Source organism: Drosophila teissieri, unplaced genomic scaffold (assembly GCF_016746235.2).
Source record: "Drosophila teissieri strain GT53w unplaced genomic scaffold, Prin_Dtei_1.1 Segkk124_quiver_pilon_scaf, whole genome shotgun sequence".
NCBI lineage: Eukaryota > Metazoa > Arthropoda > Insecta > Diptera > Drosophilidae > Drosophila > Drosophila teissieri.
Genome location: NW_025224990.1, coordinates 63,981 through 136,069, shown reverse-complemented (window position 1 = coordinate 136,069; position 72,089 = coordinate 63,981). Strand labels below are relative to the sequence as shown.

The 72,089-nt window shown below is 41.1% G+C and overlaps 2 protein-coding genes, 1 long non-coding RNA gene and 2 pseudogenes across 5 annotated transcripts; 3 read left to right on the top strand and 2 right to left on the bottom strand.

Moving 5' to 3' along the window:
- The first annotated feature begins 3,385 nt into the window (after positions 1-3,385).
- LOC122625550 lies at positions 3,386-12,870 on the top strand. Its single transcript, XM_043805642.1, has 2 exons — positions 3,386-3,740; positions 12,593-12,870. Exons 1-2 carry the CDS (start codon positions 3,386-3,388, stop codon positions 12,868-12,870), a joined length of 633 nt encoding a protein of 210 aa, XP_043661577.1.
- A 3,211-nt stretch (positions 12,871-16,081) lies between these two features.
- Positions 16,082-21,369, bottom strand: LOC122625539 (sarcolemmal membrane-associated protein-like). 3 transcript variants are annotated; one of them, XM_043805633.1, is made up of 4 exons: positions 21,294-21,369; positions 19,201-20,516; positions 17,246-17,839; positions 16,082-17,186 (listed from the first exon to the last, which is right to left on the bottom strand). In XM_043805633.1, exons 2-4 carry the CDS (start codon positions 20,494-20,496, stop codon positions 16,371-16,373), a joined length of 2,706 nt encoding a protein of 901 aa, XP_043661568.1. In that variant the 5' UTR covers positions 20,497-20,516; positions 21,294-21,369; the 3' UTR covers positions 16,082-16,370. The 3 variants fall into 3 exon arrangements, with proteins under 3 accessions (XP_043661568.1, XP_043661567.1, XP_043661569.1); XM_043805632.1 differs by having other exon boundaries at positions 21,233-21,347; XM_043805634.1 differs by having other exon boundaries at positions 16,082-17,183; positions 21,233-21,347.
- Positions 21,370-25,064: 3,695 nt separating this feature from the next.
- Positions 25,065-25,611, top strand: LOC122625549 (annotated as a pseudogene).
- An 11,606-nt stretch (positions 25,612-37,217) lies between these two features.
- On the top strand, positions 37,218-38,300 carry LOC122625547. The gene is made up of 2 exons (XR_006326615.1): positions 37,218-37,683; positions 37,740-38,300. It is a non-coding gene; the product is annotated as an uncharacterized LOC122625547 (long non-coding RNA).
- Positions 38,301-38,404: 104 nt separating this feature from the next.
- Positions 38,405-63,381, bottom strand: LOC122625548 (annotated as a pseudogene).
- Between the last annotated feature and the right edge of the window lie 8,708 nt (positions 63,382-72,089).

Genomic DNA, 72,089 nt, shown 5'->3' with positions numbered 1-72,089 from the left:
TCCGCTCCAATCTTAATAGCAAGAAGCTGCACTAAATCTTTCAGCGTTCTTGTATTTTCGTCGATCGAGCTGCTTTCGATTAAACCAGCTGCGCCACGTTGCTCTCCACTTGTCCCGACATGATTCTGCATGTTGTTTCTTGCATTCCCACCTTGCTCTCCGCTTGTTGCGACAAGATTCTGCACGATTTTCATTTCTTTCGTATTTTTATTTCCACTTATTTCGCAATCGCTTTCCAACGGCGTACTCGTTTTAATCTTTTTGCCTGCTGCAGCCACTGACCTTGTGTAATATGGCTGTTTTCCTTTTGAAATTGGAATCCGCGACGGCTCTTGCTTAATTTCCTTCTCACTCACACGCATTCCCCGTTGCTAACCGGCGTCTGTCAAACTCTTCTTCTTCGTCTTTTGAGACTTCTCGGGGCAGCGTTGAGACTTCTCGGAACGGCGTTGAGACTTTTCGGGACGGCGTCACTTGCAATTTTCAGGTTAGGACGAGCCCCCAAATGTAAGATGAGATTTACTCAACTTTGGTTTTTATTATTATAGGTATTTAAATATCAGTATTATTATTAACGATGAATGTTACAAGTTTAGTTTAAGTTTTCTGCTTTTGTTTTTTCTGCTTTCTTAACTCGTTCTCTGACGTCCGTATCTGCTGACTTCTACTCTCCGACTCCCCTTCTCTCGCTCTGCTGCTGCTCTCTGCTGTCGCTTCTCTCTTCTGTCGCTCTGCTGTTTCTACTGCTCTCTTCTGTCGCTCTGCTGCTGCTCTCTGCTGTCGCTTCTCTCTTCTGTCGCTCTGCTGTTTCTACTGCTCTCTTCTGTCGCTCTGCTGCTGCTTCTCCTGTCTTAATACTTTTTCTGTATCTCTTCTTAAATCTACTCGAGTAGTGCTTTTGTTGAGAAGTCCCAATACCCCGTCTTACATTTATTATTTATAAAGATGAGGCATTCGTTATCGTAAACCTTTTTTTAGCTGGCTAGTGCCTTTTCGTAATTGCTCTCGGTGACTTGGTAAGCTTTAATTGTTCCTAAAGCTTCACCACAGAGACATGAAATTAAATGGTTAAATTTTTCGATAACTGGAATGCTGGCGTCTTTATGAACCAAAGTTTCAAAAATTTCATTTTGAATTCTTGATTTTGGGAATGCCAAATTCGGAAGTCGCGCACGAGTTGGAGCTACAGCAGCTGATCCCGGAGCTTCGCTGACGCTTGCTACCTTCAAGGCAGACAACAGGGACATTATTTTTGCCTTGGTCACTATACAAAGCTCTTCCAACTCGTCGCTAAATTCATCGCTACAATCTATGTCTTCTATCTGTTCTTGTAATTGATTTGCCTTACTAATTGAAGCTTGGAGCTTGCTTTTCAGCTCTTCCAGAACAGATTTATTTTTGGTTTCTAGGCTCATTTTAAATTAAATATTTAAATTAATTACATTTAATTAATTAAATTTTATTTCCGAATTAAATAAATAAATGGACGAAACAAATTGTCTCAAATCAGACCGACAATATAATTTAATAACCTTCGAATCAATAATTAGAAATTTATTAAGCCAAAAAAATTGGATATTTTTAATTTCATAAATTATCAATTTATTGTTCGAAAAGTATATTAAATATTTTTCTGATGAGAACAACGAAAACAAATTATTTAAATTGAAATTCAAGTCACGCAGTATCAATTAATAGTGGGTGCGAAATGACGCCGAATAGGGTATTCCCGCAGAATACAGGGACCGTCACTTGAGGGTCCGATAATCTAAGCGCGCCAACGAAAAAGGGCCAAACAACAACAACGCAGTTAGCGGTGCAAAAGCGAAGCGAAAACGAAAAGTTCACCGCTGCAGCTGCTAATATATAAGGCTGTCTGTGTATTAGTGCGCAAGCTTGGATTAACTTCCCAACTATTAATGCGAGTTTCAACGAACGAGAGTGGGAAGGGGGGCGACAGTGATTGCAATAATACCGTACAAAATAATAAATACATGTTGCGTCCAAAAGCGGTTCAATATATGTATGTGTATTTATTTTATCAACCAATAAATTGAATAATTTGCATGCAATCTAGATCTACTATATTGATACGTACATATGTGCCAAGAACTGAAAGCGAGGTGCAATATTCCAGTACAAGACAATAAACATTAAATTTGTCTATAACTCTAGCTTTCAATTTTTTGCACAAATACCTGTGATTTCCGAATGCTAATTGTAGCGGCCACTTTCCTTAAAAGATCCCTCGGTGGTGGCGGCAATTCCGGAAGTAGGGTATTTCGCGACCGACACGGAATATGTTTAGGATATTTATTATTAAACACAATAGCGTGTCGCGGGCAACAATATATTTATTTATTGCACTCAAAAAAAAACAAGAACAATTTTTTATGTTGCACTTTTATATATTATATATATATATTATATTATATGTGTCACTGTCACTTTAATTTGTTTAAACTAATTCCTGTCCACCCGGGGCGCCATGAAGTTTTTAATAAGTTTATTAAAAATAATCGAACTTTGGAGGCAAGAATAATTAGGTTTAATTTCGGAACGACGACAACGAAAAAATGCGTGTGCTCGGGTTGAATTCAATTTTCGACTTCATCTTCTATTTAACATATGTGTTCTTAGGCCTAGCTTAACAGAGGTTGGCGAAGACGGGCCGAATTCGCAAAGAGCGAGAGAGAGCTTTATTTTGCTTCCGCCTTCGCCCTAAACTAACTTACACTAGACTTCAAATTTTTTCTACTTCACATGCCAACAATAAACAACAAACAATAAAAAATGACCGACAATATGAGTTCCGCCAACAAGTACATTATTTATTGGCATTACCTTTATCAGCAGAGGGCAAGAGGGTAACTTTAGCTGGATGGTCCATGAAGTTGTAACGCTGAGCGACCCTGTATGTTCGAGTAGAGACAATCACCGAGAGCGTCGACGGCATAGGAAGTCAGCAATACGGCTCCCAGAAGGGAAAGAGCCTCGTGGATACATTGCCAATAACGCCCTTGCTAGTGATCGATGACTACGAGGCAAGATGGAATACTATGCAATCTTAGCACTATAGGCAATAAACTCACGTCAATACTGCCAGATGGCCCGTAATCCTCGGCGCCATGAACAGAATGGGTATCCAGGTGTACCTGGGGTTCGTCTTTGGCAGTTACTTTAGGGACCGTGTTGCTGTCTCAAAGATGCACCGAATTTTGGCAGGTGTTCCCCACGGATCTGTGCCTGGACCGATCCAGTGGAACATCATGTACAATGGGATCATGGGCATCAACAGTCCCTTAGAAGTCAAAGTGCATTGCTTTTGCGGGCGACGTGGCAATAAAAGCAAAACAATCGCAGATCTCCAGGCAAATGTAATGCCATGATTAGCGCTGCCATCGACTGGCTCGAGAAAGCCGGAGTAACAATCGCGGCGCACAAGTCCGAGGCTGTTCTATTAAGCAGCAGACAAACGGTGGAGAGTATGCTGGTCTCCGTCAACGGGACACAGGTGACCTCAAAGGAGTCCTTTAAGTACTTGGGTGTTATGATAGACCATAGACTATCGTTCAAGGACAATGCCATATATGCTAGCAGGAGGGCAGCAATTACAGCTATTTCCTTGACGAGACTCATGCCCAACGTTGAAGGTCCCAGAAAAACGGACAGGAAACTACTGGTGTCGGTAGCAAAGGCAACGCTACTATATGCTGCACCAATCTGCATTAATGCCCCTAGTAAGGGATCATTCCTGAAAGAAGCGCGCTAGGTTATACGATCTATGGGACTGTAATAAACAACGTTGAGCTGGCTTTTTCTGGTCAGAGAGTGTGGTGGTGTTCTTAAGACGTTGCAGCATATAGAGCCTTAGTCATAACTGTACAAATTAAGTTAAGCTAAGTCAGTGGTAGCTATGCAAAGGGACAAAAACATTGATAAGGAATTTCTCTCAGTGCACACCTTATAATGTCGTCCATAAAATTATGCATTAGGCCCCTTTTGTGCTATTGGACAAAGTGAGTTCTCTAATTATAGTTTACGGAATGACTAGGTTTTAGATTTAAGTTCAAACAACAAAATGTGTTTAGTTATGCATTGAACTGCCGGACAGGTAATAAATTGGTTATTCTTGGCTCACCTGATAAAATCCACTGATGAAAGGGCTTCCATAGGTCGGTGTTTAAGATGAAACATATAATTAACGGGTTGCCCAGAAATAATCGGCTTATTTAATCTCTCGTATTCGGAATACTTTGGCTACACATGTTTATGTTTCACTGATTTCTTACTTTTCTTCGACTCTATCCCATTCTTTCTTGACTTATGTAGTCCTCCTATATTTCATAGCTCTTGTTATACCCGTTACTCGTAGAGTAAAAGGGTATACTAGATTCGTTGAAAAGTATGTAACAGGCAGAAGGAAGCGTTTCCGACCATATAAAGTATATATATTCTTGATCAGGATCAGTAGGCGAGTTGATTTGGCCATGTCCGTCTCTCCGTCCGTCTGTCCGTCTGGCCGTCTGTCCGTCTGTCCGTCCGTATGAACGTCGAGATCTCAGGAACTACAAAAGCTAGAAAGTTGAGATTAAGCATACAGACTCCAGGGACATAGACGCAGCGCAAGTTTGTCGATTCATGTTGCCACGCCCACTCTAACGCCCATAAACCGCCCAAAACTGCCACGTCCACACTTTTGAAAAATGTTTTGATATTTTTTCATTTTTGTATTAGTCTTGTAAATTTCTATCGATTTGCCAAAAAACTTTTTGCCACGCCCACTCTAACGCCCACAAAACCGCCAAATACTGTATGTGCTGAAGACTCTCCTTCGCATTTCCACTAGCTGAGTAACGGGTATCAGATAGTCGGGGAACTCGACTATAGCGTTCTCTCTTGTTTTTTACATTACTTTAGATAGCGATTCATGTTTACAACAAGAGTAAGTATTATAATATAAAAGCTTCACAACTGTGGCAGCTTCTTTAAAGGCGGTAGACTTTTTTAAATTCAACGAATGGTTATGGGTTAGATAATTAAACTGGACACTTTCTTCGTCTAGCCAACAGAGCCAACAGAACAGGAGGCTAAGACAAAACACGTGTTCTGTGTGGTGGCGGGAGAAGAATACTACGTCAGCGTAACCGGCTTGGGTGGAAAGAAGATAGTGCGATCTGGGTTTACATCCTGGACTGGACTGGCAGTGCCGGTTAGCGTGTAAAGGACTGAAAAGCACACGGAGGTTTTTGAATCGGATTATGAATCGTACATGCCGTCAACGGACGATAGGTGGTATCTTTAAAAGATTTTAATTTTCCTACCGTAGAGAGTATAAAAAAAAAGTGGAACGATGAACGCGAATCGATGTGTTAATCCTTTAGTTCTTGTCCGGCTGTGCCATTTACGGTATGTCGATCCTCAGGATTCCTGAGGTCCTTTGGTAGAAGTAAGTTGACATACAAATTGCGGGTGTGGAGGATTCTTAATTGCCCAACAGCTTCTGTTTGTCAACGTCGGCGGTTAAACTACAAACTGAGTCTTGCTTAGTTGTTGATTTTACTGACCGAGCAGGCTTTGCTGGGTATGATAACATGCGTTATGATGCGTATGATAACATCCGTCGTTACAGCTTAGAAAAGGTCTGTATTGCGGTTTTGTGCGTACATTCCGTCATGCGCGTATGCTCCGAGCGCCCCGGAGGCCAACTTGCTGCTCCAAGTCCCGCGCCTTTGGCAGCCTCTTGTCGTTCTACTGGACCGCGCTCGTTCGGTCCAACGGCCTCCACCAGATAGCCCCTACTCACTATGTCTCTAACATGATAAATTCACATTTTAGGTTGAAGCTCAAAATCTCTGAGGATGATTTTTTAGGGATCTTAAGGGACAACATGAACTCACATATGGAATTTTTGCTCTTTGCATCCCCAATAAGATAAGAGCCTTTTGAAAGAGCTTGTATTGAGAGTTTGTAGATACAGGTGCTAGTGCATGACTTCTGTGTCAACATATTTTTTGTCCGGGAGGGGAGAACGATGGAGTCTCAAATTGCAGGAATTACTCTTCAAGTGGCCTTCATGAATCGATTGGCGCAAGTGGTGCGCAAAAAGTCAGACAAGAGCCGTTCACCAGTGTCTCTTGAACGAACGGTCTGTGCTCAACCAAAAACCAAATTCGTGTTTCCCTTTTGCTCTGCTTATTCGCTGGCCGTTTTTTAACGAGCGAAGAAAATAAAAGCCTTTTGCATTTGTGAAAGTGTATGTAAGTTAACACCAGAGGAATCTAAAACAACAAATAGGCAAAGCTTGCAATAACAGAAAATTTCAAGATCAGCGTCTGGAGCGCTGACGGCAACCAAAAGCACCGATGCGGGCAGAGGCAGCGACGGAGTTGACACCGACGCAGGCAGAGGCAGCGACGGAGTTGGCGGCATAAGTAACACCAAAAATTGTAAACCAAGATCAGTTCTAAATTTTATTCAAATAAAACCGGACCTCGAGTCCGAATTACCTTCTTGTGAAACAATTAATTAATGTTTTACTTAACTGGCGCCCAACGTTAAAAGGGTCCTGCCGCGAAAGAAATCCTTCGTAGTAACAAAAAACCTGTAAGAGCACCCCATAGGCTGCCCAGGTTCGCAAACTTGGAAATAAAAGACAATAAATCTGTAAGAGCACCCAATTGGCTGCCAAGATTAACGCGGAAAGGATCCTGCAAAGAACAACTCACTTACATCGGCCTGGAGGCTATCGCCGCAGACGACTGGACGAGAGTGTTAAGAAGGTACCCCAGTAGCAAGTTAATTGAGTGAAGAAATCAAAAGATAGAAACATACAAAAATAAATACACGCGAAATACAGCAAAAATATAAAACGCAAAATCACTGAGGACAAAATATTTGATAAACAGAACGAGAAATATTGTGAAAATATAACAATTTTTATATGAGAAATAATTTAAAAATATAAAACACAAAATCACTGAGAGAAAAAAATATATATTTGAAAAACATAACGAGAAATATCGTGAAAATGTAAACTTTTTTTTATTAGAGAAATAATTTGAAAATACAAAACATAGAATCACTGAGAAAAAAAAATATTTGAAAAACGTAACGAGAAATATTGTGAAAAAATAAAAAAAAAATTTATAAGAGAAATAATTTGAAAATACAGGACATCAAATTTTAACAAGAATTACAAAAAATATATTTGAGAATCATACAAAAATAATAAATACAAAAAAATCAAATAGCAAAAAATACTGCGAAATATAAAAATCTTTTATGCAAACATCTATGCGAGAAATAAAATAAATTTTTCTTTTATGAAAATTACAAAGAAATATTTGCAAATCATACAAAAAATATAAGAAAAAATACTTTCAGAAAAAAATAAAAGTTTTTATACATCAAATCTATATGAGAAATACTTTCAAAATATTCAATTTTGAACAAAAAATTACAGGATAAAACAAGAGAGAACGCTATAGTCGAGTTCCCCGACTATCTGATACCCGTTACTCAGCTAGTGGAATAGCGAAGGAGAGTCTTCAGCACTGACAGTTTTTGGCGGTTTGTGGGCGTTAGAGAGGGCGTGGCAAAAAGTTTTTTGGCAAATCGTTAGAAATTTACAAGACTAATACAAAAATGAAAAAATATTGAAACATTTTTCCATAGTGTGGACGTGGCAGTTTTGGGCGGTTTGTGGGCGTTAGAGTGGGCGTGGCAACATGAATCGACAAAATTGCGCTGCGTCTATGTCCCTGGAGTCTGTATGCTTAATCTCAACTTCTAGCTTTTGTAGTTCCTGAGATCTCGACGTTCATACGGACGGACAGACGGCCAGACGGACAGACGGACATGGCAAAATCGACTCGGCTACTGATCCTGATCAAGAAAATATATACTTTATATGGTCGGAAACGCTTCCTTCTGCCTGTTACATACTTTTCAACGAATCTAGTATACCCTTTTACTCTACGAGTAACGGGTATAAAGATTCGAAGGCCCTAGTAAAGGACCACCCCTACCGAGAAAACCCGCACAACAATTTTCAAACGTAGGTCGACAACCATTTATTCCGCACTTGGCTTATGTCCCACAGACCAATAGAGCAACTCATTACGTACCACAACAACAATATGGGGGGCATTACCAACAATATTCTGGCAACCTGCCAACGCAGCCACCAAGACCATCGGCTCCAAAGCCACTTCCTAAACCCGAGCCTATGGACATAGATAGGAGCATGCAGACAAGACAAGTAAATTACATGAACAGACCCAAATTCGGACAGCTGGAAAAAAGACCACCACCACAAGGACCAAACGGGCTGCCAGACAAAAGACAGAGAAATTTTCACCTAGACACCGCTAGCGAACAACAACAAGGTACAGGGTACAACGACGAACCACCAGAAATTGACGAAGCAACACTCAATGAATACTATTCAGAAACCCCAGACTTCGAGCAAGAAACAGATGAACAGAATATACTGGATTACATTTTTTAGAGTAGAACCCTCTTCGTTCCCATATTTCCAATCTAAAGCAAAAGGTAAAGGTAATGGAGAGATGATTAAAATTCTGATAGACACCGGATCCAATAAAAACTATATCCAACCTAGACTAGTAAAAAAACCAATTAAAAACAACCAACCCTTTGTCGATTGTACCGAAAAAAAGGCACGCTTCAGGAAAAAAAAAGCACAGAATGGTAAATGATTTCAGAAAATTAAACGCAGTTACCGTAGCGGACAGATACCCCATACCAGACATCAATAACGTACTTGCACAGCTAGGACAGAACAAACTTTTTTCAGTAATAGACCTTAAAAGCGGGTTCCACTTAGAGAATCTGATATCGAAAAAACGGCATTCTCAGTAAATCAGTGAAAATACGAATACACCAGACTACCATTTGGACTAAAAAAAGCTCCTGCCATTTATCCAAGAGCACTAGATGACATCCTTAGAGAGCATATAGGAATTAGGTGTTTCGTATACATTGACGACATTATAATTTTCAGTAAAAATTAAGAAAACCACCTGAGAGACATTGAGTTAATATTTAATGTTCTTGAAGAGGCAAACATGCGAATTCAGCTAGATAAGTGTGAATTTTTCAAAACAGCAGTAGAATTCTTCGGATTTTTAGTAGCCAACACTGGAATAAAAAAGAATCCCGAAAAAGTTAGAGCCATCGTCGAATTTCCCGAGCCGCAAACTCTTAAAGATCTTTGTTCCTTTTTAGGACTGTCAGAGTTTTACCGTCGCTTCATTAAAGATTATACGAAACTTGCAAAGCCCCTAACAGCCCTTTTAAGAGGGGAAGAGGGCCGAGGCCGTATTTCAAAAAACGCCTCCAGCAGAACTCTAATCCAACTCGACTAAAACGCTGGGGAAGCATTCAATAAATTAAAACAAACTCTTGCCTCCGAAGAAGTCATGCTGGCGTATCCAGACTATAGTAAGGAATTTCAATTGACCACCGATGCTTCGGATTATGCCATAGGAGCCGTATTAGCCCAGGAAGACAAACCAATAATGTTAATTTCTAGAAAGTTATGCACCAAATAAAAAAGAAATGCTGGCCATAATTTGGTCAATTCAAATTTTTTGTGAATTTTTGTGCGAAATTTTTTGTATGGCCCAACCAAAATAAAAATATTCGCAGACCACGAATCTCTTACATATCCAACTAACCCAAAAAGACGTATCGACCAAATGAATAGATGGAAAGCAATTTTAGAAGAATACAATCACGAACTTTTGCACAAACCTGGCAAGGCAAACGTGGTTGCCGATGCATTGAGTAGACCTCCCTTGCAAACGCATGGAGAACTTAATGCAATGACAGAAACCGTGCACAGTAGCTTCAGCTCTCCCGAAAAATTAATACCTATGGCAGAAGAACCAATAAATGTGTTCAAAAATCAAATACTGCTATCCTTGGGAGAAAAATCCTACAAATTCGAAATTGTTTTCCCTACATACCACAGACACACTATTAAAGAACCAACATTCAATTCTGAAAATTTGCTAAAAATTCTAAAAGAAAGACTAAACCCCTCCGTTATAAATGGAATCTATACCGACGAAGAAACCTTAGGCAAACTTTAAGAAGTGTACCCACTTTTTAATAATTTCAAGACCAGATACTCTAATAAAATAGTTACAGACCTGACAGATGAAAATGACCAAGAAAATGCAATTTTACTAGAACATAAGAGAGCACACCGCAATAGCAACGAGAACAAACAGCAATTGTTAGAAAAAGTATACTTTCCACAAATGTTAGCCCTCATTTGTGTTCATTAAATAAATCATTAAAATAACAAAAGAATGTCAGACTTGCAAGGAACAGAAATACGAAAGGCACCCGAATAAGCCCGAGCTACAAAACACACCAATTCCACAATACCCAGGGCAAATTATCCACATCGACTTTTGCCTCACTTGTAAACAGGTAGTCCTCACAGCAATAGATAAGTTTTCCAAATTCGCACAGGCGAAAATAGTCACAACTCAACACATTAAACAACCCCTGAAAGAAACTTTAATACATTTTGGTATCCCAGAAATAGTGATAATAGACAATGAAAAGTCCCTTGGATCAGGTAATGCGAATGCTGCAAGACCAGTTCAATATAAAGGTCTATAAAGCACCACCCTACCACAGTTCAGCCAACGGTCAGATCGAACGCTTTCATTCAACTCTTTCAGAAATTATCAGATGCCAAAAAGCTGAAAAATTACACAATTCATTAAACGACCTCATAGAAAGATCTGTTGTCAAATATAACTATTCAATACATTCGACTACAAATAGGAGACCGGTTGATTTATTCTTTGGCAGAAAAGTATCACTTGACCCTAAATTAATCCAGATAGAAAGGCAAAAAATTACGGACAAAACCATTGATTGACCCTTGATAAAATCAACCACACGGCATTAATGAAATTAAAATCTTACGACCCAATTCTACCATTCGTAACAGAAGAAATCATGTAAAATGTAATTAATGGCTTAAAAGTTAGGAATATAAGGAAAAGATATATAGATTTAATAGGCAGTGCTTGGAAATGGCTGGCTGGATCACCGGATAGCAGAGATTTTGAAATAGTTCAGAAAAAAATTAATTCAGCTTTAACTAATAACAATAACCAGGTTATCTTTAATAGGCTTATCATTGATAAAATAAATAAAATTACCCTGGCCAATAGAAATCTAATAAACAGCTTAAAATATGACGGAGACGCCCAAAGAGATACTAGCACCACTTTAATCTTTCAAATTCAGATGCTAAAAGAGGAAATTCTTAATCTTAATCAGGTCATACAGTGGGCAAAAGCAGACATTAGCAATCCCCAAATACTAGGAGACCAAGAGATCAATGAAGTCAAAAGAATTTTAGAACATAACCAATTACCCTACACAAATTTTGAGGAAGCAATGCACATAGCAGAAGTAAACACAGCAAGTAACGGACCAATGTTAATCTATATTGTAAAAATCCCTGTAACCGATACCAAGTTATGTGAAAATATTTTAATTAAACCAATAAATTTTTGTCAATTTGTCAACAAAATAGAAACCGAAAATGTAATTAGGTGTAAGGAAAAATTATTCGCAAAAATTGCAAAATGTAATAACTACAATGAAATAACGATTTGTAAACATAAAAATATGATAGAGATTAGTAACTCTTCATGCCTTCCAAACCTCCTAAAAAGTCGCCTTGCCACCTGCACTAGAATCAACAATCAACACATCCCTACCATCGATGAAATTGCACCCGGAGTTATACTACTAAATAAATTCAGCGGCGAGATCTTAGTCAATGGAACAACGTCATTAATTTCAGCAATACAACAATAGAAATTGATGACCAAGTCTTCACGAATAGGTACTCCGTACACCACCAACCTATGCCGGCAATTCTCCAAACTAAAACAAGAGAGAACGCTATAGTCAAGTTCCCCGACTATCTGATACCCGTTACTCAGCTATTCGAAGTGCGAAGGAGAGTCTTCAGCACATACAGTTTTTGGCGGTTTTGTGGGCGTTAGAGTGGGCGTGGCAAAAAGTTTTTTGGCAAATCGATAGAATCGATTTACAAGACTAATACAAAAATGAAAAAATATCAAAACATTTTTCAAAAGTGTGGGCGTGGCAGCTTTGGGCGGTTTGTGGGCGTTAGAGAGGGCGTGGCAAAGGGATTTTTTTGGCAAATCGTTAGAAATTTACAAGACTAATACAAAAATGAAAAAATATCTAAACATGTTTCAAAAGTGTGGACGTGGCAGTTTTAGGCGGTTTGTGGGCCTTAGAGTGGGCGTGGCAACATGAATCGACAAACTTGCACTGCGTCTATGTCCCTGGAGTCTGTATGCTTAATCTCAACTTTCTAGCTTTTGTAGTTCCAGAGATCTCGACGTTCATACGGACGGACAGACGGACATGGCCAAATCGACTCGAAATCGAATCCTTGTGCCTGTTACATACTTTTCAACGAATCTAGTATACCCTTTTACTCTACGAGTAACGGGTATAATAACCATTAAAAATCTGGAAGAGAAACTATATCTAGAATTGGTCAAGGAACTTAATGTCAACAATACCAAAACCTTGGAGCTGCTAAAAACAACCTCCCACACAGCCGATATATTGATGGGCTGCGTCATAATCACCGGAGTCGTTCTAATAACGATCCGCATCTTGATTAGGAGGGTCGCAAAATTCCGTGTCAACCCAAACACCGAAGACGAACAGATCAACGACCGCAACGAGTGGGGACACTCGATTTTAAAGGTGGAGGAGTTAACACCAGAGGAATTGCACGCGCATCCGGCCGTGCAGCTGCAATAAATGAAAATTGCAAGATCAGCGTCTGGAGCGCTTCCCGCTGGAGCGCTGACGGCAACCAAAAGCACCGACGCGGGCAGAGGCTGCGACGGAGTTGACACCGACGCAGGCAGAGGCAGCGATGGAGTTGGCGGCATAAATATCACCAAAAATTGTAAACCAAGTTCAATTCAAATAAAACCGGACCTCGAGTCCGAATTACCTTCTTGTGAAACAATTAATTATTGTTTTACTTAACTTGTATATGCGAATGATCAGTCTACTTGTAAATCACACTTGCTTTTGTGGATTCGGTGCGTTTGGAGTGTTTTAATTTTCACAACAAAAAAGTTAACTTTATTTTCAATTTAATGCAGAAAACAATAAGTCTAAGGTCTGACGGCAGAGAGCGCCCGAGAGGCAAAGCAATAATATGGCGCGAGAACGAGCGATAAACCACTGGATGCATTTTTAAGTGCAATCGCTCGAAAGATGTCAGAGTGAGAGCGAAGCGAGCTCAAGCGATAAAGCGAGAGAGTTTGCAACCTTCAGCTCGCTCAGAGCGTACGATTGTTTTTCTGTATTCTGTGCTTTATTTACCGTTTATTTTCAAATTTTTAAACAAAATTGTATATAATATAAATTAAAAGTCGAAATAGACGCGCATAGTTAAAGAACTTATCTGGGTGGTTTCGTAGATCATATAAATAATTGAATTCTCCTTTTTTATTTCTTTTGCAGTTAAAGGGGTGGACCCCAGTTTTTTTTAACAGAAAGTTAATAGTTGCGCTTGATGTAAAAAATTCGTTGTCCGAATCCATCACGTTCACATTAATAACTGCAAGAGAGCAATGCACAGTGGTTGCGCCCATAGGCCAAAAATGAAAAAAAAATGTTTCCGAATATTTACGAAAAGTAACCAGATTGTTTCTAAAATGTCCAAATATGTGTATGCCAACACCGTTTAACTCTAACGGGACATTCTAAAAATAGAGTGTAAAGGGAGAACAACTGTTCATTTTTGCAGCACAGCGGAGTTTTGATTGCTTTTCGTCGCAACAAAAGTGAATTTCGAAGTTGTCAAACGAGCGATTGATAGGTCCAATTTTAATTATTTAAAATGAATTTTAAAGTCTCAGGTATTTACTTTAATAAATTCTAATAGTAAAATTCATTGAATTCAGTAATATCACTGTATTTGCCAATGTATTAAGGAAATAAAAATCTTAAGTCTAGCTGCAAATAATTGCAAACATACGTGTAAACAATAATAAACTCAAGCTGTCTTGCTGTCTTCAAGGTCAAGATTTCGCCGCATTTTGCTGATTTTCCTATGTTTTTGTGATGTTTCTTTTGTAATTATCATTTGTGTTTGTCAATTATGTTTGTGACAACAATTTTGCTTATTATATTTTTCACCATTCTTTTCTTACCGTTTTAGACAGACGCTTCTTGTAACTGCACTATTTCCTGTGTGTTTTTAAGCATTGAACTCATTTTTCAAAAGTGATGGTCAATGTTTATCGATGTTTTAAAAAATTTCAGCTGCAGAACTTTGCGTTTGAGTTATCTTACACAAAAGAATGCTGCCGCCCTGTTTTTGTCTTAATATTCTTTCATATTAACAAAATTGAAACATACTTTTAAGTGTATTTATTGGTTTTTGCTTTTTGGTGGGCGTAAATACTAACTACCACGCTCATTTTTTAGATTTTTTCCAATTCTTATGTTTCAAAGAACTTACAGTAAAAATTTCACTACGATATGTCTGCTAGAAGTATTTTTGGCCGTTCTCGCTATATAAGCCAGACCACTGTGCAATGTAGGTTGTTTCTCGCAAAGCTCTCACTCTGCCATCTTCTCGCTTTGCTTCGCTTCTCGCGGGAACTCTGCCGTCGGCCTAAGTGCGATGTTTGCAGTGTTAAGTTAGCAGGCTCTCACGCAACAAATTTTAAACGGCAATTAATTGCAAAACAAGCGGTAGTATTTAATAAATTCGAGATTGACGATGACAAGAAAAAATTTTATATGAAACTAGTGAAGAATAAATCGACTCTTCGATTACTGAATAAGTAATAAATCAAATGTTTACATCTAATAAATATGTTAAAATTGTTGCTAAGCTTTGTTTAAAACGCACTGAAGGCAAAAGACTGTTTACGAGGAGTCTTTCGTTTTTTCGCTCTTCTGCTGACCCTCATTGAGCGATCGTTCAGTTGGATCGCTCTCTCTGAGTTGTTGTTGAGTGAGCATATAAGGAACCACGAAAGTGAGAGTCAAAACAAACCGAAAACCAAAACAAAGAGAAACGAAAAGTTCTGTTCAGAGCGAGAGCACACGCGCATCTTCTTATACGGTTGTGTTAGAGTGCAGACCGCAAAACGAAAGATAGTTATTTGCGAGCTATGGTTTTGAATGAGAATGATCTTACCCGATCTTACGAAAACTAGGAGCTATGTGTTCACTATGCACAACATCGTTATTCAAATATTTCACCACTTATTGCACGATTTTTAATATAATTAACTATCAGATATCGAAAGTTTGCTCACGACGTGATGCGACGTGTTTCGCTCGTTAAGTGATGCATTGAAATATTTTTAGAACAAAGGAAATATTCAGTATTTATATATAAGGAAAAGAGCTAAGAAGGGGTATTAACTACAGTGGTTATGTCGGAGCGACCGACTAATATGGTGTCTTTTACACAGAAATAGAGCCTTTTCCAGACTTCCATGATTTATGTTTTATTTGGTAGTGAAGGGTCGGCTGCTGAAATTCACCATTTAATTGAGTGTATCTACTATGTGGTACACCCAATTATACAATTCATTGTTTGTGACAATCGTTACCTACCGAATTTCATTTTCTATGTCCTTTTTTGGATCAGAACACATCCTTTTTCCTTGACGGTTTTCGTTTCAATTTGGCGAAATAAAATTGGTGTTTTGGTACGAATCGGGAGATGTTGAGTGTTCCCTTCCCGAATAAAAGCCAATTTCCGTTGTTGTTGCGAAATTCCTTAATTGTAAAATTTGTAAAAACTTACGTGACATATCTGCACGTTTCAAATTTGTTATACGACTACTGATTTTTTTGTTTTCAATGTTATTAAAAAAAGGGCTCTTTTTATATTCCAATTTCCCTTTTAGTCGACTTCGAAAACTGGTTTACAAACATATATAAAAAACAAAATAGTAAATTGTAATGCTAATGTACCCTTTCAGCATGATAATTGTTGAAATCAAGACGGCACGTTATACGCAGCGCTTTATTGTAGTAAATTTTGTGCTTAAAGCAGTAAATTACTTTGGATAATAATTTTATCTCTGGTTTATTATTTCAATATTATTACTTTAATTTTGAGCTTGAAGTGATTTTGAAACAAAGGAAAATAAAAATGTAATTAAGCTTGAGGATAACGCAAGCATTAACTGAGTATGCTGCCGTTCCAGTGTACAATAATAGTTTAAAGGAAAAGCTTTAAATATGCTAGTTTTCCTCATTAGCTATAAGGATGGCGCTTAAATTCGATTGGAAAGAAAATATAAGAGCAGACCGATAGCAATACAGCCAAGAGGTAAAAAGCGGCTTAGTAACCCTTGTTTAATAAACGGGTTGTGTTTTTGCTTAGAGTGCAGCTCCGAGATCTCTTTACGAAGCTGCATGTTTTTAAGCTCCGAATGTTCAAGAAGTTCCTTGTAAACAATTAGTTCTTCTTCCTTTTCTACTTTGGGGTTATTAATGGTTTCTATATCCTGGTTCCAAACATCTTCTGGGCTATCTCGATTATCAATTAGGTTTAAAGTCTCACGCGGCAAACTACTTTCCTCACTGAGATTCTGCAAACTTGTTTTAAAATTATGAGCTACGTCTTTCTCAAGCTTCTTCTTTAATAGCTCGATCTGCGTTTGCAGAAAGTGTATTTCACTTGTTAAATGGGCCGTTTTTTTCTTGTAAGTATAGCATTCATCTTGTAGCATATCAATAGTCTGCTCAGTCGATAATGCATTTGGAATATTAAGATTTTCCTTACTTTCCAAATGAAGGGCTGATGAAATCTCGGTAGTCGAATCTTCTAAAATTTGAGGGCTTGGAGAATAGTTATTAAAGTGATGCACGATTTCAGATGTATTTCTGCTAACGAACTCTTTTGTAACTAAAGCCTTTTCCATATCCTCCTTAACTTTGCATTCAAAGCCTTCATCGTCACAATTAAAAATAGCTTTAAGAACTGAAGAGCCTTCTTCGCCCTTACCAAGATCAGAGTTCTTTAGCAATTTTAAAACGCTCGATTTAAAACTGACCGGCTGTAAATCGGGATTACGTAGTTTTACCTTCTAGAATTAAATAGTAATATGTTAATATATAATACCAATATGACTGCTATAAACATTACCTTTTCTTGCGATACAGAATCTACTGTCTGCTGATCAATGTCTAACACATCTTTATCTTGTGACACAGACAAAATATCGTCGTCTAAACTTTCCTTATAATCTTTTTCATTTTGCGCCCCACCTACAGCATGATCATGGTCATGATCATCGTCAGAATTTATTGTATTTAGGTGTTTTAAGACAATTTGTTCCTTAAACTTTTCAGTATCATGCTCGGATATAACTTGATGGACTCGCGACGCCTGTACACGAAGCTCCTTTAGCTCACGCTCTTGAGTCGATAACTTCATATTTAGCAACTCCAAACTGCGAGATTTTTGTTCTTCAGACTCTTGTTCTTGGCGTACTGACTCCTTCTTGAATTCCATGTACTCCTGCTGAAGTTCCTCTAACCGGCAATTAAAGCCATTCAGTGTTTCCTTTAGTGTTATAACTTGAGCGCGAAGTATGCCACACTCGTTTTCAGAAGTGGCGTAGGCCATCTCCATCTTAGAGAGCATTTGCATAGCATCGCAGCGTTCCTGATAGACCTTGCGCAGGGCCTCTTTAGCAGTTAACTGATACGTTGTTTTGTCTTCAAGCAGTTTTACAATCTATTAAAAACAAAAATAGAAATATTAAAAAAAAACTATTTTTCCAGAATTCATTAAACAAGTTTTTAGATCAACTTTCTAAATTATGAAGATTCAAAGGAACAACACTCTGAAATAGTATGGACCATCGCTGTAGATCATAAGATGTGTAGAGATTAAGATGTGAAAGCATAGGAGCGACTAACACGAGTTAACCTAGTGGCGGACCACCTAGATAATTGCTTAAGCTTACAAATTAATAGTCAGATTCAAAAGCAACGAATAAGTAAAGGTTATCTAATTTTGATGTACACAGAGAAGCAAATGCTACGACAGTCCGACTAGAACCATTTATATCTGAATCGAAAAAATTTTGATCATTCTAATTAAGAGTTTTTTATTGTATCTTGAAATGTGCATCAAACAATGCCTCTATTATCCTAATACGATACTCCGTTCAAAATATAAAACTTTTTTTTCGTGTTATAAACAAATTAAATCTTAACCTTATTTCATTTTATTGTTTGACATTTCAGTGATTTTTAAAGAAAACACGTCTTAGCGAATGTTCTAACAATATTGTGATGATTACAAATACATATGTATAACAAATTATTTAACTGACTTTAATGGTCCCAACCAGGGCCGTCCCTGGTTATTTTGGTCAATTCTTTTTTTTCAGTTTTAAAAAATAGATAAAAATAATAATCAACTGATTTTAATACTTGATTTAATTATTAATAATCATCAATTAACTGATTTAAATACTTGTAGCCTTTATTTCAAATTGAAATCGTTAATTTAAAATAAAGATGATATAAAGGTCTGTACATACATACAAGCATAACTTTTACTAATATGACAAAAGACCTATTGGTCAATCGGCGCCGTATCATTTTTTCATTTTTCTGTTTTATTAGGTTTTTTTTACCCATTTTTATTAAATTACATAAAATTTTTAATGTAAGGTGCAGCCTTCGGTGAAGTATATTAGTCTGATTTAATATTCAATATGTTTTTAGCATACCTCTAAAAAAATTGCCAAGACACATAACAAAATGACAAAAAAACTAAATATTTTTTAAAAGTGGGGCGGGAAAGTATTGTGCGGTTTTTGGGCGTGGCTACGTTCTGAAAAAAGCCTGCGTAGCGTAGGCTCTACTATAATCTGCATGCTTAATCTATATTTCCCGGGCTCACAGCTGTCATATAGACAGACGAACGGAAATGGGCAGACCGTCATGGATAATTATCCTGATCAAGCGTATATTAAATGAAATGAATTAAAAATACCAAAGGCTACAACAAAATTAGGTTGGATCAAAAATTTGTATTAATTTTTTAGTCGCTCTATTAGCGATCTGCTCAACAGATTTACCTACCTCGTTTCGAAGTGCATTTTCTGGTATGTTCTTTTCCATCATTTGTAGTTTCTTTTCCAGAAGATTTATTTTGTGCAGCAATTGGTCTTCAGTAATCATGCTTTGCCAACACATTGCAGAATTCTTTCTGGTAGTATCAAGGACGCCTTGTAAGCTGCTTAACTTAGCTTTCAGAGACTTTTCTCTTTGTGCCGCCTCTTGGAGGAACGCGTTAAGGCGCTGCACTTCATCAAAGCTGATTCGGTTAGTCACGGTCAACAGCATTTGCTCTGCCCCAACCGAAATGGCCTCTTGCCCATTGGGTAGAAACAGAGCGACACGGGCTAGGATACAGCCGTGCACCTCCTGACGTGAGTTCTCAATTACCTCAACGCCGAATTTGACGATATCGCCATAATGTAGTTCCGCTGGATCACTGCCCAACTTGTTGTCGTTTATAAAGGTACCGTTGCTAGATTTTGTGTCCTTGACCCAGAACTTACCGTCTGGAGTATACCACAGAATCGCATGGTTTCTTGACAATACTTTGCAGTCAAATATAGCGTTTCCCTCACCTGCCTTGCTTTTAGCTATAAGGCGACCTACCTTGCAATCCTGGTTCGGCTGCAAAAATATAGATCTTGTCTCAAACTTATGCGACTTAGATTCGCAATGTAGTACGATTTTTGCAGCACCCATACATGCCGTTGGGACAGTTTCCGATCCTATGTCTAGATCTACGGTAGAAGTTGTGGGCACGGAAGCGACCTGTAAAGTTCCGCATTCCGTTGCCACCTCCCTTTGTAAAGCACTATTGTTTAGTACCCCTAGTGGGCTGAATAGACTGCAGGCAGTAGTTACTCGAACTCCAACCCCGGTGTTATTTGCATTGAGCACAGAGTTCATGGCCATATTTATAGCATGCTGGGAAACTTCAGCCGTACGTCGGTCAATACATCCTGTGTTGGAATCACATACTTCCATATTGTTATTTTCCTGGTTCTCAATTGAAGTATCGTTATTACTATCAGCCATATGAAGTTCGCTTATTTCCATTATATGAAAGAATTGGTCATGTTCCACTTTTTTGTCAGTTTCCATATTTAAAGCGTAATGCGATTTCTTTTGCTTTACATTCGGTTCTAGTCCTTCTCCGGATAAATACGTCGTCTGAGGTATTTCTGTGGCCGTGTCGGCTGTGATTGTTCTGTTTAATGCTGTTGATCCGACTGATCCTGATGCTGATGTCTGGGCAGGGCTTGGAGTCTGGTCTTCATCTACATTGTTTTTTAACCACTCATTGCACACCAAGACCATTACTATACATCCAAATCAACCTTCGATTATACGAGAACAAAAGCGTATTAACAAGCTATTAGTAATATCCGAGTAGTTACTATTTGAAAAAATTTGACTTGAATCAAGAATTTTGGAACATTGCCCAAAAAACTAAATTTTAAAGGCCTACTTTAATAAAATGTAACTATAAAAATTGTATGTTCCTAATCAAAAATGTTAGAAGCTGAGATAGCATACCGTTAGATGTAATTTATTTTTGTCTAAATCAGCAGTAATACAATGGCATATAAGACGTCTTCCTTAGTCTTAACAAAATATTAAATTTTAGCAGAACGCGGAAATGGGAAACCATATTAAATATACATTCATACTTATCTACTGAAATGTACACAGGAAGTAAGAGGTCGAAAAAATATATATATGTAAATACTTTCAACAACAAATCTTATGCTCCAATTACAAGAAAAAGAGGACTATGCCTTTAGTTGTTCTCAGCTTGACGTAAAGCAGTTACAAACAATTAGTTATAGAATTTTTATGAATTCAAAATTAAGGTTGTCCTGAATATCCAAGACAAATTAAACAGGACAAGACTTTTAAGAACCCTCTGGAGTCGAACGACATTTTAAAATATTTGGAGCATTTAAACTGTTTTTATGAAAAAAAAAAACTGTTACAGGGAGGACCGCTTACGACCAAGAACATCAAATTCGCAGTAAATATATGGTATTTAGAGATTGCGCAACGTTTTTACCTTTAAACTACTTCCGATGCCAAAACCTTAGAGTTTTCCTGATTTAATTGTTCCAACTTACATTTCCCTTCTATCACAGTCATATGTATTATTTTGATACATTCAACAATCGTTTTCTGAAAATTACCCAGTTCGGCGGTAAATTTTATGTTAATTCTTGAAAAATATTCGTTAAAATAGCGACAATCAATTGGCGACGAAAACGGAACGATGATAAGAAGAGCAAACGGTTTTTATTCTACAGAACATTTTTAAAGATATTTATCTTCATATACCAGATTACCAGTTGACCTACAACGAAAAAATTGTTTCTTTTCATTTCCAGTAGAAGCAAATAAATAATATTTTAAAATTATCAGAGAATCAATTAGATTTACCAGTTTAAAATGTTTATAGAAAATGTGGTGTTATAATCACATGTCTGATAGGTATATGCATTACACCTGTTTCATTAAGGGGGTCGTCTACCTTCGCGGTTTGAAAAAATTGATTTTTTTTTTTGCTTATTTCTTATGTATACATAACTAAAAACACGCCCTGCTTATCAAATCAAAAAAATATCGATATATTTGATAATTTTTTTCAAATACAATTTTGTTTCCCAACAATAAAAATATAAAAGTTTCTATTAACTTCATTTTTTTTTCTTATTTAAATTCATGGATATTCTATTCTAATACAGATAATAATAAGTTGTGTTTATATAAATTTCATATATTATGGCTACCAGTGCTTCGAATTAAGTGATTTTAGGAAGACTTGTTGTGTTATTTGTGTGTCTGTCATTCGGCTTTGTGCATCACAGACTACACATTTTGCGAAAATATCATAGTGCTTATTCTTAAGGTGAGAAGACAAGTTTGAAAAGTTTCCTCTTGTTTTAATAATTTGGTCGTAGAGTTTGCACTTGCAATCCCGTTTTTTTTATCAGTGTAATTGGATTTTATGTTCATTTTAACACGTGCACTTTTACTCGGTATCGCTTTGGAAATCATAGTGAACGAAGGGAAAATATAAAAAACAAGAGAAAACGCTATAGTCGAGTTTCCCGACTATCTGATACCCGTTACTCATCTAGTGAAAGTGCGAAGGAGTCTACAGCACTGACAGTTTTTGGCGTTTTGAGGGCGCTAGAGTGGGCGTGGCAAAAAGTTATTTGGCAAATCGATAGAAATTGACAAGACTAATACAAAAATGAAAAAATATCAAAACATTTTTCAAAAGTGTGGGCGTGGCAGCTTTGGGTGGCTTGTGGGCGTTAGAGTGGGCGTGGCAAAAAGTTTTTTAGCAAATCGTTAGAAATTTACAAGACTAACACAAAAATGAAAAAATATCAAAACATTTTTCAAAAGTGTGGGCGTGGCAGTTTTGGGCGGTTTGTGGGCGTTAAAGTGGGCGTTGCAACATGAATCGACAAACTTGCGCTGCGTCTATGTCCCTTGAGTCTGTATGCTTAGTTTCAACTTTCTAGCTTTTGTAGTTCCTGAGATCTCGACGTTCATACGGACAAACGGCCAGACGGACAGACGGATTAGTCTTGTAAATTTCTATCGATTTGCCAAAAAACTTTTAGCCACGCCCACTCTAACGCCCACAAACCGCCAAAAACTGTCAGTGCTAAAGACTCTCCTTCGCACATCCACTAGCTGAGTAACGGGTTTCAGATAGTCGGGGAACTCGACTATAGCGTTCTCTCTTGTTTGAAGATACTCTGAAGATACCTGATATCGCAGTTGTACCTCTGTTTCGCTTACCATTTTATAATGTTAGGCCTCTTCAATATTTGTACTGCTTGTGAGTCTATGTGGATTTTCTTTCTGTATCTTTTTGTGATTGTCTAACTAAAAAATGTTATGCTATCAATTGAGATAAGAGGGTATAGGAATTGATTTTAAAACTGCCTCGCACTTTTTTACAGATATGTAAATTTCGCTCCAGAGTATCTGCACCAAGTTGCAATGTTCCTTAAAAAGTGGGTTTATGTTGACATTATTGCAGACTGCGATCGTTTGACACTTTTTATTGCTATGCGGAAAATGATCGCTGAAAGAGAATCCCGTTGTATAACGGTTGGCTCTCTGAGTACTTGCTGTACACTCGTATACTTATTTTAGTGATGCTTAAAAAGTTTAATACGTATCTGAGTACTCTAGATCATATTCTATATCTTTTTAGTTCGTCAGTTACGGCGTGGATTCCAATTATTGCTGATAGATTACTTTTTGTCGACATGGCAGAAGTTATCTGATGGTCTAATAGTGCTAGACACTTAGATATCGACATACCCTTACGAAAGCCTAGTTGTCGGCTAATTAATGGAAATCCACCACATCCTTATGGTATTGCATGTATTTGCTGCATGACGTGCAGCAGTTTTTAATAGTAACTGGCGTTTTATAATCTTTTTTAATACCTTAAATTAAAATGAAAATACATTTTAATGCTGTGACCATGTACCAATCGTCTCGGTCATCTCAGCTGTATGCGTCTTTCGTTATCTATGCAAAGTGGCTGCATGAGCATCTACTTACTCGCTTACTCTCTTTCTCTCTTTTTGGAACTCATGAAGAAGAGCGCCTGCACTTCTGGCTTAGCGTTCTGCAATTAAGTCGCTCACATTCGTAACCCATGCGCGAGCTAGCGCTTCAGCATTCACCCTCGGCGGTTCCCCGCAGAAACCCCCTCGTCAGACAGAAGTCTAGAGGGCATCCAGAAATACTTTGTGTCGCTTACTTGAAGCGCTGAGTGTTAATATCAACTAACACTCGATACGCTGTATCGGCTAGCACTTAAAACGCTGAATCCATACAAACATCGGGGCCACCCAAAACCTTTTGAAACACAGAATCGCATCCGCTCCAATTTCACTTTTCGGCCGAACAGCTTATTAGTAAAATAATTAATGAAACAAACCAAGTTGTAAAGAGCAATGGAAGAAATATAAAGATCATTCCGAATTTCCAACTCAACTCCAGCGGACGTATTATTTTCCTCCAAACTCCACACACTCGTTCATCAAGGATTTGTGAAGACCGAGGATAATCCAAAAATTCATGAAGGCCGAACATAATCAAAGCATTCGCGAAGACCGAAGACAATTGTTACGCCTGCGTATTAGTGCCCGTGTCCTGGATAAGGACTAAGGCCGAGGGAGGGACATCCGATGTTCACCAGGCACCAGTTTGCCAGCGTAAGCTCGTTGATTTTGGGTCGTGGGATCTTGGTATAACGAGAATAAATATTAAAAGTGCCAGTAAAAGTTCGTACCGCTCGTCAGTCAGCAGTCCTCACTGCCCCACAAGCTAAGCTGTAGCTTGATAATAAAACGATCGGGCAATGTGTTAGCCACATCCCCTCCCCTTCATGCGTCCGCATGCCTGATGGATCGTCGCGGGCCGCTCAATACGATCCCCATTTGTCAAGGTTGTCCGTCATCGTTTTTGACCTACTCCACTTCTCGGGTCAGCACCGCTTTTGAATTAAGAATTTTAAATTAAGAGCATAACTTTATTGATTAATAAATTGCTTGCTAGTGCCATGTGTAATACAGAAAAATTAATGGCTACCTTACAAAGATTATGACAATTAATTGTTGTTATACTTGTTTTTAGCGGTATCGAATTTATCACTGGACAACGGTGCGCACGTCAACAAAAATTGTTAACTATTCACGACTACAAACGTCGCTCTGAGGGCTCTTGTCTTTGCATATCAAAAACAAGGCGGATACTCGCCGCTGCAAAGTTATTTTTATTTAAACAATATTGAACATTGAGCATTAAATGTCTATAAATGAAATATATTGCCTGGAAGAGGCCAACAATAAATCATTTGCTTTTATACCGGACACCCTTCGGTTATCATTATTATTATCGCCTTCGGACTGCCCTTCGCCTTGTTCGTCTTTACCATCGCCAATGACCCTGTGCGGATCATCATGCTGATTGCGGCAGCATTCTTCTGGCTGCTTTCGCTGCTGATCTCTTCCCTGTGGTATACCTTAATTCCGCAGAAGGAATTCATGGCTTTCGGCGTGGTCTTCTCGGTGTGCTTCCAGGAGGGCTTCCGCTACATCATCTACCGGATCCTGCGCAGCACGGAGTAGGGATTACATGCCGTGGTGGAGGGCACGAGAGTGACGGACAACAAGCACATCCTGGCCTATGTCTCCGGCTTGGGATTCGGCATTATATCTGGGATGTTTGCACTGGTCAATGTGCTGGCTGCTATGAGTGGTCCCGGCAGCATACGTATACGTATATACGTATATTTACTAATCGTATATACGTCAAACTTACACCACTTCAATCCGGAGCGATGAGATCTCGACGCGTTGGAACCTGGGTGTTGCTATGTATACTGATGGAATTATACATACGCATACATTCGTGCACCAATAATTTGTACACTGAACAGTAACGTAATATACACAAACAAAAAAAAATATATATATATGTATATAATATAATATAATAATATGTAGATAATATATACACTAAGTAAAGGTCGTCTATCTAGACATACATACACTGACGAGCAAAACTGTAACACGAGTTGCATATTCTAACTTCAACGGTCAGTATCTTCTCTCCTATTTTATGTACGATAATAATCTTAGTCTTGTTTTGTTGCTACTATATTTGACTATCGCTTGTGAAAATATGAAGCGATTTGATAATCTGGAATAAATATGCCGAAGCAAAATGTAAAAGAAGTCAAATGTTACAGTTTTGCACTGGGGTGATATATTAAACGAAAATTTTTTTTTTAATTATTTTAATAATGAGTCCACAGCCCTTTTGATTTTTTTAGCTCCGTTATGCGATTTGGCATACTTTGGGTATACCGTAGCACCATTTCAGGACGAATAGCGTACCAGAGGTCCTTTGTTCTTTCCCACAGCTCCATCATTCTACTTGGAGGGCCTGCATATTTTGCCAGTTGGGATTTTACATGGCTCCACAAATTTTCTATGGGATACATATCAGGAGATTGCGGTGGCCACTTTAGCGATTGAAAATTTTACTTTTCCATCCAATTGTTGACCAAAATCGATGTGTGTTTGGGATCCTTGTCTTGCTGAAATATGCATTTTTTAGCAGCAATACCCATATTTTGAATTACTTTTGGAAGATTTTGTTGCAAAATGTTTAAGTAATGTTCCTTCCGCATTATACCTTCAATTAACACCAAGGGACCAACTCCGTTTTTGTGTATACAGCCCCAAACCATTATAGATCCGCCACCGTGCTTCACGGTTTGCTTCACGTTACTTGGTGACTGGACTGTGGGATCTCTAGTCCAATACCAATAAGTTAAAACAATCACAAAAATTTGGTTTTTCAGGTTATATGGTCAGATGAAACCAAAATTAATCGTTTCGAGTCAGATGGACGCTCTTGGTATTGGACTAGAGATCCCACAGTCCAGTCACCAAGTAACGTGAAGCAAACCGTGAAGCACGGTGGCGGATCCATAATATGCAACTCGTGTTACAGTTTTGCTCGTCAGTGTATATGTATGTTTGTATGAAAGTTTTCGGTGGCACGCTTCACTATCCGACTCTCAGATTACTTGAATTGTGCACTTGTTTGGGGAAGTCACTGCTGTTATTTTGTGTTTGTTGATATCCACATAAAAAACAAGAGAGAACGCTATAGTCGAGTTCCCCGACTATCTGATTACCCGTTAACTAGTGAAAGTGCGAAGAAAAGTTTCAACACTGACCGTTTTTGGGCGTATCAAAAATATTTTTGGTATATAGAGTTAAATTTACAAGACGAGCAAAAATGTGAAAAAATTTTAAAACATTTTTCTAAAGTATGGGCGTGGCAGATTTAGGCGGATTTTTGGGCGTTAGCGTGGGCGTGGCAACATGAATCGACAAACTCGCCCTGCGTCTCTGGAGTCTCGTCGCTATGTCTCTGGAGTGTGCATGCTTAAACTCAACTTTCTAGCTTTTATAGTTCCTGAGATCTCAATGTTTATACGGACAGACAGACGGACATGGCCAGATCGACTCGGCTATTGATCCTGATCAAGTATATATATACTTTATATGGTCGGAAACGGTTCACTTAATCTGTGGTTATGTTTGGTAGTAGGAGAGTCTTCAAAGTCTTATGATCTTACAAAAAGGGTGTACGTAGGCTAGGTTAGGTTAGGTTTTGCCGGCCGTCGGTTTTATCCGACGCACTTAGACCATTAGAGGTCCATTGTGATAACGTGAGTGTTTTTCTATCGATTTGCCAAAAAACTTTTTGCCACGCCCACTCTAACGCCCACAAGCCGCCAAAAACTGTCAGTGTTGACAGTCTTTTCGCTTGCAGTGCTGGGCAGTGGCATAGTAGATGCTCTACCGTTTTTTCCATTTCCTCGTCCCTTCAGCTACGGCAGAAATCATTATACGGGGCATTTAGTCTTCTGGCATGGGTGCCTATCAACCAATGCCCTGTGATGACTCTCATAGCAGTGCTGAGGTTTGCTCTGGTCAGCCTTAAGAGTTTTGACGTTCTTTTTATACCCGTTACTCGTAGAGTAAAAGGGTATACTAGATTCGTTGAAAAGTATGTAACAGGCAGAAGGAAGCGTTTCGAACCATATAAAGCATATATATTCTTGAGGCCTCGTGGTGTAGTGGATAGTGCAACTACCTGCTAACCATGGGGTCGTGGGTGCAAACCCCACCCATGACGAGAGCATGGCCATACAAAACTTCCTCTCTAAAATGCTTTTCTAACTTTTAGAAAGTATTCTTCCACATAAAAAATGCCTATTACAACAATTTTCGGCAACTTCCACTTGCCACACCGCCCCACCCCCCCTGCTCACTACATGGGAGAAAAACGGGGGCACCCACATAGTACCAAGCGCACCCTGTGTTTTTCTGCGAACAGCAACAACACCCAGCAGGGCGATCGCGTTACCAGACTGTTCGCTTTTCTACGAATAACAACACAACACCGTAGACGCCACTCCCCGATGGCGACAGGTTGCAGCCCCACCACTGGGATAAGCCGCATCTGGCCAATCACCAGATCGGTCGAAAAACTTACAACGATTACTGAAACTAATACGAGAAGTTTAAACATAAACGGCTCTCCAAATTCGATGACGACCATACGCATTTCAAAACGGACACGAATTGGACAATGGAACGTTAGAACTTTAAGAGAACCATCTAGGTTAGCACAGTTCGAGGCGGAGATGGAGGTGGACTGGCAGTGGGGAAACAACAAAATCAGTTAGCAATCTAGTCCTACACAGTGGCAACAGTGACGGCAGCAGATATGGAGTGGGAATTTATAGAAGGCACATAAAGAAGGCACTGGTTTCCTGGGAACCCATTTCTGATAGAATCATGACCGCCAGGTTCAGATGTAGCGCTAGATACATAAACATCACTCAATGCTATGCCCCGACGGAAGACGCAAACGACGACACCAAGGACGACTTCTATACTGCCCTTACAGCAACCCTCAACAAGCTACGGCAAGGTGACCTTAACATCCTCATGGGTGACTTCAATGCAAAAATTGGCCGCAACAACACCGGACTAAGATCTGTCATGGGCCAGCATGGAACTGGGACTCGCAACGATAACGGAGAGAAATTAGTGGAACTCTGCCAGCTATTCCAACTGGTCATCGGTGGCACAATATTCCCACACTAAGATGTCCACAAATACTCCTAGACATCTCCAAGTGGTATTACGCGCAACCAGATCGACCACATATGCATTAGCAGGAAATGGAGACACTCGCTACTGGACGTACAGCTGGATAGACTTGCGGCAGACGCAGAACGAGCAGCCGGCCAGATTTCACGGATCACAGGAACCCATCACAGACAGAACAAACCAGTCAGAGATCTAGAAGGTAACCTCTTATCCAATGATGACGCACAAATCCGAAGATGACGCCAACACTTTATGGGAATTAGCCACACCACATCACCAAACGTGGCCATAGACTACAGGAGTGTTGTGCCGCCAAGTGGGAGTAGCAGGATACCCTCTGCACCCCCGAATGTAAGAGAAATCGTGAATGCAATAAAGAAGCTGAAGCACAACAGGGCAGCTGGCGAAAACAACATACCAGCCGAATTGCATCAAGTTGACACCCAACTGATGGCTGAAACATTGCATCCACACTTCTCACGCATATGGGAAGGCGAGACGGTGCCAGACTCCTGGAAAAGCGGAATCATTGGAAGCTTCCCAAAAAAGGCGACCTTAGTGACTGCAACAACTGGAGAGGGATAACACTGCTCAAAACCAGCTACAAAATCTTAGCTACACTTCTAAACAAACGCCTCCAGGAAAAAAATTGAGCCAACAATCCGAGACGAACAGGCAGGCTTCAGACCACACAGGAGTTGCGTAGACCAGGCAAATACACTACGCATAATACGCTGTGGAATGGAGAGCCCCGCTTTACCTCCTGTTCATCAACTTCAAGAAGGCATTCGACTCAGTTGAAAGAGCAGCAATATGGCGAGCACTTGCAAGAAAAGGAGTACCTGCAAACCTCATCGCCATCATCAAATCGATGTATGACGATGCCAACCGGGCGGTACTGCACAATGGAAAAACTAGGGCACCTTTCCAGACGAACGCCGGAATTCGGCAAGGATGCCCGCTGTCACCACTCCTCTTCAACATCGTAGTCGACAGTTAATGAGCGAAGTATGCTCTTCCAAGCGCGGAATTAAGTGGAACCTCACAAGACTCCTTGAGGACTTGGACTACGCAGAAGACATCTCGGCGACATACTCTCGTGGAAGCCCTAAGAGAGGAATAGAAGGAATTAAAAAAAAAAAAAATATTCTTGATCAGGATCAGTAGCCGAGTCGATCTGGCCATGTCCGTCCGTCCGTCTGTCCGTCCGTTTGTCCGTCCGTATGAACGTCGAGATCTCAGGAACTACAAAAGCTAGAAAGTTGAAATTATGCATACAGACTCCAGGGACATAGACGCAGCGCAAGTTTGTTCATGTTGCCACGCCCACTCTAACGCCCACAAACCGCCCAAAACTGCCACGCCCACACTTTTGAAAAAGGTTTTGAAATTTTTTAATTTTTGTATTATTTTTGTATTCTATCGATTTGTCAAAAAACTTTTTGCCACGCCCACTCTAACGCCCACAAACCGCCCAAAACAGCCACGCCCACACTTTTGAAAAATGTTTTGATATTTTTTCAGTTTTGTATTAGACTTGTAAATTTCTATCGATTTGCCAAAAAACTTTTTGCCACGCCTTCTCTAACGCCCACAAGCCGGCAAAACTTGTCAGTGTTGACTCTCCTTCGCAATTCCACTAGCTGAGTAACGGGTATCAGATAGTCGGGGAACTCGACTATAGTGTTCTCTCTTACTGTACGTAACACAATGCTAAAAATATTATTTATAATATCAATGTAAGGAAAAGAAAAGAGTGAGTAGAGTGAAGAGAGTGAAATGGCGGTGGACATAATAGAAGAAACCGAATGTTATAAAATACATTTTGTTAAAGCAATGGGCTAGTAAAAGTAAATGCAAAGTGCGAATTGAATAATAAGCAAATAATAATAATAAGCTGTATGAATCCAAGCCTAGATAGTAATAATGTCGGCCGTCGTCATTGCCAAAAGGTTCGATCATATGACGTAGTAAGGGGAAATGGTCGAGCAGAACGGCTCGATGGCAATGAACATTGCATAAAAGTACAGGGGCGGACTAAAAACGACAAACACAAAAGAAACCTCAGTGAAACCATCGATCTGTCGAGTTAACCGGAAGTGATTTTAAACGCAGCGCGAAATTTAACTATTTCTAACGAGCGACGTCAGAAATAGTCGAAGAGTGGGCCAAGTCGTACTGAAGTTGCACCCCGTGGCTTGCTGCACGATCACAGGCGGAAAAACGTGAATTCCACACTTGTTTTCGGCCAATTATAAAATAAAAACAATGGTTGCGGTAGGGCCGGCTGTCGAAACAGCTGATAACGCTACCAACCGATCGCGGAGAACGCGGGGTTGGCCCAGCTGATAGTGCTGCCAACCCGATCGAACAAACCAAGTGGCGTTGCCAGGCTCTGTCCGTTTGTTGCGAATCTTTAAAATTCAAATTTGAACTCAAATTTAAAATCTCGTGCGAAAAGACGCTAACTAATCAAAAAAAAAAAAAAGCATTCCTCAAAGAATTGTACATCTATAACTAGTGTTATGACTAAGACAAGTGCATTTTTGTCTTAAATTAATAAGTGTCACACGTAAGTGAGCGTAGAAGCTCTGTAAATCCAAGAAACGCCTGTTTCTCCTACTTCTCAACACGCGATATCGACGAAGTAAGCAAGTCATCAAAGAGCAACCCGGCTCTACTGACCGTCGACAGCATGAGAGCGAGCTCCCAGTCGCAGCAAAAGCACCACCAACTACTAAACCATCTACCATTATGGCGAATTCGGTGCCAACAACTGGAGAGCAAATTACAATTGCAACAAAAACCGTAAGCTTCGATAAGCAACAAGCGGTCTCGGTTATACAGAGCGGTATGGATCGCTACATCCAGATTGAGCGTAAACTTAGTCCACTAAACACGGTTGCTAATAAACCAAAGATCAACCGTTCCAACAAAAGCAACGAACAAACTAGGAGTCAGAATGATAAACGTTTTTCCATCTTAGCAGAGGCGGAGAACAACCAAGCAGAGTTGGGGCAGGGGACCCAAAAGAAACCAAAGCCTTCACCTATATAAGGGAAAAAAACTCAAACGCCCTGGTCAACAAAATTGTTGCGCTGGTAGGGGACGTGAAGGGAATTTCCATGTTCTTCCGCTTATTAAAGGGAACATCCACGAAACCAAAGTTCAAACGAAGTCCGAAGAACACTTCCGAGCTGTGTCAAAGTACCTAGAGAAAACAAAAAAGAACTAAATAGAACACCTACCAACTAAAAAGCAGCAAGGGACTGCAAGTTGTATTAAAAGGAATCGAACCTGACATCGCCCCTAAAGCCAAAGGCTTCTGTGCAAAAGATTATAACAACATTACTAACAGAAACAAAAAGCCTCAACCACTCTTCAAGGTCAAGCTTCAACCAGATAGCAAAGCCTTACTACTGCATCGAAGGATCACCGTGGAAGAACCACACAAACGGAACGGCCCTGTACAATGCACAAACTGCCAGGAGTATGGAGTCACAAAGACATACTGCACACTTAGGGCACAACTCCGTAAACTGCACCGCAAACAAAGAAGACACCTTAAAGAAAAAATGTGGCAACTGTGGATGAAACCATACGGCAAACTACAGAGGCTGTGCGGTCCACAAGGAGTTAAAGAGTCGCATGAAACGAGCGACAGCTACGCGTCAACAAAATACGCAAAACACGTATCATAGCCCAAAAAATACCCCAGACAGGTCTGCTAAATACTATGTCCGCTATGCTGGTCACCATGCAACAAACTATGATGGAACTCATGTCGTTTATGAATACAACTATGCAAACCCTTGTCCAGAACCAGAACATGGTGATTCAGTTGCTTGTAGCACAATAGTCCAAATAATAAATAGATAAACTACGTATTTCCATGTGGAATGCCAACGGCATTTCACGGCATAAACCTGAAATAGCGCAATTCCTAAATTTAAATCACATCGACGCCATGCTGCTGGTTGAAACGCACCTCACTGGGCGATATAACTTCCATATAAGAGGCTACACCTTCTACCGCACAGTTTACCCGGATGGAAAAGCCCACGGTGGAACAGGCATCTTAATCAGAGAACGGATCAAACACCACTTTTACGAAAGGTTTGCAACAAATTACTTGCAAGCCACGTCCATAAAAGTGCAGTCAGGAAACGGCAACCTTTGCATTGCCGCTGTCTATTGCCCACCTCGCTTTACTATCTCTGAAGGTCAATTCATGGACTTCTACAACACACTGGGGGAACACTTCATAGCTGCAGGAGACTACAATGTCAAACACACGCACTGGGGATCACACCTCGTGACTCCCAAGGGAAGACAACTTTATAATGCACTTATAAAAGTGAGCAATAAACTGGACTACGTTTCTCCTGGTAGCCCAAAAAATTTGCCTGCAGACCCCAGAAAGATCACAGATTTAATTGATTTCGCAGAGACAAAAAACATCCCACGCGATCCCAAACGCCATCCTACCGGATCTCTCATCTGACCACTCGCCTTTGTTGATAACCCTTCTTCAACGAACAGAAATTTCGGACCACCCCTATAGGCTGACGTCGCACAACAAAAACTGGATGAAATACAGAATGTATGTGAGTTCCCACATTGATCTAACTCCTCAGCTAAATATAGAAGCAGACATTAACTGCTCTACCGCCGCTCTGGAAGAGGTACTCGTCACAGCAGCCAGGATCTCAACACCAAAACGGAAGGATGTGGAAATTAAGATGTTCAAAACCAGCCTGCGAATTGAACAGCAGATCGCCATTCTCAAAGCAATGTCCTAATGAAGCCACCCGCAATCTAAACCGGGCACTGAAGCAAGACGCAAAAATGCCCAACTAAATATATTGGAAAACTCTCGCCAACTAGTACAAAGCATCCCTTGTGGAGGGCTCACCCGAAATCTAAGCTCTCCAATTGAAACCGTCGACCCGCTAAGAAGTACTTCAGGTCGCTGACCGCGTCTGGCTCGAAGGACTTATGCATAAAATTTAAACTCACTTGCCTGGGTACACTCAACTCCTTGAATCTTACCTCTACAACAGAGCATTCGCAGTGAGGTGCAATAAAACCATATCCGACAACCACCCTATCGAAGCTGGAGTCCCACAAGGCAGCGCACTTGGCTCAACTCTATACGCCCTCTACACAGCGGATATTCCCACGAGTGACCGACTAACAACATCCACCTTCGCTGACGAAACCGCAATCCTCAGCCGCACCAGTCGGTCCACCAACCAAACTCGCCAAACACCTCATGGTGTTTGCACAAAACTGCAAGCACATAACGTTTACTCTTAACAGACAAAATTGCACTCCACTCTGCCTGCATGCAGATCCCCCAAGTCAAAGAATTAACGTTTCTTGGCATCCACCTCAACAGACGCCTATCATGGCGTAGGCATATCGAATTAAAGAAAGTTCACCTAAATTTGAAAGCCAGCAGCCTCCACTGGATCATAAACGCCCGATCGTTCTTGTGTCTGGACTACAAGGTCCTGCTCTACACCTCCACTCTTAAGCCAATCTGGACGTAAGGCTCCCAGTTTACTCACTGGGGCACCATGGTATATTCGAAAGCAAAACATTCACAGGGACCTCGGCATTCTCGCAGTAAAAGATGAAATAGACAAGCAAGAGGCGTACAATGAATAAATATCTGCCCACCCAAACCCCCTTGCAAGGGTCGTGATTCGGGTTTCCAACCGAACCCACATTTAACGTACCGACATTCCAACCCAGCCATAATTTGTCAGGGCCATTTCTACTGTTACAGTCCACATGACTGCTAATTAGGTTATAGTATAAGATTTGCTACACTTATTGTTAGTAAATGAGAAGATTCAATAAATCCGCCGCTTGAAGAACGCGAGCCTAAGGATAAACCCAGAAAAATTTTAATTCCTCAAGCAAGAACTACTGTACCTAGGGCACCGCGTCACTGGACCAGGTGATTGGCCCGGAAATGTCGCCACATGCCTTTGCGTCAGTATTGGTCGCACACTAGATAAACACAAAGAAACCTCAGGTAAGTGTTCCGCCGTTTGAAGAACGCGAACCTAAGGATAAACCCTCAAATATCAATTCTTCAAGCAAGAACTGCTGTACCTAGGGCACCGCGTCACAAGCCAAGCGATAGGTACCAGTAAAGGTTGCAGCCAGGACTGCACCCGTTTAAGCGTCAGGCCAAGGCGAGAGTAAACATGCAGCGAGCAAGCCGAAATACTGTTTCTCCCGCACTGACATTAGCATCCCCCAACTAACGTCAGGCACAGTCACACTCAACGTATTCCAAATACAAGCTGGAGTCAAGTAAGCACGGATGAGAAATGAACTTACCGAGCCCAAGGAACCCACATACTCCCGAGGAATGAAGAGGGATGGTACCGCAAAGCATGCAGAATGATGCTGCAGGGAAGAAAAAGACAAGGATAACAAAGGTGAACAATTTTCTTTTATAATCAAACATACCCGCAAAAATTTTGTTTATAGTCATCAGGGCTCAGGAAAGAGGGCGCCTCGATCACAAGGCGGTCGATCGGCACTCCATAGTGTCGAAATATAGGAAATATCGGCACTGTACGGGTCACCAACGAATGTTATCGGAAGATGGCAAGAATCGATCGACAGAAGGTGGTGTGCCCAGATGAAGGAAGAACAGGAATACAGCATGCTGAAATAATGCGGGATATAAGGAGTGGCTTCTCCGGAAAAAAGAATCGGCGGCAAAGTTAAAAAGAACGAATGGAACAGTGCGTTGAGGGGAATCGGCGCTTTGAAACTCAAGACAGGTCTGTGAGCGTCTACGGGATATCAGGAGTGTTCAACAAGGACGGCAAGAACGAGTTTATTTTCTCCCGAAGAAAGAGGGGAATATGAGGAGAGTTTGGAGAAAACCAGTTTGGATAGAGAGAATATGGAGAGCGAGAGTGAGACAGGAATTGTGGTGAAGACCCGGTCGACTTTGTCGGAGGTTACCTACGGGAACCAGGCAATTGCCTGGTGTGTCCGTGAGAACAGAGTAGGCGTGGTACCTGCGCTACCAGTCAGAGCAGACGTGGGGTTAACGTGTTGTTGTTTCACCAGGCCATTTCACTAGGCAATCTGGCTTACGTTTCACAATCTTCGAAATCGTCAACCGGATCTTCACCACAATCCCGACACGCACACGGGTCCTAGCTAGGATTGGCCCGCCTGTTCAAGCACAATCGGAATCGCCGGGCCAACACCGAGTCTGGTCTCGATTAATGGTGTAGCAAGGCGTCTCAACCTAGCCGTGCGTTGTCTTAATGGACCTCAGCTATCTTAATTCGGTAAACGAAGCAATCGTCTCGAACGCCTCGACAAAGCGATCTTGCTTCTTGATGATTTTCACGGCTGTAGCTTACGTTGCTTCGCGTTGTTCACGAGTCCTTTCTTTTGAAAATATTTTGAAGATTTAGAAATTTATAAATAACATGAGAAGGAATTATTTAATATTAAACCGATCATTTACTCGTAAAGTAAATTGGTATGCTAAACTCTGTCCCTATAAGGTAATAGGTCAATTGAAAAGTTCCCGGCCTACCTTAGTAAAAAATATTTTTTTGGCAAAATTGTTTTTTTTTATTCAACATAGTTCGCTTAAAGGGTAATACACTTTGTATAGCGACCCTCCAATATTTCGATACCACTGTCTTCCTAGCGGGCATTCTTTTGAGATTTAAGAACAGGAAATAGTCGCTGGATGCCAGATCGGGAAAATAAGGTGTATGCGAAATCAATCAATCAATTCATGAAATGTTGCCATCGTTTTTACTGACTTGTGACACGGTGCAATGTCGTGGTGACACAGCACTTTTTTTTTTAAATGCGACAATTCGTCCTTCAAACGTTCTTTTATCTCAGGTGACTGTCGAAGTGAAATGGAGTGAAATGATGCAGTCATATTTCTTTCATTGTCACACATCGACGAATGAGTCGGGTTTATTACGCTTGAACATCTTCAAACACTGAACCGAATCATCAACTCGTCGTTGTTTTTGGTCAAAAGTGAGCACGGGCGGCACCCACTTTGCACATACCTAAAAATTAAAGAATCATATGAAATACACCATCAGTTGATACCTTTAGAGTATCAGCTATTTAATTTAATATCAGTTTCGTCAATAACAACTTCTTTTGGACGTCCATTGCTCTCACCGTCTCGGTGCTCATTTCACCACGTCTAAACTTAGCATACCAATCTTTGATGGTTGATTTTTCTGTAAATAGTGTCCGAAAACTCATTATGAAGCCCAGTTTTTTATATAGTACTATATATAGGACTATAACAGTTGGTTCAGTGTGCGAAACATAAAACCGACGTGCTGACCCATAATAGGGTGCGCAGTCGGCGAACACAGCATACCTCCTGTCACCTTCGGAGCAGCAACTTGATGATATCACAGTTACATCACAGTAACAGTTTTTTTACGGACAATTGATTCCGGATGTTCTAGTAAATAAACTACTATGCACCAAATAACTAAAATTATTGGCCCTCAACTAGTGGTACAACCACCCACGCAAATATGTATTGGTAAGTTGTTGGACAAATACGGGCAGCAAAAGAAGACAGCAGCGCGGGAAAAAAGAAGGGAAATAAATAACATGTAAATAGTGTAAATATAATATAAGCTAGAGATAAGGTAACATTGTAACTATCGATCGAGAAAGCCCGAAACGAACAGACGTGATATAAGAAAATAAAGAAAATATAAATTTTACGTATCAGGTAAGGAGTAAATGCCAGTATAAAAGAGAACACCTTTGTGATGAAAGATAATCTAGAGCGAGAGAACGAGTTTTTCCAAGTAGAGGCCACCATTTATCAACTGCAGGCGAAATGTATAATGGACAATCAGAAATCAACCAAACTGGAGAATCAGAACATTGCGCAGTCAAGCCGTGAAATTTGGAAATGAAGACTCTATACCTGGAGGAGTTGAACCTGGATAAAACCTTTTCCGAAGTAGCAAAACCTTCGAGAGCGGGCGGCGAGGCTGGTTTTAGTGGCGAAATTGTAAATGCGTAAGAAAGAGACGGCGATAGTGTGCTGCAGAATGGCGACTGAGTGGCGGCATATGATGAAATTCAGGAAGGTTCTGACATGGCGGAGGGGAGCTTGCAGCGTCGTGATCGAGTGATGGCGAATGTCGAGGCAGTAATACATTTGCAGCATGTTGAGAAGCTGTATCAGCGAGTAGCTGATTTAGAATATGCCTTGGGCCAAACTTAATCAGCTCAAGAAGACAGCATCTGTATGGTATTTTAAAAAAATAACATTTTTAATTCATAAATAACATTTCTAATTCAGGTAAATAATAATAAAAGGTAACATATTTTTCATAACTGTGTGGAAAATAAATGGGTAGTGAGCCTATTCATTCAATATACTATATGTATAGAGCTTTTGTATGCAAAGCTTTTGTCTATAAGCATATAATATGGATTTCTTAATTAGTTTGATCTGTTGTATAAAAAGTTTTATGTTGCCAAAAATTCAATGGAATTTTTGCAGGCACAGGTTTTAGCCTGCCCTCGAAATACTCATTCTTCGTAGCCTTCAAGTACTCATTTTCGGCCTGATATTTATATGTACTGATCTGAGTGATAAATCTCGATTTCCGAATTCTTTTGCGATCCAATTGTCTCCACCTTCAAAACGTGCAGCAAACTAGCAATGGTTAAAAATTAAAAAAAATCCAGACGCAAATCGACCACCATATTTAAGATATACTTCAATGGCAGAAGGCGAGCCCGTTGACTTGAATTGGTAAGCTCCCATCTCCTAGTGCGCATGTTTTTGATCAAGAGATTAAGCGAATCTTTTAAGATAATAAATGACAGCAGCCAGGAGTCCAAAGTACTGGAATTCTTATCAATCAGTCGAAGATGGGCAGTTAAGGCAATTGAACTATCTTGTTCACGTTGGAATCTTTGTAAATATGATACTGTATTACCGACATACAATGGAGATAGCTTTCAATCCGATACTCTATTAAAATACTAATAAGCTCTTCAATCTCGGAGTCCAGATATTTTATTGAAGACATTTTGTACTGCATTAGTAACTTCCAAATTCGATTGGTGGAAATGCCGAATTCCTACGACTTCTTGAGTAGGCGGAACATATGGTGCATGTCGGCCACATAAGTAATAGAAAACAATTCAGGCTGTGATTCACATGGTGGTGAGGTTATTACTTTAAGGATCTTGTCATATGCAGCAGAGTCAAGGACTGAATATGGTAAGTGATTGAGGTGCAATATGAGAATAGAGCAAACAAAAAACTTGGCTCGCTTTAAGTCTATGTTTTCCTTCCTCAGTTCGGAAACGCAAAAGTCCTGCAGCTGCTTTACCAATGCAGATATCTTTGAGATCATCTCGTCATTCGAATCCTTGAGATCTCCTTTTAATAGAACCAGCATGGTAGCCAAAGTTTCGGTCCCGTAAAGAGTTCTATTTTCATGAAGTGTGGGCATTTCTAGCACAAATTCGGCGAGTGTTTTGTAAATGTCCGCCACATAGCGAACATGTAGGTTGTTAACCATTAGGACGGCATGGACCTCATGTAGCTTTTGGCATATTCCTTTAAGAACTCAGTCTCGTTTAGGAATCGTTTGAAAATTATCCAGACAGCTGCTCTCAAAGTTTAAAAGCAAATCAGCATCACACTCAGATACTGCGTCAAAGTCGATCAAAACGTAAATTCCGTAGATCAGCGATCGAGTGCCATTTTGGTTTGATGCGGAACTGATCAGAATACGAGGTCAACAGCTCAGAAATTCATTGATCTGGTCACGAGCCACTGGCAATGAGGAATACTCTGCCATATGTAATTCGAAGATTGCGCAGCAATTCGTTGCTACAATTGTAGGCGAGTGGGACACATGGCTAGAGAGAGCAAACAACCCAAAAGGCCGGATGGGGCCTGTTTCAAGTGCTTTACCGGGAACCATAAGTACCAGCAATGCGCAGAGCGAAGGGCGTTAACAAGTCCGGCAGTGCTGCAGGATGAGGAGGAATCTGGATCAGAGAACTTGGCGTAATCTAAGGATTACGAGATGGAAAGGTAAATATATTTCTATTGTAAGTTTATTTGATACCGGCAGCCTGGTAAGCTTAATTCGTAGGTCATTAATTCCAAAAAACATTGTTTTAAGTTTAAAGAAATCTAAGGACACTGGTTATGGGAGACCTCGACTTTCAATATGGGACACTTCGCGTACAATTAAACCGATGATAGAGTTTTTGAAGAAGGGAGGTCCTTTTGCAATGAGCAAGTGCATTTAACTATTTGAAGAGCGCTTTCGCTAATCCACCAGTTTTAGACAGGTGGTCGAGAAACCGAGCTCCATACGGATGCAGGCGCCCATGGACTTGGAGCTATACTATTGCAAAACAATCCTATTTCGTTTAATTCCAGTAAAACCATAGTTTTGAGCTGGAAACAATCGCAATAATGAATGCGTTGCGCCGATTTAGAGAATACCTTGGGCATAGACCGTTTAAAATATTGCAATTCGTTAGTGCAAACTCTTAGTAGAAGACCTATAAATCCTTGGATTGCCATGTGAAGAAGAAGAGGAAGAGAATGGTGGAATAAATTGTGAGAAAGCTGCCAGGAACTACATGAACGGTAGTAAAAAGGTGATGATAAATTGGAGTTTCGTGAAGACGCTTTTCTAAAATCAATACCGTTAGTTGAAGTTAAAGAAGCAACACCTGAATACTTAGACCTGATTCTACAAACTAGAAACTAGAGAGGGGAAATGTGCGTAACTTTAAGTTAAGGAATAGACTCGTATTTTGAAAGAACGTGAACGATTCTTATTGCTTTTATGCACCTGCTTGTATGAAAGAACAGCTAATTAGAATATCTCATAAAAAACTAGGACTCTTGGCAACAAATAAGTGCGTTTAGGACCTATTGGTTTCCAGATATGAGATCTATAGTTGAGCATATTATTAGAAATTGACTTCCGTGAATTTTTCATTCGGTGCCGAATCTATTCATAATAGAACCTTGCATAGTATTCCTAAATCTTTTATTCCGTTTCATACACTCCATATAGCCCCTTATTCCATATTGCCCTATGTTCACAAAGATCGTGGTCGATCTGTAGTCAAGTCGGCCGAATGTTAATAGTGTAAATATGTACTATATGTAGTATAAGCTTGAAATAATGTAACATTGGAACTAGAATCGAGCACCCGATACATTGTCATGGTGCACGATCGAGGAAGTGCGATCACTCTTTTGAGAAAGACCGAAACGAACAGACGTGATATAAAAACAAGAGAGAACGCTATAGTCGAGTTCCCCGACTATCTGATACCCGTTACTCAGCTAGTGAAAGTGCGAAGGAGTCTTCAGCACTGACAGTTTTTGGCGGTTGGGGGCGCTAGAGTGGGCGTGGCAAAAAGTTTTTTGGCAAATCGATAGAAATTTATAAGACTAATACAAAAATGAAAAAATATCAAAACATTTTTCAAAAGTGTGGGCGTAGCAGCTTTGGGCGGTTTGTGGGCGTTAGAGTGGGCGTGGCAAAAAGTTTTTTGGCAAGTCGTTAGAAATTTATAAGACTAATACAAAAATGAAAAAATATCAAAACATTTTTCAAAAGTGTGGGCGTGGCAGTTTTGGGTGGTTTGTGGGCGTTAGAGTGGGCGTGGCAACATGAATCGACAAACTTGCGCTGCGTCTATGTCTCAGGAGTCAGTATGCTTAAGCTCAACATTCTACCTTTTGTAGTTCCTGAGATCTCGATGTTCATACGGACAGACAGACGGACAGACGGACGGACAGACGGACATGGCCAGATCGACTCGGCTATTGATCCTGATCAAGAATATATATACCTTATATGGTCGGAAACGCTTCCTTTTGCCTGTTACATACTTTTCAACGAATCTAGTATACCCTTTTACTCTACGAGTAACGGGTATAAAAATATAAGTTTTACAAACAAGGTAACACATACACTGCGAATAATATATGCAAGCGGGAATCAATGCCAAACACATTTTAGGTCTGCAAGAAATAAATTAGGATAAAAAAAATCACTGATCAAAGTCAATATTACAAACAGAAACTTATAACAAAAATTATTTTAATAGGTAATAATAAAAAAAAATCAAACACTACTCTAGCAAATCTAGTACATTTCCGGTCAATACTAAAAAAAAAGCGGACCTATAAAACAGCGAATATAATTTTGACTTCCTCAATTTTTTTTTGGGAAACTCCCTTTTACCCGTCATTGGTGAAAGAGTTTTCTTTTAGACACCGGCGCGTTTCATCCGACCTCGTAAAGAACTAAAGAATATTCCCACGGTTACAAAAAAAAGGTTTCGTCTCGATCTTTAATTTAAAAGCGACCTTTTGCATTTTACCAGATGAACTTTGCCTGGCTTTCGCCGAACTCAAATGGGGAATGAAGGTTGAGAAGATTTCATTTCATAAATGCATTTCACTAACGTGGAGTGAGCAGATGCACCACATTTAGTAAAGAAGGCATTTCTGGGGATGATAAAAAGCCGTTGCGTTCCCCAACGAAGCCTACCACAAAACTTGTCGGCAGTGGCTGCGAATAGAATGTCTAGCGAATAGTCTATTTTCGCCAAGGTATACCCATATCCCAGGGGGCAGCAAATTTCGTCAACAACGCGATCCAGGACTTGCTTAAAATTTAGAATAATTCAAAAGCCAGTGTCGCCTACAACAGCCCATTATGGGTTTTTTTAAGATAATATATTTTTATTTACCGTTAAGCAACCAATTAAATGTTTTCAAAATATAAGAACTAAAAATAGCAACAAAGAAAACATGGGAACATGACAGCAAATATGAAATTACAATTTTGATAAACAATGGGATTTTAACTACAGGTCAAGAACTTTTGTCCAAAGGTCTCCAGGTTGATGCCTCTTCAGTCTTTGCCTGGTCCTCGGATTAGCCAATAAAGCTGCTAGGTGGTTGCACTATGGGAAATTTGACCACTTTTTCTGGCCTAAATTAATAACTCCAGAACGGGGAAAGATATTTATTTTGTGTTTTTTGCATGGAGTTACACTAGTCCATATCTTTAATGGTACCAAAAATTGTGGGCGTGGCACCGCCCCTTATATGTTTTGTAATTTATACCTCCAGAACGAAGAAAGATTTTTAGTTTTTTTTTTTCATTAATTTGCGCTAGACCATATCTATACGTACCCCAAAAACTGTGGGCGTGACACCGACCCTTATATTTATATTATTTATTTTCGTAAAGGCTTTCTCTAATTTTGAATGTTTTTTCTAGTCTTAGCAAAAAATAATGATTTCGTGATAGTGTTTGCATACTAAATTATTTTACAGAAGTTAACAACAAAAGTACTAATAAAAATAACAAAACAATTCAGCAACCGCCTTGTTTAACTCCCGTTTAGCATGAGATTACTCTGAATTTGGAAAAGTAGGGTTAAGTCTAAAATCTATAATTTCTCCAAGAATCGGTAAAAGTGGCTTTTTAAATTACAATAATCTGAACAAGAATTAAATAAGCTACAACATGAGGTACATTTCATTGATGCAATCTGCTGCAATCACTTTAAATCTCTATTCAAAGTTAGGTTATTATCAAAAAAAAGGCTTTTGTAGGGCAACTTACATTTTTATTAAATTACGGGTACAGCACTAGTTATACCCGTTACTCGTAGAGTAAAAGGGTATACTAGATTCGTTGAAAAGTATGTAACAGGCAGAAGGAAGCGTTTCCGACCATATAAAGTATATATATTCTTGATCAGGATCAATAGCCGAGTCGATCTGGCCATGTCCGTCTGTCCGTCCGTCTGTCCATCTGTCCGTCCGTCTGTCCGTCCGTCTGTCCGTCCGTCTGTCCGTCCGTATGAACGTCGAGATCTCAGGAACTACAAAAGCTAGAAAATTGAGATTAAACATACAGACTCCAGAGACATAGACGCAGCGCAAGTTTGTTGATTTACGCTCACTCAAACGCCCACAAACCGCATAAAACTGCCACGCCCACACTTTTGAAAAATGTTTTAATATTTTTTCATTTTTGTATTAGTCTTGTAAATTTCTATCGATTTGCCAAACAACTTTTTGCCCACTCTAACGCCCACAAACTGCCCAATGCTGCCACGCCCACACTTTTGAAAAATGTTTTGATTTTTTTTCATTTTTGTATTAGACTTGTAAATTTCTATCGATTTGCCAAAAAACCTTTTGCAACGCCCACTCTAACGCCCACAAACCGCCAAAAATTGTCAGTGTTGAAGACTCTCCTTCGCACTTCCACTAGCTGAGTAACGGGTATCAGATAGTCGGGGAACTCGACTATAGCGTTCTCTCTTGTTTTTTTTTCTATTGATTCTATTCTATTCTATTTTCTATTCTTTCTTAAAAGAAAGCCCACTGGTTAAAATACTTTTTACAGAATGGAAATTAACGCTTTGGTTCCAAAGATATTATAACTTTTGTAACGAAAGAAAAACTTAACGTAGCAGATAGTTGTTTTTTGTACGCGCAACAGCTGATTTCCTTGTTGTGGCGCCATCTATTAAAATTTCTAGTATGCAGCACTAAAGATTGGTCGATTATGAATGCGTACACTAAATATTATTTCAATATTTCGACTTTCAGAAAATGGGTTTTGGCCAGAAAAAGGGGTCAAATTTCCCATAGTGGGTTGGTTTGAGCCTAAAACCAATCGTTGTAGCGACATGAATGGCAATTGATCTGCTCTCTAACCCCATATGACATAAAAGGTCATTGAATAGACTACTATCGCTCTGTAGATCCACACTTTGTGCTTCAGGGAAAACTTACAATGCTAGGACCTCTTTCCATGGATGAATATGTTCAACATGTTCGATCCCTCGCTATATAGGTCCAATAAGTTGTGGGTTGGGTCGCTTCGAATCGACACGGCGAGCTTCCGATAAAGAATTTTTCATCAGCATACGTTGCCAGGAGGGTACTCGGTTCTCTGCGATATGGCAGGTCAGAGGTGTAAAGGGTGTTTAATATAGGACCCACAACACTACCTTTTGGAACGCCATCTCGACTGTATCTGATGGCTGATCTTTAGGCCTCTCACTTCGATCATGAATATTCGCTCAGCAGATATGACTTTACGAGGAGATATTGTGTAGTTGGTGGGAAGTTTTTTAGATTTAAAAGCAAACCATTTTGCCACAATCTTGAAAGCACCTTGAAATTACATGATTGTTCCTGGTGATGTGGAATGACATCCTGAACGAAACTTACTGCCATCAATTTACTATGAAGTATTCTCTTGAATATTTTAGAGAATGTGGGCAGCAACCTTATTGGTCCAACAACTGACTTTGGTATCATCGTTTTTGTTCTCTGCATCAACTCTTTTAAGCGTATGTATTTCCATGTTGTTGGCAGCAGCCTCTAATTTAACAAAGACTAGGTTGACGAAAGGTTTCGACGCTAATGTCCATACTCGACAGTACCAAGAGCAGAAGTTAGGTTTGTGCTGTTTGAATTTCTTGTGATTTTTGAATTTTAATTGGTTGTAAAATCCCAAATGAGAAGACTTTACTCGTTGAGTTTTTGTAAGAAACTAATTTTATTTGGAAATATCTTCGGTTTAAATAGGTGACATGAGAATCGCATCTTAGAGTAAATGGCCTACGCAGAGGCCTAAGTAGATAGTCCCCGCCTTTTCGAGGTCCCACGCTCCGGCACATCTGCCTATCTTGAGCGGCGAGGACCTTATCTGTGGTCTCCCACTAAGGGACTATTTTAGGAGGCGGGGAACGATCTCAAGTGACTGACTCATGTAGTGTGCACTTAGATTACATGTTTTTGAGCACTGCACCCATGTCGCCTTAGATAACAAAATCCTAAATATAAATTATCGCTCTCGATTCATTTACATAAGATATGAACGGAGCCCAAAATTGTAAGTCTTTAAATATATTCGTGCTCATGTGTGAACAATTGGAGAGCTTGAATATAAGCTTCGCTTGTTGTTCTTGGGATGTGGGGTGTTAGATGACAATGCATAATGGGCGCTAAATGGTGGCCGACTGGCTAAGGCGATCGACTTCCAGTCAGGCGGTACCCAGTCTCGAGTACCAGACAATAATATTGATTTTCTTGTCTAATGCAAAGATTGAGTACAGCATTTTTTGTGATTTGCAATCACAGCAATTTGCAATTGTTTCTTATCCGTTTTCATTTCACTTCTTTCCGTGTAGGGCATAACTAACTTCAGTTGCCGGTTTCGAAAAACAAAACAAGTGGACTTCTCCATTGACTCATCGAAAAGAATTTCGGAACGATGTCGAAGAGCTGCCCTCCACAAAAGCATGATCGGGACTCCCCAATATGGGTAGTTGACAAAAAAGAAACTGGAGAGGCCGGCAATCAAAACAAACGTTTGGTTATAGACCAAACGAAAGAACTATCCCGGACAAATACCCGGTGCCAAATAACTATTAAACTGCGCAAGTTGGGTTAGGCCAAGTTCTTTACGACGCTTGACCTCAAGTCCGGGTACCACTGTTTTAGCGAATAAGGACCGCGTAAGAACTTCCTTTTCCGAAATCGGAGGGAAATGTGAACTCAGGCTTTCCTTTGGTTTGAGAAATGCTGCCAGCATTTTCCAGAAAATTAAAATGTCAAGCACGTGGATTGGGTTTTAAAAACCATAAGCGATGCAAACATGAGGGTCTTGGTACAAAAGACCAGTTTTTTAAAAAATAGTCACTGGCCATAGCACTTCCACCGACCCAGAAAAGGTCAGGGCCATTAAGTTATTACCCAAAAACAGTATTTGAAGTAAGATCATTTATAGATCTCGCAAACTACTGCAATTCTTCTTCTGCAATTCTTAGCTACCGGATAACAAATCAATAAGAGGCCAATCAAAGCGATGCAAGAATGCACTGATGACTCACAAGAATGGTGTGAGGAGTTAAAACTCCGCACATATGCAAATGAAGATTGCATGAGGAGGGCCTGCCGTTACCAGTTACGCAACAAGTCAACGCGTAGTAAGGGCAGTGCGAAGCCAAGGAGTTGTAGAAAGAGAGTTTGGAAAAACTGAACCGGTAGAAAGAGAGTTTGGAGAGACTGAACCGGTAGAAAGATAGTTTGGAGAACATGCTGTTTGAAGGAGAGAACACGGAGAGCGAAAGGGAAACGGCACGAGCAGGACGGCAAGACAACACTTGGCGTCGACGTGCCAGGGTAAGGAGAATAACGGTATCAGCTGGACTTTGGACCAGACCAACTTTGGACCGGGCCAACGGTAAAACCGTGGACTTTGGTTCCAGAGACTGGACTTTGGATAAAGGAGGCCTATATAAGCAGGCCGAACGCTGCAAGTCAAGGAGATCGAGGATACGAGTCAACAACGTAAAGCAACGAAGTCAGCAAGGGAGCTGAACAAGATCGCTACGTCGAGACGTTCGGGACAAGGAAAGTCTCCGAATTGAGATACAGGTAGCTGAGTTCCAATACGACGAAGCACGGTTAGTCTGGAAGCATTCAACAGGCGGGGCTAAACCGAAGAAGGACCCAAAGAGGCGGCAGGAATTGTGGTGAAGACCCGGTCGACTGTGTCAGAGACTACGTACGTGAACCTGGCGATTGCCTGGTGTGTCCGTGCAAACCGAGCAGGCGTGGTACCGGCGCCAATAGTCAGAGCAGATGTGTGGTTGGCGTGTTGTTGTTTCACCAAGCATTTGCCTTGGGGATCGCAGCCGTTAGCTACCGTGAGTCCGCATACGACGACAATCCGTAGCCCAAGTAACGGGCACGGTCCGCCCCACTCCACTATGGGAAATTTGACCCCTTTTTCTGGCCAAAACCCATTTCCTGAAAGTCGGAATAATAAAATAATTTTAAGTGTACGCATTCATAATCGACCAATCTTTAGTGCTGCATACTAGAAATTTTAATAGATGGCGCCACAACAAAGAAATCAGCTGTTAAAAACAGCTGTTGCGCGTACAAAATACAACAATCTGTTACGTTAAGTTTTTCTTTCGTTACAAAAGTTCTAATATCTTTGGAACCAAAGCATTCTGTAAAAAGTATTTTAATCAGTGGGCTTTCTATTAAGTGTTTGTCACATTCAATAGAAGAAAAAACTCGTGTTGTTCCAGTAGTTTAGTAAAAATGTAAGTTTCTTTACAAAAGTATTTTTTTTTATAATGCCTAACTTTGAATAGAGATTTAAAGTGATTGCAGCAGATTGCATCAATGAAATGTACCTCATGTTGTAGCTTATTTAATTCTTGTTCAGATTATTGTAATTTAAAAAGCCACTTTTACCGATTCTTGGAGAAATTATAGATTTTAAACTTAACCCTACTTTTCCAAATTCAGAGTAATCTCATGCTAAACGGGAGTTAAACAACGCGGTTGGTGAATTGTTTGTTATTTTTATTATTATTATTGTTGTAAACTTCTGTAAAATAATTTAGAATGCAAACACTATCACGAAATCAGTTGTTTATGCTAAGATAAGAAAAAGCATACAAAATAATAGAAAGGCTTTACGAAAATAAATAATATAAATATAAGGGTCGGTGCCACGCCCACAGTTTTTGGGATACGTATATTTGTGGTCTAGCGCAAGTTAATGCAAAAAAAAAAACTAAAAATCTTTCTTCGTTCTGGAGTTAAAAATTACAAAACATAGAAGGGGCGGTGCCACGCCCACAATTTTTCGTACCATTAAAGATATGGACTAACCCCTTACAAAAAACACAAACTAAATATCTCTTTCCGTTCTGGAGAAAAAGCCAGAAAAAGTGGTCAAATATCCCATAGTGCACTCGGGACGACGTGAACGGCGAGACAGCAGAACGAAGCCGCTAAGCCGACCACCCAGGTCCGTCCGCACCAGCTAGAGAGAAAAGGTAGGGTGGACCGTTCGTCTTTAACTGGGCGTCTTGCTACAGGGACTGCTGCGTAACCCGCGACTATATACTGTTCCTACCGGCGACTGTGCGGAGCGTCGGTAGGAACTGAACAGGCGTCTGGTGGCACAGACCAAGGGACAGGGGGTTGCGGATAGCGAGGCGTACGCCTTGAGAGCCCAGCACTTGTTCACCCTAGTCTAGGAACGGTGACGCTTTCTTTAGCCCACAGCCTTTCTTCCCACCACCAACCACGTGTGGCCACGGCAGTACGAGGCGAGGGTCCAGAACTGCAAAGTGGTGTTACTGGTAACTGGGTGATCACATTTTAACATAAATTTGGTGGGACGAACAACAAAATCAATTCGTTACAATGGATTTCTGAAAAGATTAAAAGACGCGCACGGGACCAGAGAGAATGCATTTCGGCAAAACAGAGTCTTCGAACTGGGCGAAAAGCAAAAACTCGCCAAAAAACTCAATCCCTTGTGTGAGGAAAAAGCCGTACAAGCAGACCTGCTGACCACGGTCCTTATTGAAGGGAGGGTGGTCCACAAGCACAACTCATTCATGACTCATTCGCTTAATTTTAACTTGTTTGTATTATTATTACCGCTTGATAGTAATTTGCCAATTTTTCATATAGTAGATATTAAGTCCGTAGCCAAAGTTAAGATGTTTCAATTTAGGTTGAATTTAATTTGGGATGGACCAATCCTCAGCGGACAAGAAAAAGCTACTAAAGTATAAATGTGCACAGGTGCAGACTCTTCCTTTTCCCAATGTCTGTGTTGTCAGAACACGTCACTGACTATTCACAATCGAAGTATATCCCTATCTTATATAGAGAGTTACAGATTTTGGAGGAGTTCGCTTAATGGACACACTCGGCAAACCTTTCGGCGTATATGCAATGTTCCCATAGTCTTATATGAGGAAGTTTCCCAAACTGATGGAACAAGCTGGATTCGTTAAGTGTTAACCACAGAATTGCAAGGAACTAAGACTTTCTGAGCTCAATGCTAAAGGTGGTAGCGGGGACGCCGGATGCCGGCGCCCTAGAAAGAATTAGATTCACAGAGTGGCAGTTGACACTGTTCGCACAACTGTCAACAGATTTTGTATGCCTTGATCTGTAACGGCATTACCTGTCTGCGTTTGATCTGCCATCCAACTAGGTTCCCTCTAAGTTCCCGCTCACCGGAAACATTAATCACCAACAGAGGATACCGCTACTTATTCCAGAACGCTCTCCTCTCCCCTTCGGAGCAGCAACTTAATGACATCACAGCCGATTCCGACAGTTACCTAAAATAATTTATCAAAAATAATAAATTATCTTAAATAATGTGTCGGGATCAATAGCCGAGTCGATCTGGCCATGTTCGTCTACCCTTATGAACGCCTTGATCTAAGGAAGCGGAAAAAAAACAGTATCGCATTAGGAGCGGCAAGGATTTAAAATTTAAGATAATAGGATAAATTCTATTATAGTCAGAACGAAATGCTCTGTAGGGGTCATGCAAGGCTTGGGAAACGTAATTTTCAGTTATTTTATTTGGCACAGAAAAGTTTTACCAACTAATCAAGTTGGGACTATTCGGGACTAAATAATGGAACTAAAGTGGAATAAAGAAGTAATATAAGTTTGTATCGCAATATAGGCACCATAAGACATACTGTTACAATTATACCGTTACTCGTAGAGTAAAAGGACATCAAAGTTTTATTAAAAAGTATGTAACACGCACAAGAAAGCGTTTCCTACCATATAAAGTATATATATTATTGATCAGGATCAATAGCAGAGTCAAACTGACCATGTCCGTCTGTCCGTCCGTGTGAACGTCGAAATCTCAAAAACTATTAAAGCTAGTGTGAGGAGTCTTATAACTTCCCATAAATCTGGGCGCAGAGGAGCGGCCGAGCAACAGCAAAGCGTCTGGAATGCGAGAGGAGTCAAGGACGGCCAGGTCGAACGGGAATTAATGGACCTTGGACCCCGGCAAAGCGGAGAGACCGTGGACTAACGGTAGCGCGCTGGACCTTGAACTCGAGTTGGTCAAGGGCACAGAGGTCGAGGGTCCCCGCGGCCTATAAAGGCAGTCAGTAAAACACGCGTAGGTCACACGTGCAAGAGCAGAATACAGGCGCGAGTCGCGCAGTCAGGACGCTGGCGTGCGGCCGGTCAGTCGGACCAGTTACAGAAGGCGTGGACACAGTCGTAAAGCAAGAGGAACGCCGCACAGTGGTCGGAAATCCAAAATTCCTGGCCAAAAATCAAAAAGCCAATATTTTTCGTTTATTGTAACATCTTTATAGGTTTTGGGGTCGCTGATTACGAAAACGATAAAAAAAATCAAAATTCAAAATGACGGATCCAAAATGGCGGACATTTTTTGCAAAAAATAGTGCGTTTGTGCTGAAATTCATATCATTAGTGTTTTTTGGGTCGCTGATTACCAAAATCAAATCAAAAAAATCAAAATTCAATATAATGGATATTTTTTTCAAGAAGAACGAACTGCTATTACTTATATCTATATTAAAAAAAGGTAAGATTTCTTCAAGTACATAATTAATCACTATCCGAACATTCGTCAACGCTTTCAGAATTTGCTTCCTCCGATTTACTACTTCTTGTGTTTTCGTCTTCCTAAGTATATATCTCGTAACAGAGCGATCGCTTCTGGAAACAAACTTTTTTCCTTTTTTGGAGTTGCCTTTCGTAGGCTTGAAAATAGCGGATCTGATAAAGCCAAGAGTCTGAGAAAAATGTCTTCGATAGTCTTTTCTCGTGAACATTTCCGCGAGTAATATTCTCGGTAATTTCGCACATCCTTATTTCGGGACTCCTGAGCTTCTTCAGATAGCTGTCCTATCGGTAAAATTGCTAATTGGACGATTTGTGGGCCATGGATCAGAACTTTTTGTACGGTTGTGGACATGCAGTACCATGGATATAAACGAACGAAAAGATCAGCAGTCTCCTTGCAATATATCTCTAACAAGTCTACTTTGACATTGAATCCACTGGATATAACTTGCAATATGACATATGTAACATCTTTTCATCAACTCAGGATCGACCCCAAGAATCCGAGCAGACGTTGCAGTATTTTCAAAGAAACGCCGAGCTGTATTTCCATCATTCGAGTTTCCCATGCCTTGTTTTGGTTTATTGTGGTCAGAGTAGGAGCATTTTTCTCCCATTCACCGTGGATTGCATCGAACATTTGTCGATAAGTCCACTGCACGACATTGGTGTTCGATCCTTTTTTATTTTTTTTTTCTTAAATGCTTTGCTTTTATTTATTGAATCTTCTCATTTACGAGACTAACAATAAGTGTATCAAATCTTATACTATAACCTAACTAGGAGTCATGTAGACTGAGACAGTGGCCCTGACAAGTTATTCCAGGTTCGGCTGGAGACCCGAGTCAAGACCCTTGCTAGAGGATTTGGGTGGACAGAGAGTTTTTCATTGTAGGACGCTTTTAGCTTGTCTATTTCATCTTTTACTGCGAGAATGCCGAGGTCCCTGTGGATGTTTTGGTTACGAATATACCATGGTGCCCCAGTGATAGTTCGCAGGATCTTTGATTGGGCTCGCTGTCTATGTTGGTTCTGCTCGCGTTCCCCCACAGCTGGGAGCCATACGTCCAGATTGGCTTAAGAGTGGAGTTGTAGAGCAGGACCTTGTAGTCCAGACACAAGGGCGATCGTGAGTTTATAATCCAATGGAGGCTGTTGGCTTTCAGTTTTAGGTGCAGTTTCTTGAATTTGATATGTCTACGCCATGTTAGACGTCTGTCGAGGTGGATGCCGAGATACGTTACTTCATTAACTTGGGGGATCTGCGTGCTATTCATTCAGAGCGGAGGGCAAGTTTGTCTGTTAAGGGTAAACGTTATGTGTTTACACTTTTGTTCGTTTATTTTAATACGCCAGTCAGATAGCCACTTCCCGACTACCACGAGGTGGTTGGCGAGTTTGGTTGTTGCACGGACTGGGCATCTGGAGCGGCTAAGGATCGCAGTGTCGTCGGCGAAGGTGGATGTTGTTAGTCGGTCACTCGTGGGAATATCTGCTGTGTAAAGGACGAATAAAGTTGGCCCAAGTGCGCTACCTTGTGGGACCCCAGCTTCGATAGTGTAGCTGTCGGAAATGGTTGTGTTACATCTTACTGCGAAGGCTCTATTGTAGAGGTAGGATTCAAGGAGTTTATGAGTGTACCCGGGCAAGTGTGTTTTAATTTTATGCATGAGACCTTTGAGCCAGACGCGGTCGAATGCTTGAGATACGTCGAGAAATATCGCGCTGCAATATTCCCTATGTTCGAAGGCTGTGCGAATTTCTGATGTTATTCTGTTTACTTGCTCTATAGTTCCGTGTTTTTCTCTGAAGCCAAATTGATGGGTTGGGATAATGTTGTGGGCTCCCATATATGGTATTATGCGCGTAAGAAGGCATTTTTCGAATAATTTGGACAGGCATGATAATAAACTTATTGGTCTGTAAGATGACGGAATCGTGTGATCTTTTCCGGGCTTCGGTATCATTATAATAATTGATTTTTTCCATTTCCTTGGATAGTAGCCGAGACTTATGATTCCATTGAAGAGTTTACAGATGACCTTAATAGCACAGTACGGAAGTTCCATTATCATTTTTGTAGTTATTAGGTCACCGCCTGGAGCCTTTTTTGGTTTTAGCTCCCTGATGACTTTTGTGATCTCGTTCGGCTGAAATGTAGTTGGCGTGGATTCAGTTTCGAGGTGGATTTGCGGAGGAACATAATCATTTGCTGCGGGGTTCGGCTGGAAGACGCCTCTGAGATGTAAGGCAAATGATTCGGCTCTATCTTTGTCGCTGCGGGCCCAGCACCCTGAAGAATTCCTTATAGGGGTGACGGTTTGAATTGGAGAGCTTAGATTTGGGTGAGCCCTCCACAAGGGATGCTTTTTACTAGTTGGCGAGAGTTTTCCAATATATTTAAGTTGTTCATTTTCAGCTTCTTGCTTCAGGGCCCGGTTTAGATTGCGGGTGGCTTCAGTAAGACGTTGCTTTGAGCATGGCGATCTGCTGGTTTGCCACGCTCGTCGCAGACGCCTCTTTTCCAGAACCAGCTGTTCAATTTGCCGGTTGGTTTTGAACTTCTTAAATTCCCCATCCTTCCGTTTAGGGGTTGAGATCCTGGCTGCTGTGACGAGTACCTCTTCCAGTGCGGCGGTGGAGCAGTCGATGTCCGCTTCGATATTTAGTTAAGCTAGTTAGCTCAATGTGGGAACTCACATACTTTCTGTATTTCATCCAGTTAGTGTTGTGCGACGTCAGCCTGTCGGGGTGGTCCGCAATTTCTGGGCTTTGAAGAAGGCTTATCAACAAAGGCGAGTGGTCAGATGAGAGATCCGGTAGTGCTATGGCGCATAGCATCAATGTCAAAATGCAGTTAATGAAAAGAATTGAAAATTTATAATATTTCATAATTAATGTTCATAAATGAAATTAAATCAAAAATTAAATAATTAAATGAAATAAACATTAATTTTTTCAATAACTTGTAATACAAACTTTCGGAAAAATTTTCCTATAAATGTCAAAGTTTAGTTAATAATGAAGATTGAAAAGAAAAATATTTTAACAGTAATGTTAATTTTATATAACAAAATGGTAGGATAATATTTCATTCAATAAAAGTCCATTTTGTACACGAAATGCGCCGAAGTGCTGTGTTAGCTCACGCACGAATCCACCAACACTGACAACAATATCGTTTTCAGGCCAAATATGCAAGAATATGTAGGTAATGCTAACGGATTCGAATAAAACCGTTGCCACTTTTTTCGGTTGAGCTGGGTTCATAACCAATTCTCTAGATATATGAAACAAATTTGAAAAAAATAAACAATTCGGCGCGCTGACCTTTCATTGTTAATAACTCCTTTAAAAATGCATGTAATTGATTTCCGCAAAAAATAATAATATTCTACATACCTCCAGGAACAACCTCCATTTTGTCGCGAACGTTTTCATAAAGAACTGCGTTTTTTATCACGATTTTCAAGTTACCGGTCAATAAGAGCGCACAGGACGCAGAAGGATATCAGTCCGCGAGTGTCGAAGGGGACACACGAGGACGGTCACTACAAGTGGAGAACCGAGCTACGCAGAGAATCACGAACAAGCGATCACAAGGACCTGGCGCGGTCAAAAGGGACAGTGGAGTGATTGGTCCGCAAAGGTGGTTTGGGGAAGAGCGTTGGCTTGACCTAACGGACGATACACCCTGCCCCCCTAAACACTTTGAGCCCTATTCGAGCCGACACGCGCACGCTGTCTAGGACGACGCGGGACAACGAAGGAAGGACGACGAAGGAGCGACGCCGCACAGCCGACGGCGAGGACCTCAGGAGTCCGTTGTCTTCTCTTTGGTCGGGCAATCACACAAATCATAAATTTGGTGGGACAAACAAACAAACTCTCTGAGCTAGCCGTGGCAATTTGTAGCGAGCAGAAATAAGAAAAGCAGTTCGTTACACTAAAAAGTTGAGAAGAGATATAGACGCGGCGCAAGTTTTGGAACTTATTTTGTCACGCGCACTCTAATGCCCACAAACCGTCTAAAACTGCCACGCCCGCACTTTGAGGGCTTTGTTTTGATATTTTTTTTATTAGTATAGTAAATTTCTATCGATTTCCCAACAATCTTTTTGCCACGCCCACATACCGCCAAAAACTGTCACGCCCCAACATTTGAAAAAGTTTAAATTTTAAGACTTTCTATTAATCCATTCCATTCAGTGTCTGTAAAGAGGCTGCAAAATAAGCGTCTACATTCGTTGAATTAAACCTCAACTTTTAAAAAAGTTTCATATTTTAGTTTTGGCGGACTATCTTAACGAATAAGGATTTTTTAATGTAAGGAACATCAAATTATTTTTCCCTAAAGGTAGCAAATAATAATAAAGAAAGGTAAAAACAAGAGAGAATGCTATAGTCGAGTTCCCCGACTATAGCGATACCCGATACCCGTTACTCAGCTAGTGAAAGTGCAAAGGAGAGTCTTTAACACTGACAGTTTTTGGCGGCTTGTGGGCGTGGCAAAAAGTTTTTTGGCAAATCGATAGAAATTTACAAGACTAATACAAAAATGAAAAAGGTTAGGTTAGGTTAGGTCGGAAGGCCCTCACGGGGCCGCGCATAGGCCAACATGGCCCATAGCTGTCCGAATGTTTCTTTATTGACCTAGAGAATGTTTTCGTGGTTTTCGAAATCTTTTAGGATCGAGGTATTTTTCGCGAAGGCAAGTAGTTCGCCTGGCTTCTTCCTGGAGGCATCTTTTAGCGATGCCAGAACCGGAACGCCTAGGTAGTTTATTCTTCAGGGCCCGGTTAAGATTGCGGGTGGCTTCAGGCCAACATGGCCCATAGCTGTCCGAATGTTTCTTTATTGACCTAGAGAATGTTTTCGTGGTTTTCGAAATCTTTTAGGATCGAGGTATTTTTCGCGAAGGCAAGTAGTTCGCCTGGCTTCTTCCTGGAGGCATCTTTTAGCGATGCCAGAACCGGAACGCCTAGGTAGTTTATTCTTCAGGGCCCGGTTAAGATTGCGGGTGGCTTCAGGCCAACATGGCCCATAGCTGTCCGAATGTTTCTTTATTGACCTAGAGAATGTTTTCGTGGTTTTCGAAATCTTTTAGGTTCGAGGTATTTTTCGCGAAGGCAAGTAGTTCGCCTGGCTTCTTCCTGGAGGCATCTTTTAGCGATGCCAGAACCGGAACGCCTAGGTAGTTTATTCTTGCCCTTGTTAGGGTCGGACACTTGCAAATGAGTTGCTCCAAGGTCTCAATTGCCTCGAATTCGTCACATTTCCGGCATTTGGCGTTGTCGGTAATGCCCAGTTTGACTGCGTGTGCCGCAGCTAGGGAGTGACCTGTAAGAATTCCCACAAGCAGTCTGCAGTCTTTCCTTGGAAGATGCAGCACGTAGTTTCTGAGTTTTGCATTGCGCTCTTTGCACATGATTTTTGAAATTTTGCAGGGGTGGAAGTTCTTCTCCATCTGCTTTTGGCTCGTGTGTCGGCCCGTCTTTCCAGTTCGCTTTGGAGCGTTCTAAGGGAGACAGGAACGTTTTCTGATCTTTCATTCGCCAGTCCAACGCCTTCCTTTACAAGTTCGTCTGCCGCGTCATTACCATAGATGCCCTGGTGGCTGGGAACCCAGTAGATCCTTACAGACGTGGTCGTGCTAAGGATATCTAGTGCCTCCCTGCTTGCCAGTACACTTTTGGAACTGACCGCTGACGATTGCATGGATCTTATCGCCGCTTGACTGTCTACGAACAAGTTGACCGCTTCATGTGGGCGGTCAATGCTCTGCTCAAGCTCTGCCGCTTTCCCTATGGCGAATACTTCCGCCTGGAATATGCTGCATTGGCTCGGTAGCTTATATGACAGCCTCTATTCAGGGTCTGTGCAGTATATGCCCGCTCCAACTCCTCCTTCCATCTTTGAGCCGTCCGTGTATATGTTGAGGTGTTGAGCATGGTCCTGACCTGTTTTCCAGTCGTCTGGTCCCATGAATGTTGTTTTTCTTACATCCGGGCACGTTCTGGTGACTATGTAGTCAGATATGCTGCTCAAGTCTCGACCAATTGAACTATGCCCGAGTCCTTGTAGAGACATATTCCCTGATGCAACTAGGCGTTGTGCAGCCTTTCCTGCGAACATGTGCGCGTGGATGTCTAGGGGATCAACTCCAACTATAGTTTCGAGTGCTTTTGTGGGGGTTGACCTCAGCGCCCCAGTTGTGCAGAGCAGTGCCTTCCGCTGATTTGGGATGGACCAAACCTCAGCGGACAAGAAAAAGCTACTAAAGTATAAATGTGCACAGGTGCAGACTCTTCCTTTTCCCAATGTCTGTGTTGTCAGAACACGTCACTGACTATTCACAATCGAAGTATACCCCTATCTTATATAGAGAGTTCCAGATTTTGGAGGAGTTCGCTTAATGGACACACTCGGCAAACCTTTCGGCGTATATGCAATGTTCCCATAGTCTTATATGAGGAAGTTTCCCAAACTGATGGAACAAGCTGGATTCGTTAAGTGTTAACCACAGAATTGCAAGGAACTAAGACTTTCTGAGCTCAATGCTAAAGGTGGTAGCGGGGACGCCGGATGCCGGCGCCCTAGAAAGAATTAGATTCACAGAGTGGCAGTTGACACTGTTCGCACAACTGTCAACAGATCTTGTATGCCTTGATCTGTAACGGCATTACCTGTCTGCGTTTGATCTGCCATCCAACTAGGTTCCCTCTAAGTTCCCGCTCACCGGAAACATTAATCACCAACAGAGGATACCGCTACTTATTCCAGAACGCTCTCCTCTCCCCTTCGGAGCAGCAACTTAATGACATCACAGCCGATTCCGACAGTTACCTAAAATAATTTATCAAAAATAATAAATTATCTTAAATAATGTGTCGGGATCAATAGCCGAGTCGATCTGGCCATGTTCGTCTACCCTTATGAACGCCTTGATCTAAGGAAGCGGAAAAAAAACAGTATCGCATTAGGAGCGGCAAGGATTTAAAATTTAAGATAATAGGATAAATTCTATTATAGTCAGAACGAAATGCTCTGTAGGGGTCATGCAAGGCTTGGGAAACGTAATTTTCAGTTATTTTATTTGGCACAGAAAAGTTTTACCAACTAATCAAGTTGGGACTATTCGGGACTAAATAATGGAACTAAAGTTGAATAAAGAAGTAATATAAGTTTGTATCGCAATATAGGCACCATAAGACATACTGTTACAATTATACCGTTACTCGTAGAGTAAAAGGACATCAAAGTTTTATTAAAAAGTATGTAACACGCACAAGAAAGCGTTTCCTACCATATAAAGTATATATATTATTGATCAGGATCAATAGCAGAGTCAAACTGACCATGTCCGTCTGTCCGTCCGTGTGAACGTCGAAATCTCAAAAACTATTAAAGCTAGGAGTCTTATAACTTCCCATAAATCTGGGCGCAGAGGAGCGGCCGAGCAACAGCAAAGCGTCTGGAATGCGAGAGGAGTCAAGGACGGCCAGGTCGAACGGGAAATAATGGACCTTGGACCCCGGCAAAGCGGAGAGACCGTGGACTAACGGTAGCGCGCTGGACCTTGACCTCGAGTTGGTCAAGGGCACAGAGGTCGAGGATCCCCGCGGCCTATAAAGGCAGTCAGTAAAACACGCGTAGGTCACACGTGCAAGAGCAGAATACAGGCGCGAGTCGCGCAGTCAGGACGCTGGCGTGCGGCCGGTCAGTCGGACCAGTTACAGAAGGCGTGGACACAGTCGTAAAGCAAGAGGAACGCCGCACAGTGGTCGGAAATCCAAAATTCCTGGCCAAAAATCAAAAAGCCAATATTTTTCGTTTATTGTAACATCTTTATAGGTTTTGGGGTCGCTGATTACGAAAACGATAAAAAAAATCAAAATTCAAAATGACGGATCCAAAATGGCGGACATTTTTTGCAAAAAATAGTGCGTTTGTGCTGAAATTCATATCATTAGTGTTTTTTGGGTCGCTGATTACCAAAATCAAATCAAAAAAATCAAAATTCAATATAATGGATATTTTTTTCAAGAAGAACGAACTGCTATTACTTATATCTATATTAAAAAAAGGTAAGATTTCTTCAAGTACATAATTAATCACTATCCGAACATTCGTCAACGCTTTCAGAATTTGCTTCCTCCGATTTACTACTTCTTGTGTTTTCGTCTTCCTAAGTATATATCTCGTAACAGAGCGATCGCTTCTGGAAACAAACTTTTTTCCTTTTTTGGAGTTGCCTTTCGTAGGCTTGAAAATAGCGGATCTGATAAAGCCAAGAGTCTGAGAAAAATGTCTTCGATAGTCTTTTCTCGTGAACATTTCCGCGAGTAATATTCTCGGTAATTTCGCACATCCTTATTTCGGGACTCCTGAGCTTCTTCAGATAGCTGTCCTATCGGTAAAATTGCTAATTGGACGATTTGTGGGCCATGGATCAGAACTTTTTGTACGGTTGTGGACATGCAGTACCATGGATATAAACGAACGAAAAGATCAGCAGTCTCCTTGCAATATATCTCTAACAAGTCTACTTTGACATTGAATCCACTGGATATAACTTGCAATATGACATATGTAACATCTTTTCATCAACTCAGGATCGACCCCAAGAGTCCGAGCAGACGTTGCAGTATTTTCCATCATTCGAGTTTCCCATGCCTTGTTTTGGTTTATTGTGGTCAGAGTAGGAGCATTTTTTTCCCATTCACCGTGGAACATTTGTCGATAAGTCCACTGCACGACATTGGTGTTCGATCCTTTTTTATTTTTTTTTTCTTAAATGCTTTGCTTTTATTTATTGAATCTTCTCATTTACGAGACTAACAATAAGTGTATCAAATCTTATACTATAACCTAACTAGGAGTCATGTAGACTGAGACAGTGGCCCTGACAAGTTATTCCAGGCGGGTTCGGCTGGGGACCCGAGTCAAGACCCTTGCTAGAGGGTTTGGGTGGACAGAGAGTTTTTCATTGTAGGACGCTTTTAGCTTGTCTATTTCATCTTTTACTGCGAGAATGCCGAGGTCCCTGTGGATGTTTTGGTTACGAATATACCATGGTGCTCCAGTGATAGTTCGCAGGAACTTTGATTGGGCTCGCTGTATGATGTCTATGTTAGTTCTGCTCGCGTTCCCCCACAGCTGGGAGCCATACGTCCAGATTGGCTTAAGAGTGGAGTTGTAGAGCAGGACCTTGTAGTCCAGACACAAGGGCGATCGTGAGTTTATAATCCAATGGAGGCTGTTGGCTTTCAGTTTTAGGTGCAGTTTCTTGCATTTGATATGTCTACGCCATGTTAGACGTCTGTCTAACAATGTTAATTTTATATAACAAAATGTTAGGATAATATTTCATTCAATAAAAGTCCATTTTGTACACGAAATGCGCCGAAGTGCTGTGTTAGCTCACGCACGAATCCACCAACACTGACAACAATATCGTTTTCAGGCCAAATATGCAAGAATATGTAGGTAATGCTAACGGATTCGAATAAAACCGTTGCCACTTTTTTGGGTTGAGCTGGGTTCATAACCAATTCTCTAGATATATGAAACAAATTTGAAAAAAATAAACAATTCGGCGCTGACCTTTCATTGTTAATAACTCCTTTAAAAATGCATGTAATTGATTTCCGCAAAAAATAATAATATTCTACATACCTCCAGGAACAACGAGCTACGCAGAGAATCACGAACAAGGGATCACAAGGACCTAGCGCGGTCAAAAGGGACAGTGGAGTGATTGGTCCGCAAAGGTGGTTTGGGGAAGAGCGTTGGCTTGACCTAACGGACGATACACCCTGCCCCCCTAAACACTTTGAGCCCTATTCGAGCCGACACGCGCACGCTGTCTAGGACGACGCGGGACAACGAAGGAAGGACGACGAAGGAGCGACGCCGCACAGCCGACGGCGAGGACCTTAGGAGTCCGTTGTCTTCTCTTTGGTCGGGCAATCACACAAATCATAAATTTGGTGGGACAAACAAACAAACTCTCTGAGCTAGCCGTGGCAATTTGTAGCGAGCAGAAATAAGAAAAGCAGTTCGTTACACTAAAAAGTTGAGAAGAGATATAGACGCGGCGCAAGTTTTGGAACTTATTTTGTCACGCGCACTCTAATGCCCACAAACCGTCTAAAACTGCCACGCCCGCACTTTGAGGGCTTTGTTTTGATATTTTTTTTATTAGTATAGTAAATTTCTATCGATTTCCCAACAATCTTTTTGCCACGCCCACATACCGCCAAAAACTGTCACGCCCCAACATTTGAAAAAGTTTAAATTTTCAGACTTTCTATTAATCCATTCCATTCAGTGTCTGTAATGAGGCTGCAAAATAGGCAAACGTCTACATTCATTGAATTAAACCTCAACTTTTAAAAAAGTTTCATATTTTAGTTTTGGCGGACTATCTTAACGAATAAGGATTTTTTAATGTAAGGAACATCAAATTATTTTTCCCTAAAGGTAGCAAATAATAATAAAGGAAGGTAAAAACAAGAGAGAATGCTATAGCCGAGTTCCCCGACTATAGCGATACCCGATACCCGTTACTCAGCTAGTGAAAGTGCAAAGGAGAGTCTTTAACACTGACAGTTTTTGGCGGCTTGTGGGCGTGGCAAAAAGTTGTTTGGCAAATCGATAGAAATTTACAAGTCTAATACAAAAATTAAAAAAAAATATCATAACATTTTTCAAAAGTATGGGCGTGGCAGTTTTTGGCGGTTTGTGGGCGTTAGAGTGGGCGCGGCAAAAAGTTTTTTGGCAAATCGATAGAAATTTACAAGACTAATACAAAAATGAAAAAGGTTAGGTCGGAAGGCCCTCACGGGGCCGCGCATAGGCCAACATGGCCCATAGCTGTCCGAATGTTTCTTTATTGACCTAGAGAATGTTTTCGTGGTTTTCGAAATCTTTTAGGATCGAGGTATTTTTTGCGAAGGCAAGTAGTTCGCCTGGCTTCTTCCTGGAGGCATCTTTTAGCGATGCCAGAACCGGAACGCCTAGGTAGTTTATTCTTGCCCTTGTTAGGGTCGGAGTTGCAAATGAGTTGCTCCAAGGTCTCAATTGCCTCGAATTCGTCACATTTCCGGCATTTGGCGTTGTCGGTAATGCCCAGTTTGACTGCGTGTGCCGCAGCTAGGGAGTGACCTGTAAGAATTCCCACAAGCAGTCTGCAGTCTTTCCTTGGAAGATGCAGCACGTAGTGTCTGAGTTTTGCATTGCGGTCTTTGCACATGATTTATGAAATTTTGAAGGGGTGGAAGTTCTTCTCCATCTGCTTTTGGCTCGTGTGTCGGCCCGTCTTTCCAGTTCGCCTTGGAGCGTTCTAAGGGAGACAGGAACGTTTTCTGATCTTTCATTCGCCAGTCCAACGCCTTCCTTTGCAAGTTCGTCTGCCGTGTCATTACCATCGATGCCCTGGTGGCTGGGAACCCAGTAGATCCTCACAGACGTGGTCGTGCTAAGGATATCTAGTGCCTCCCTGCTTGCCAGTACACTTTTGGAACTGACCGCTGACGATTGCATGGATCTTATCGCCGCTTGACTGTCTACGAACAAGTTGACCGCTTCATGTGGGCGGTCAATGCTCTGCTCAAGCTCTGCCGCTTTCCCTATGGCGAATACTTCCGCCTGGAATATGCTGCATTGGCTCGGTAGCTTATATGACAGCCTCTATTCAGGGTCTGTGCAGTATATGCCCGCTCCAACTCCTCCTTTCATCTTTAAGCCGTCCGTGTATATGTTGAGGTGTTGAGCATGGTCCTGACCTGTTTTCCAGTCGTCTGGTCCCATGAATGTTGTTTTTCTTACATCCGGGCACGTTCTGGTGACTATGTAGTCAGATATGCTGCTCAAGTCTCGTCCAATTGAACTATGCCCGAGTCCTTGTAGAGACATATTCCCTGATGCAACTAGGCGTTGTGCAGCCTTTCCTGCGATCATGTGCGCGTGGATGTCTAGGGGATCAACTCCAACTATAGTTTCGAGTGCTTTTGTGGGGGTTGACCTCAGCGCCCCAGTTGTGCAGAGCAGTGCCTTCCGCTGATTTGGGATGGACCAAACCTCAGCGGACAAGAAAAAGCTACTAAAGTATAAATGTGCACAGGTGCAGACTCTTCCTTTTCCCAATGTCTGTGTTGTCAGAACACGTCACTGACTATTCACAATCGAAGTATACCCCTATCTTATATAGAGAGTTCCAGATTTTGGAGGAGTTCGCTTAATGGACACACTCGGCAAACCTTTCGGCGTATATGCAATGTTCCCATAGTCTTATATGAGGAAGTTTCCCAAACTGATGGAACAAGCTGGATTCGTTAAGTGTTAACCACAGAATTGCAAGGAACTAAGACTTTCTGAGCTCAATGCTAAAGGTGGTAGCGGGGACGCCGGATGCCGGCGCCCTAGAAAGAATTAGATTCACAGAGTGGCAGTTGACACTGTTCGCACAACTGTCAACAGATCTTGTATGCCTTGATCTGTAACGGCATTACCTGTCTGCGTTTGATCTGCCATCCAACTAGGTTCCCTCTAAGTTCCCGCTCACCGGAAACATTAATCACCAACAGAGGATACCGCTACTTATTCCAGAACGCTCTCCTCTCCCCTTCGGAGCAGCAACTTAATGACATCACAGCCGATTCCAACAGTTACCTAAAATAATTTATCAAAAATAATAAATTATCTTAAATAATGTGTCGGGATCAATAGCCGAGTCGATCTGGCCATGTTCGTCTACCCGTCCGTCTGCCCTTATGAACGCCTTGATCTAAGGAAGCGGAAAAAAAACAGTATCGCATTAGGAGCGGCAAGGATTTAAAATTTAAGATAATAGGATAAATTCTATTATAGTCAGAACGAAATGCTCTGTAGGGGTCATGCAAGGCTTGGGAAACGTAATTTTCAGTTATTTTATTTGGCACAGAAAAGTTTTACCAACTAATCAAGTTGGGACTATTCGGGACTAAATAATGGAACTAAAGTTGAATAAAGAAGTAATATAAGTTTGTATCGCAATATAGGCACCATAAGACATACTGTTACAATTATACCGTTACTCGTAGAGTAAAAGGACATCAAAGTTTTATTAAAAAGTATGTAACACGCACAAGAAAGCGTTTCCTACCATATAAAGTATATATATTATTGATCAGGATCAATAGCAGAGTCAAACTGACCATGTCCGTCTGTCCGTCCGTGTGAACGTCGAAATCTCAAAAACTATTAAAGCTAGTGTGAGGAGTCTTATAACTTCCCATAAATCTGGGCGCAGAGGAGCGGCCGAGCAACAGCAAAGCGTCTGGAATGCGAGAGGAGTCAAGGACGGCCAGGTCGAACGGGAAATAATGGACCTTGGACCCCGGCAAAGCGGAGAGACCGTGGACTAACGGTAGCGCGCTGGACCTTGACCTCGAGTTGGTCAAGGGCACAGAGGTCGAGGATCCCCGCGGCCTATAAAGGCAGCCAGTAAAACACGCGTAGGTCACACGTGCAAGAGCAGAATACAGGCGCGAGTCGCGCAGTCAGGACGCTGGCGTGCGGCCGGTCAATCGGACCAGATACAGAAGGCGTGGACACAGTCGTAAAGCAAGAGGAACGCCGCACAGTGGTCGGAAATCCAAAATTCCTGGCCAAAAATCAAAAAGTCAATATTTTTCGTTTATTGTAACATCTTTATGGGTTTTGGGGTCGCTGATTACGAAAACGATAAAAAAAATCAAAATTCAAAATGACGGATCCAAAATGGCGGACATTTTTTGCAAAAAATAGAGCGTTTGTGCTGAAATTCATATCATTAGTGTTTTTTGGGTCGCTGATTACCAAAATCAAATCAAAAAAATCAAAATTCAAAATAATGGATATTTTTTTCAAGAAGAACGAACTGCTATTACTTATATCTATATTAAAAAAGGTACGATTTCTTCAAGTACATAATTAATCACTATCCGAACATTCGTCAACGCTTTCAGAATTTGCTTCCTCCGATTTACTACTTTTTGTGTTTTCGTCTTCAGAAGTATATATCTCGTAACAGAGCGATCGCTTCTGGAAACAAACTTTTTCCCTTTTTCGGAGTTGCCTTTCGTAGGCTTGAAAATAGCGGATCTGATAAAGCCAAGAGTCGGAGAAAAATGTCTTCGATAGTCTTTTCTCGTGAACATTTCCGCGAGTAATATTCTCGGTAATTTCGCACATCCTTATTTCGGGACTCCTGAGCTTCTTCAGATAGATGTCCTATCGGTAAAATTGCTAATTGGATTTGTGGGCCATGGATCAGAACTTTTTGTACGGTTGTGGACATGCAGTACCATGGATATAAACGAACGAAAAGATCAGCAGTCTCCTTGCAATATATCTCTAACAAGTCTACTTTGACATTGAATCCACTGGATATAACTTGCAATATGACATATGTAACATCTTTTCATCAACTCAGGATCGACCCCAAGAGTCCGAGCAGACGTTGCAGTATTTTCCATCATTCGAGTTTCCCATGCCTTGTTTTGGTTTATTGTGGTCAGAGTAGGAGCATTTTTTTCCCATTCACCGTGGAACATTTGTCGATAAGTCCACTGCACGACATTGGTGTTCGATCCTTTTTTATTTTTTTTTTCTTAAATGCTTTGCTTTTATTTATTGAATCTTCTCATTTACGAGACTAACAATAAGTGTATCAAATCTTATACTATAACCTAACTAGGAGTCATGTAGACTGAGACAGTGGCCCTGACAAGTTATTCCAGGCGGGTTCGGCTGGAGACCCGAGTCAAGACCCTTGCTAGAGGATTTGGGTGGACAGAGAGTTTTTCATTGTAGGACGCTTTTAGCTTGTCTATTTCATCTTTTACTGCGAGAATGCCGAGGTCCCTGTGGATGTTTTGGTTACGAATATACCATGGTGCTCCAGTGATAGTTCGCAGGAACTTTGATTGGGCTCGCTGTATGATGTCTATGTTGGTTCTGCTCGCGTTCCCCCACAGCTGGGAGCCATACGTCCAGATTGGCTTAAGAGTGGAGTTGTAGAGCAGGACCTTGTAGTCCAGACACAAGGGCGATCGTGAGTTTATAATCCAATGGAGGCTGTTGGCTTTCAGTTTTAGGTGCAGTTTCTTGCATTTGATATGTCTACGCCATGTTAGACGTCTGTCTAACAATGTTAATTTTATATAACAAAATGTTAGGATAATATTTCATTCAATAAAAGTCCATTTTGTACACGAAATGCGCCGAAGTGCTGTGTTAGCTCACGCACGAATCCACCAACACTGACAACAATATCGTTTTCAGGCCAAATATGCAAGAATATGTAGGTAATGCTAACGGATTCGAATAAAACCGTTGCCACTTTTTTGGGTTGAGCTGGGTTCATAACCAATTCTCTAGATATATGAAACAAATTTGAAAAAAATAAACAATTCGGCGCGCTGACCTTTCATTGTTAATAACTCCTTTAAAAATGCATGTAATTGATTTCCGCAAAAAATAATAATATTCTACATACCTCCAGGAACAACGAGCTACGCAGAGAATCACGAACAAGGGATCACAAGGACCTAGCGCGGTCAAAAGGGACAGTGGAGTGATTGGTCCGCAAAGGTGGTTTGGGGAAGAGCGTTGGCTTGACCTAACGGACGATACACCCTGCCCCCCTAAACACTTTGAGCCCTATTCGAGCCGACACGCGCACGCTGTCTAGGACGACGCGGGACAACGAAGGAAGGACGACGAAGGAGCGACGCCGCACAGCCGACGGCGAGGACCTTAGGAGTCCGTTGTCTTCTCTTTGGTCGGGCAATCACACAAATCATAAATTTGGTGGGACAAACAAACAAACTCTCTGAGCTAGCCGTGGCAATTTGTAGCGAGCAGAAATAAGAAAAGCAGTTCGTTACACTAAAAAGTTGAGAAGAGATATAGACGCGGCGCAAGTTTTGGAACTTATTTTGTCACGCGCACTCTAATGCCCACAAACCGTCTAAAACTGCCACGCCCGCACTTTGAGGGCTTTGTTTTGATATTTTTTTATTAGTATAGTAAATTTCTATCGATTTCCCAACAATCTTTTTGCCACGCCCACATACCGCCAAAAACTGTCACGCCCCAACATTTGAAAAAGTTTAAATTTTCAGACTTTCTATTAATCCATTCCATTCAGTGTCTGTAATGAGGCTGCAAAATAGGCAAACGTCTACATTCATTGAATTAAACCTCAACTTTTAAAAAAGTTTCATATTTTAGTTTTGGCGGACTATCTTAACGAATAAGGATTTTTTAATGTAAGGAACATCAAATTATTTTTCCCTAAAGGTAGCAAATAATAATAAAGGAAGGTAAAAACAAGAGAGAATGCTTTAGTCGAGTTCCCCGACTATAGCGATACCCGATACCCCTTACTCAGCTAGTGAAAGTGCAAAGGAGAGTCTTTAACACTGACAGTTTTTGGCGGCTTGTGGGCGTGGCAAAAAGTTGTTTGGCAAATCGATAGAAATTTACAAGTCTAATACAAAAATTAAAAAAAAATATCATAACATTTTTCAAAAGTATGGGCGTGGCAGTTTTTTGCGGTTTGTGGGCGTTAGAGTGGGCGCGGCAAAAAGTTTTTTGGCAAATCGATAGAAATTTACAAGACATACAAAAATAAAAAAATATCAAAACATTTTTCAAAAGTGTGGGCGTGGCAGTTTTGCGCGGTTTGTGGGCGTTAGAGTGGTCGTGGCAACATGAATCGACAAACTTGCGCTGCGTCTATGTCTCAGGAGGCAGTATGCTTAATCTCAACTTTCTACCTTTTGTAGTTCCTGAGATCTCGACGTTCATACGGACAGACGGACAGACGGACGGACCTGGCCAGATCGACTCGGCTATTGATCCTGATCAAGAATATATATACTTTATATGGTCGGAAACGCTTTCTTCTGCCTGTTACATTCTTTTCAACGAATCTAGTATACCCTTTTACTCTACGAGTAACGGGTATAATTAAAAAAAAATATCATAACATTTTTCAAAAGTATGGGCGTGGCAGTTTTTGGCGGTTTGTGGGCGTTAGATTGGGCGCGGCAAAAAGTTTTTTGGCAAATCGATAGAAATTTACAAGACTAATACAAAAATGAAAAAGGTTAGGTTAGGTTAGGTCGGAAGACCCTCACGGGGCCGCGCATAGGCCAACATGGCCCATAGCTGTCCGAATGTTTCTTTATTGACCTAGAGAATGTTTTCGTGGTTTTCGAAATCTTTTAGGATCGAGGTATTTTTTGCGAAGGCAAGTAGTTCGCCTGGCTTCTTCCTGGAGGCATCTTTTAGCGATGCCAGAACCGGAACGCCTAGGTAGTTTATTCTTGCCCTTGTTAGGGTCGGAGTTGCAAATGAGTTGCTCCAAGGTCTCAATTGCCTCGAATTCGTCCCATTTCCGGCATTTGGCGTTGTCGGTAAAGCCCAGTTTGACTGCGTGTGCCGCAGCTAAGGAGTGACCTGTAAGAATTCCCACTAGCAGTCTGCAGACTTTCCTTGGAAGATGCAGCACGTAGTGTCTGAGTTTTGCATTGCGCTCTTTGCACATGATTTTTGAAATTTTGCAGGGGTGGAAGTTCTTCTCCATCTGCTTTTGGCTCGTGTGTCGGCCCGTCTTTCCAGTTCGCCTTGGAGCGTTCTAAGGGAGACAGGAACGTTTTCTGATCTTTCATTCGCCAGTCCAACGCCTTCCTTTGCAAGTTCGTCTGCCGTGTCATTACCATCGATGCCCTGGTGGCTGGGAACCCAGTAGATCCTCACAGACGTGGTCGTGCTAAGGATATCTAGTGCCTCCCTCCTTGCCAGTACACTTTTGGAACTGACCGCTGACGATTGCACGGATCTTATCGCCGCTTGACTGTCTACGAACAAGTTGACCGCTTCATGTGGGCGGTCAATGCTCTGCTCAAGCTCTGCCGCTTTCCCTATGGCGACTACTTCCGCCTGGAATATGCTGCATTGGCTCGGTAGCTTATATGACAGCCGCTATTCAGGGTCTGTGCAGTATATGCCCGCTCCAACTCCTCCTTCCATCTTTAAGCCGTCCGTGTATATGTTGAGGTGTTGAGCATGGTCCTGACCTGTTTTCCAGTCGTCTGGTCCCATGAATGTTGTTTTTCTTACATCCGGGCACGTTCTGGTGACTATGTAGTCAGATATGCTGCTCAAGTCTCGACCAATTGAACTATGCCCGAGTCCTTGTAGAGACATATTCCCTGATGCAACTAGGCGTTGTGCAGCCTTTCCTGCGATCATGTGCGCGTGGATGTCTAGGGGATCAACTCCAACTATAGTTTCGAGTGCTTTTGTGGGGGTTGACCTCAGCGCCCCTGTTGTGCAGAGCAGTGCCTGCCGCTGGGTTCTCTCCATGAGCTTGTTGTAAGTCTTCTTTTCCATAGCCTGCCACCACACTAAGACTCCATACATCAGAGTTGGACGCACCGCCGAGATGTAAACCCAGTGCATTAGAGCGGGTGAGACGCCCCATGTGCTGCTAAGCATCTTCTTGGATGCGTATAGCGCTATGGTGGCCTTTTTCACCCTCTCTAATACATTGGGCTTCAGATTCCATGTCAGCTTGCTGTCTAAAACAATTCCAAGGTACTTGACTTGTGTCTTCGGGGTTAGCCTGGATGAGTTTATCTTCGGTGGGACCCACAGCGGTACCTTGTATCTCTTGGTGAAAAGAATGAGGTCCGTCTTGTCCGCATTTATGGTGAGTCCTACCCTATTCGCCCACTCACATATCTCCCTGAGCGTTGGTTCCATAATCGAGCTGAGTGTCGATGGACAGACTCCCGTGATAATTATGGTTATGTCGTCAGCATAGGCTGTTATCTTTGGGGCCTTCCTCTCGAATCTCTTGATCAGGTCATCTAAAACCAGATTCCACAGGAGAGGCGACCGGACCCCGCCTTGCGGCGTGCCCCTATGGGCACCTTTCACCATGGAGTCGGTGCCCCAATCGGATTGTACCCGTCTACAGCTTAGAAGATTTCTTATCCACAAACTTATAGAGGGGGCGTGTTGGCCGCTTCTAGGCGATCCATTATAGCGTCTATGGTCTCGTTGTTGAATGCTCCGGATATATCTACAAACACTCCGAGAGCATATTTTTGGTTATGCAGGGCTTTCTCAATGGTGGCTACTAATGAGTGTAGTGCCGTCTCCACTGATTTACCTTTCGTGTAAGCATGCTGGTTGGATGACAGTAGTCGTCCTGCATCATTTCTGATGAATATGTCCAGCAGCTTTTCTAGCGTCTTGAGTAGGAATGAGGTGAGACTAATCGGCCTGTAATCCTTGGGGCTCATAGGGCTGCACTTTCCTGCTTTTGGCAGGAAGATAATCCTAGAGGTCCTCCATTGGATGGGGATATAGCCCGTGCTTCAGCAAGCTGTGAATATAGCGTGTAGCCATGGGGTGATCACTTCTATGGACACCTGTAGCATGGCTGGAAATATTCCATCTAGTCCCGGTGCTTTTATTCCCGCAAAGGAGTCTATAGCCCATTGGATTCTTCTGGAGTATATTAGATCTGTTGGGAGATGCTCTTCTCCAGTTACGAGGTCCTGGTGCTTGTTGGCATCGGATATCTCGGTACATTTTTTTTTTTCATATTTCTAGCTTCAAAGCGAACGGTTTGTTTTGCTAAATCCAGCGGTGGAATTTAACAAATTCTTTAATAATTCAATTTCGTAATCCGTACTAGTTAAAGTTCCGATCGCTTCGCGAGTGAATCTATTGTGATATGTGAATTATTTTAATAAATTAATTCAAATTCAAATTAATTCACTTTCTGTCTTTGCGTTTTGTTTACTCTCTCTTTCGTGCGTTGTCCGTAGTGCTGTTTGGTGTTGTTTTTGTACTTAACTGCACGGTGAATCCGCTTTCTCGCTCTCCCACACAAAATCCTAAAGTGCAGACTGCGTTCTTGCGGTACATTTTCTGATTTTGTCATTTGGTACAGTGGTCAAAACCAAATTAAACATGGAAACCAATGTTGTCTGCTTCCATAACAAATGCCGTCAGGTAATAAAGCCTGAGCAATCAAAAATGACCTGTTGGCTATGTGATAGAATGGTGCACACTAAGTGCGCTGGTTTTAACGGCCGAACAAGTGATGACCTAGCTAAAGGCCATAATCGAAAATACTGTTGTGATACTTGCCTAGGAGTTGCGAATGAAATGCAACTCTTTATGCGCCAAACTAAAGGTGGCTTGAAAAGACTGATCAAAAGTTTTGGCGTGGCTAGAGATAGTTTTCGTCGAGCTGATGATCTTCTTTCTGCGCTTGATTCACAATTCAATAGCCTCAAACTATTAGAAGAATCTCCAAAGCGCAAGAAAGCTGCTGGTGGTAGGCTGCCTAAGCGTAATGTGCCGCAACCTTCGGCAAGTGATCAACAGGACTCCACAGCTGATCAGTTCACGATCGCAGCAAACCTTCAAATGTTGCTTAGATCGGCAGCTAAAAAAGATTTGGTGCAATCCGATCAATCGGTTGTCGAAGGAGTCCAGTCTGGGATTGCTACAGATTCCGGGGATTCCTCCCGTCCCGAATTGTTTACCACCACAAAGGAATATTGAGTCCG

Bases quoted from the DNA above. Each gene is read 5' to 3' on its own strand.
- LOC122625550 (XM_043805642.1), top strand. From the start codon at position 3,386: ATGATTAGCGCTGCCATCGACTGGCTCGAGAAAGCCGGAGTAACAATC. The intron at 3,741-12,592 runs GTAAGGGATCAT...AACTATATCTAG, and splicing joins AATCTGCATTAATGCCCCTA to AATTGGTCAAGGAACTTAAT.
- LOC122625539 (XM_043805633.1), bottom strand. From the start codon at position 20,496: ATGGTCTTGGTGTGCAATGAGTGGTTAAAAAACAATGTAGATGAAGAC. The intron at 17,840-19,200 runs GTAGGTAAATCT...TGTTTTTAATAG, and splicing joins AAAATGCACTTCGAAACGAG to ATTGTAAAACTGCTTGAAGA. The intron at 17,187-17,245 runs GTAATGTTTATA...ATTTAATTCTAG, and splicing joins ATTCTGTATCGCAAGAAAAG to AAGGTAAAACTACGTAATCC.